At 35.0% G+C, this 70,609-nt stretch overlaps 7 protein-coding genes across 7 annotated transcripts in view; 5 read left to right on the top strand and 2 right to left on the bottom strand.

The window, feature by feature from the left end:
- Nucleotides 1–2,860: 2,860 nt before the first annotated feature.
- LOC110106064 lies at nucleotides 2,861–3,859 on the top strand. Its single transcript, XM_020835802.2, has 3 exons — nucleotides 2,861–3,055; nucleotides 3,130–3,335; nucleotides 3,433–3,859. The coding sequence occupies exons 1-3, from the start codon at nucleotides 2,966–2,968 to the stop codon at nucleotides 3,656–3,658; spliced, it is 522 nt and encodes a 173-aa protein (XP_020691461.1). The 5' UTR covers nucleotides 2,861–2,965; the 3' UTR covers nucleotides 3,659–3,859.
- Nucleotides 3,860–21,563: 17,704 nt separating this feature from the next.
- On the bottom strand, nucleotides 21,564–22,607 carry LOC110106068 (UPF0426 protein At1g28150, chloroplastic). Its single transcript, XM_020835806.2, has 3 exons — nucleotides 22,354–22,607; nucleotides 22,088–22,246; nucleotides 21,564–22,009 (listed from the first exon to the last, which is right to left on the bottom strand). The coding sequence occupies exons 1-3, from the start codon at nucleotides 22,381–22,383 to the stop codon at nucleotides 21,821–21,823; spliced, it is 378 nt and encodes a 125-aa protein (XP_020691465.1). The 5' UTR covers nucleotides 22,384–22,607; the 3' UTR covers nucleotides 21,564–21,820.
- Nucleotides 22,608–25,807: 3,200 nt separating this feature from the next.
- On the top strand, nucleotides 25,808–26,369 carry LOC110106074. The gene has a single exon (XM_020835816.2). It carries the CDS (start codon nucleotides 25,838–25,840, stop codon nucleotides 26,228–26,230), a length of 393 nt encoding a protein of 130 aa, XP_020691475.1. The 5' UTR covers nucleotides 25,808–25,837; the 3' UTR covers nucleotides 26,231–26,369.
- A 3,825-nt stretch (nucleotides 26,370–30,194) lies between these two features.
- LOC110106076 lies at nucleotides 30,195–30,782 on the top strand. The gene has a single exon (XM_020835817.2). It carries the CDS (start codon nucleotides 30,228–30,230, stop codon nucleotides 30,603–30,605), a length of 378 nt encoding a protein of 125 aa, XP_020691476.1. The 5' UTR covers nucleotides 30,195–30,227; the 3' UTR covers nucleotides 30,606–30,782.
- A 5,093-nt stretch (nucleotides 30,783–35,875) lies between these two features.
- Nucleotides 35,876–36,430, top strand: LOC110106073. Its single transcript, XM_020835815.2, has one exon. It carries the CDS (start codon nucleotides 35,913–35,915, stop codon nucleotides 36,321–36,323), a length of 411 nt encoding a protein of 136 aa, XP_020691474.1. The 5' UTR covers nucleotides 35,876–35,912; the 3' UTR covers nucleotides 36,324–36,430.
- Nucleotides 36,431–63,502: 27,072 nt separating this feature from the next.
- Nucleotides 63,503–65,013, top strand: LOC110106081. Its single transcript, XM_020835822.2, has 2 exons — nucleotides 63,503–63,771; nucleotides 64,721–65,013. The coding sequence occupies exons 1-2, from the start codon at nucleotides 63,666–63,668 to the stop codon at nucleotides 64,861–64,863; spliced, it is 249 nt and encodes an 82-aa protein (XP_020691481.1). The 5' UTR covers nucleotides 63,503–63,665; the 3' UTR covers nucleotides 64,864–65,013.
- A 3,102-nt stretch (nucleotides 65,014–68,115) lies between these two features.
- LOC110106038 (aconitate hydratase, cytoplasmic) overlaps nucleotides 68,116–70,609 on the bottom strand; it is a 23,783-nt gene continuing 21,289 nt past the window's right edge. Inside the window, exons 17-20 of the mRNA XM_020835761.2 lie at nucleotides 70,111–70,590; nucleotides 69,873–69,971; nucleotides 68,738–68,980; nucleotides 68,116–68,549 (exon numbers count right to left, since the gene is read on the bottom strand). Coding sequence (XP_020691420.1) covers nucleotides 68,475–68,549; nucleotides 68,738–68,980; nucleotides 69,873–69,971; nucleotides 70,111–70,590 — 897 coding nt within the window. The 3' untranslated portion in view covers nucleotides 68,116–68,474. The remainder of the gene's footprint in view (nucleotides 68,550–68,737; nucleotides 68,981–69,872; nucleotides 69,972–70,110; nucleotides 70,591–70,609) is intronic.

Here is a 70,609-nt window from a genome sequence, read left to right as displayed (position 1 = left end):
ACCACACTTTTCACCGTGGAGGATGAGACCTTTAGCTAGACTAGGAAGAGAGCTTTGTGGCTTGAAAATTTCGAAAGCTCCACCAGAGCACCGCCGTCGGTGAACCCTCATTGCTCGACTGACGCCGCTGAACCTCCTCCCTACCGTCATAGTAAGACCTATGCTCAACCGTCGGCACTTCATCGAACAACATCCACTCGACCATGACTATACTATCATTTACAAAGCTTTTGCCTGGTAATTATTGGTGTTAAACTTCATCAGCTGATAGTCTCCACACCGCCGTGGTCAGATCTTTCGTCGACCAACCGTCGCCCTTCGACCTCATTCACCCGACTACGATTGACCTCAATTGCCAAACTATAGTCCTTCAACTGACATTTTTCCTATTGATTATTGATGTTAGACTTCATCGGTTAATAGTCTCCACACCGCAATTATCAGACCTTTCGTCAGCCAACTATCCCCCCGACCTCAATCGCCCGACTACGATCCCTTCAACCTAGTTTGCCTGACTACGGTCCCTCTAACCACTATCACTTGATTACGATCCCACCGATCTCTATCATCTGACTATGATCATTTGGACCTACATCACTCGACTATGGTTCCTTCAACTATCGTCACTCAATTACAGTCCCTCTGACCACTATCGTCCAACTATGCCCTCTATGAACATCGTCGTCAGACCATAATCCATCCGACCACCATCACTCGACTACATTTCATCTGAACACTGCGGTCGGACTATATTCCATTCAACCAAGGTCGCCCGACTACGGTTCCTCAAGCCTCAGGCCACCTTCGCATGACTACAATCTTGTTGACCTCCATTTCTGACTACGATTTGTCTGACCTCAGTTGCAATATTGTGTCAATGCCTTCCCCGAAGGAAGGGCATCATTTGAAAAAAAACGACAAATATTAGGAGCATCATGTTAACTGGTTTAGACCCCATTGTTTTTCCCTTTTCCGAATTTTCCACATAAGAAATTTGGTGTTGCTTATAACTCACATTTCTCTCTCAACTATGTGTTGGATCATCGTACATAAAGACTTTAAACTCTCTATCTCTCTATTGTCTCAAATATTTCAACACAAAACAACACTACTATAAATTCAAACCATTTTAGCATTACTCTTCAAAAATAATAAACAAAAATACCAACATGAAATAAGGTGAAAGAGCTTCTGTCTCTGTCCATTCTTCTCATAATGAAGAAGGGATCTCCTTTAAAGGCTCATTTTTCATTTTAAACTTACAATGTCCCACCTACTTAAATTTTACATAGACTCCAAAATCATTGCTTCAAGCAACACTAATAATAACAATAAGAAGAAATCAAGCCAATGATTATCATATTTAGCAAATAATTTTTCTTAGCATTAATTTAGGCCTTAATGAAAATCATTAAGGATAATTATAAAATCAATTCAACAATGAGGATATTCTCCCTATAATTGAAATTGTTCAATGTCTCATACTATAAAATGAACGAAATAGGGTTATCCCACTAATGTTTTCAAATTTACTAAAAACATTGTTTAAGTTGGTCCTCACAACCACCACACTATGATGATAAGAAATAGAGGCCAACACTCAAACACTCAAACATGTAGTGCACTAGTTTGAAATAATTTTTGAGAATTCTAATGGGCTAGATTGAATATTTGAACTCAAATCTTGGTTTTGTTTGGATCAGTTATAGGTTAGATCAGGTCAGTCACACACTGGGTCCGAAAGACAGTAGATCCCGACAACATGGGACGTGAGGAAGGGAACAGCCTGTTTTGTTTTCGTAAAGAAAAACATGCATATATAAGTGATACAACATGATATATATGAGCACCAGAGTAAACAAAAGAAGTAAAATAAAAAAGTCAATTCATTAATAGAATTTCAAATAACCTTCAAATAACAAAAATTTTGATACAAGACAACATGAATATAAATAGAACAAAAAGTATAAAAAACTATCCAACCCTAATAAATAAAAGCATAAAAAACTACTATAAAATAATAATGAGTTTTTAGTCACATCGAAAACACCAAAATAATTGTCAAATAATATGATCAACTCTACCACCTAACAAAATACCTTATAGAGACCAAATTTAAGAGAAGTTCAACAACAAAATTTGAATTAATAATACTTCTAACAAATGCAAAATACTATAAAATTTTGATTAAATCAAACATCAACTTAAATAAGATTTCCATATGAAAACAATATAAAATTCATTATAATATCATTTCAATCGTAATACTAATCAAATCTAGCATAACTCTATAAAAGAGAGAACATTTATCCTTGGCAATAAAGAAGAACGAAGGAAGGAGAAGGGAAAAAAGAGAGTTTGAACTCACTATTAGAGAAGGGAGTTGCCGTAGCCTCTGGTGCGAGAAAGGAGCGAAGAGGGAAGAGAAGGGGGGATTTTCGGCGGTTGTGAGAGAAGCAAGGGAAGGTTTATAATGATGCCCTAGATTCCCTTATTCGCCCTAAATGACAAGAGGAAGGCAGCAAGGGCCGGAGAATTTAAAAAGGATGAAAAAATCACGTCATTCACACAGTTGAAGAGAGGAGAAACACGGCTGTTGCACGCGGTTGGTCATGATCCGACCGAAGGAGAAGTGGTGTGACCAACTAGCTCCCGCGTGCGGAAAGAAAACACGGACCAGTTCGGCCCGGTTAAGTTATAGTTTAAATTCAACCCTAAAATGTTATTTGGTCAGGTTCATTTAGGCTATCCAATGACTCGTGAACTGACTATGGCCATTTAAAAAACAATTAGGTGAATAAAAAAACTTTAGCTGGTAACGGTTGGAGTAAATAAATAAGTAGCCGAAAATCGCCGCTTAATAAATAGAGCTCACCGCTTCCTTCCCTTCGAGTCTCATCGGTTTCAACTCTAGTCTTCAGACCAGAGAAATTGCACCCGAAATCGGAAGCTCTTCGCGGGATCCATGGCGTCCAAGCTCGTCATCGCCATCGTTTTCATCTTCGACATCATCGCCTTCGGCCTCGCCGTCGCCGCCGAGCAACGACGGAGCAAGGTCATTCCTCCCCGTCTCATCTTCCCCTTCCCTATTCTATCTACCAGATCTGACCTCTTGTTCTCCGTCCACAGGCCCAGGTGGTTCCCGATTCTGAGAAGAATTACACCTACTGCGTATACGATTCAGACATTGCCACTGGGTTCGGTGTCGGTGCTCTTCTCTTCCTTCTCGCGAGCCAGATCCTCGTCATGGCAGCCAGCAAGTGCTTCTGCTGCGGCCCCGCACTTCGCCCTAGCGGATCAAGATCCTGTGCCCTGATCCTCTTCCTCATCTCCTGGTTCTAATATATCTACTTTCCATTTTTCTCTCTCTTTGAGATCGTGATATGTGGAGATTGTTCCGGATCTGCAGATCTGATTCATTGGTGGTTGCAGGGTGGCGTTTTTGATCGCGGAGTCTTGTCTTCTGGCGGGATCCGTGCAGAACGCGTATCACACGAGATACCGTGGCATCTTTAGCGAGGATCCGCCGTCGTGCCAGACGCTTAGGAAGGGGGTTTTCGGCGCCGGCGCTGCATTCGTCTTATTCACCGGTATTCTGACGGAGTTCTACTACATCTCTTATGCCAAGTCCAAAGACGCCGGTCTGCCGCCTTACTGAGCGGCTGCCGGTGGCCGGCTTTGTTGTCGGCTGTTTTTTATGGTTGTGAATTTGGATCGATTTGTGGGTTCTCTGTAGAAATTAATTGATTTGGTTCAATACTGTTTTGAGTTGGTGAATTGTTTGTTTGGACGTATATGTTGTCGCTTTGTGAAATCAAGAGATTATGAGAGACTTCCTGCATAAATTCTCTTAGGCATTGATGAATCTGTCTGCTCCATTATTTTTTTTAAGGGTGTTGCGTGCTGATCTGCGATGATTTCCCCAAGAAATTTATCTTCGGCACTGGGGAATCCGTCGGATTTATTATTCTGAGTTGACTGTGAAATATTCTTTAATATTAGAGAGACTATCATAGGAAATGATATCTACTATCAATCTTTAAAAAAAAAAAATAGTAATAATTCTTTGCAAGAATTCACACAAAAACAGAAAAACAGTAGGTAATTTATATTATTTGATGAAATAAAAAAGAAAATATCAAGATACAATTGATCCTCTATTCATCTTTGCACGCCGCAAGAGCCCAAAAATCTAAGAGATCTCAAATTTCAACCAAATTTAAAATACTCTAATCTTAGAAAAACAAACTATTTGATGCTTACAATTCAAACGAAAATCTCTAAACAGTCCATACATTCAAAATTCCCTCCTAAACTTCTCCAAAAATCTTTCTAATTTGCTCGCTTTGCTCCATTCGGTTTGATCGGCATGCATGAGGCGGAAGAGTCTGCCTCTGTTGTTCGTAAGCCAGTTCAACATGGACCGGCTGGATCAGTCTAATAGACTGTTTGGTTGACTTAAAAAGGAATGTAGTGTGGTGGTGATGGCTAGTAGATATGGAGGTAGCCAGTTGTGGCCGGTGTCAAATGAGCTTGTTTGTGATTTAAATAATTCTCACACAAAACTGAACGATTTTTGTTTACTTCCAAAAATGAATTAAAATAAATTACATTATATTTACTTCACTTTGTATTACAAACAAACAACAAAATTTCAAAACTACTGCATTTAAAATATTTTATTCACTTTGTATTCCAACCAAATTGTCCCTAAATAAAAATTTACAGGCATACATAATAACATTTAATTAGAGAATAAGGCTACTATTATTGATAATAAGTCTACTATTATAAGGGTGTCTTACTCCCTAAATGAATAAGACATTAATAATAAATATGAATTTTTAAAGATAATTTTTATGATGATAGTATAGAATTAAATGAAATTTGAGCAATTTTCTAGATTGTTCTCTTTGTAGAAGGTAAGATTCTATGGTTAGGAAGTGGCATGTTGGATGCTTATAATTGTAGTTAATTGTGAATGGTAGGCATCAAGTGAAGATTAGTGATCAATCAAGTCATTCTTACAAGAGGGGCAACATAGTCATGAAAATTAGAAGCTAAATGTTCTTAGTTAATAGATTTTGGACATTGGTAGGCATCATTTGGGGATCAACTGCAAATGTTAGACATCAAGTGATATTTGATGATATATTTGGTCATTCTCTATATATGGAGGCCGGCGACTAATAAGGTAAGAATTAGATATCAGTGCTCAATATATATTAGATGTTGAACATTAGCAAGTATCAGATAAAAATTTATTACGACTGTCAAAAGTCGATTGACTGTTAGACCGAGCGATCGGTCTTATTAAAGGGAGGGGAGACTGATGACCACAAAAGTGATCATTCCTCTTATAAGAGGCTGAGACCAACAAATGGAAAGGTGGTTGTTAGACATTGGTGGCCAATAGACATTAATTATTGGAAGCCATCAAACAATAGTTAATCAAGAATGTTGAATATTAAATTTCCCTTGTTGGTTTATTCAACCGTGCACCGTATATGATAGGAGATTTGTGCTATAAAAAGTAGGTTTAGGATTAGGTGGTTTACATAGAATAGATATTGACAGACGTCAAACGACGATTGACTGAGAATGTTGAATGCCAAATGATAGCTAGTGATTTGCTCAAATGTTCCTTTCATAGGAGATGATATTAGCGACGACGAAAACGAGCATCCAATATTAGCGGTTGACATACGCCGAACATTATCAAGTGTCAGATGACAGTCGATTGACAACATCAAATGTCGGGCAACCTACTTGGTTGTTCCCTTTATAAGATTTTATCTATTAATTTGCTAGATATTAGTTAACCTCGAGCTTAATTTATTGTTATGCACCCGACGATAAATTACGAGGAATGTTAGAGGTCAAGCAACATGATGAGATTGTAACTCATCCCCTTTATAGGAAAAGAGATCCAATAATTATAACCAACAACTGCATCAATGTCTCAATGTCTGATAGGTGAAAGCTAGGTGTTTATACTTTATACCAGTGCTGGACAAGTCATCAAGATTTAAAAAAAAAACAGCAGAAATGGAAAAACAAAGCTTTTTTGATGCTGTGACAAACAGAACTTCAGATATTCTGATTCTGTATGCTAAAGATGATAGTGTGGGAACCTAATTCGCCAGTCCTATCTTCATATTCTGATTCTGTGCCCATCCACATCAATGTTCTGTAATGGGTATCTCTTTAGGCATCCTGAAAATTTTTTATTTCCCTTCCCTGACACTTACTTAGGTTAAACCCTCTCTCAGTTTATAAATTTTGTAATATAGGGAACACAATTTATGCACTCCATAAAGCCTCACTGTTAGCCATTATCATAAAAACCTCCCCTAAGGTTTCGAACACGAGAAGATTGGCCGCCGCCTTCATTGCCTTCGTCAATAAGAGTGTGAAGATTAGGATCATAAGCCGATTGAATGAGATCAAATACAACAACAACATCAAGTCTTTTTCTCACTACGTGGGGTCGGCTACTTGAATCCTTTTTCGCCATTGTGTCCTGTTAAAAGTCAAATTCTCATTCAAATCTAATAAAGAAATATTATTTCTAATATTTTCTAGCCAAGTCTTTTTAGATCTACCTCTACCTTTCTTAACATAAGTAAAGTGAATGAGATCAAATACTATTGGTGAAATCTACAATAACTAGTTAGGATAATCTTGAATAGTTGACAAAATATGTATGGAGAGAACATGTCCAGGAATACAGCAGCAAGATGAGATTGCTGAGCACATGAAAGAGTTAAGTCCATAAAGTTGCATACTGTATTGCCTGAGATTTTGTAGAGGATATTGTGAGTATTGTGATTTATCGGATTATTAGAGGACTATTAGTTCCTCTAGAATATAAGCTGCTTGAAGAGGCGTGAGCTAGAAAGGATGTGAATCTTTCTCATTTCAGGGTTTTAAGATATCATATGTATGTGCATGTGGAATCAAATGAGTGTTACTTCATTAAAAATTGAGTTGAGAGATCTCAATTGATGATTAGAACTATGCATAGATAATCATTTTCCCAAAATTACTTATTACTAATAAATGTCTGTGAACTTGAATGCTCAATGTGAGATAAAGATGGTTAAGTCAAAGCTACCAAAAGGTAAAAGAGTGCAGTAGAAAACAAAAAATACAAAGAAAGGGTCTAGAAAATGGATTTAAGAAAAAGGATAATGGATTCACCACTAACAAACTAAGGAACTATAAAGTGACCAATCAGGAAAAGAACCCCCTCGAGCTTCATTATGCGTGAGAACTTGGAAGTTTTTCTTAAGCTTATATCTAGCTATATTTCTCCAGATTTTCAACTACTTATGGTTTACGCAGTTATTTATCCCTCCTGATGGGAAAGCACATTCAATTAATGATTTCCCTAGGCTAAAAATTTTAAGGAAGCCTTGGTTGTTTGCAAGATGTGCAAAAGTTATCGAGGTAGGTGTGATTAACTTGATTAAGATATCATGGTTCCATTATCCAAGGTCTACCCTTTAAAAATCTTGGTTATGTTAAAAGATGTGTTCATTTTCACTCAGGCTGAAAATGAACCAAAATGTTTGAAAAGCTACTTGTGGCTCAACTTGGTTAAAGCTTGTTCATAATCATTTAATAAACTAATCAAATAAGTTTAAACATTTACATAAAAACTCAATTGATAAACAAACAAATTTAAATAGCTTTAGGGTTGATTCATTTATGATCATAATAATATCATTGAAAGTTTATGAACAAGTTTGTTAAAAAGTTTAATTAAGGCGCAAATAATATGCCCATTTCATACTCAATTACAAATGTATTCAATATGTGATTTTGTAGGACTCTTGTTTTTTTTTTTAAATATTATATTGTTTTTGATACAGAAGCCTTGGTTGTTTGCAAGCTATGCAAAAGTTATTTAGGTAGGTATGATTAACTTGATTAAGATATCATGGTTCCATAATTCTAGGTCTACCCTTTAAAACTCTTGGTTACGTTAAAAGATGTGTTCTTTTTCACTTAGGCTGAAAATGAAACAAAACGCTTGAAAAGCTACTTGTGGCTCAACTTGGTTAAAGCTTGCTCATAATCATTTAATAAAATAACCAAATAAGCTTAAACATTTACATAAAAACTCAATTAATAAATAATCAAATTTAAATAGCTTTGTGTTGATTCATTTATGATCATAAATAATATCACTAAAAGTTTATGAACAAGCTTGTTAAAAAGTTTGATTAAGGCTCAACTAATGTGCTAATTTCATACTCAATTACAAATGTATTCAATATGTGATTATATAGGAGTCTTGCTTTTTTTTTTTAATATTAGATTGTTTTTGCTAATGAATATAAGCTACTTATTTTTGCTTGTTAAAATGTTTATTTTTTAGTTGCTCGTCCAATTAGAGTTCAATAGGCTACTCATTAATGGATTTGTTAAGATGTTATCAGTTAACTAACAAGGTGCTTGATAGTATTGTTCATTAATAAGTTTGATAAGGCTCATTGTTAGGGAAGTAAACCATGCAGTAAAAACAAACAAGAAATAAAAAATTGCATCGAAGATAAATAGCACCAAGATTTAAAGTAGAAAAAATTTGAAATATGAAAAAAAAAACTATGGAGCCACACCATACCAAGAAATTCACAATGAAAATTTGAAAAAATACAAATCTTTCTTCTCTCACTCTCTCCTTGTCACTCTTCACCCTTGCACCGTTCACACAATAGAACTAATAAAGAGATACAATAAAATCACCAAGGGATACAATTCTCATGAAAAACAAGAAAATAATCAGCCCGCCTCATAGCACTGCGGCGCCAAGTTTGGAGGATCACGATACTCCATTCTCTATCCCTAATCTATTTGACAACACCACAACACCAGGGCCTAAAGCGTTGTAGTGCTCCCTGACAGAGTCACAACACTCAAGTACACAGCGCAACAACATTGCACCCCAAACCAAGCAAAAGGAGAGGACCCCCTACAACCCCAACAAACTTGACAAATGGAATTGAGGTTTGAGGCAGCAATACAACTCGATTGATCCACACAATCAAATTCCACACAATACTAACAATCTCTCACTTTGATATTGATTGTGATTAATTTATATATCTCTCTGTAGCACCAATCATAATACATGCAGTGTGACTCACCCCTGCTTTCATCCTTAATAAAGACCAACTGAAGCTACACATAGCTTCAGTTTATCAACAGTCACCGTCTTCGTCAATAAGTTCGCAAGATTCTAGGTCATGTGTATCTTCTCCAAAGATAATTGACCGTTTTTCAGAAGCAATTTGATGAAATAATACCAAAGCTGGATGTGCTTCGTCCAGCATGGTGATAGGGACATCAGAACTTGGAGGGTTTATCAATGTAGAGGCCGCAGATCTACGACCATAATTGAGTCTTTATATTTTTAGATTTCATGCATTGTAGGAGACTTATGTGATGTTATGTATTTTATTACAGTTTTACCCTCACTTGAGGGAGCTTTTGTGTTGTTTGGCCAAGAGCCTCTAGTTTTTTGTTTCTTTCATGTTTTTTGTGCCTATATATATGACCCATTGTTTTCTTGTAAGGATGATGAATATTTGATATAAAATTTCTAGTTATATGCTTTCTCTTCCCTTGGTGAGTTGAGCTTGTGAGTGAAGTCCTTTGGAGAAAGACAAAGCAACACCCAACAATCGTTGCCGTGGAACCGTTCTTTGTTTTTTTTTTCTTTCTTATCTCTTTTCACATCCCATCTTCCTTCCAAACAGTTCACCGAGCACTCCAACCTTTCCAAACAACCAACTGAACATTCCAACCCTTCCCAAGCAACCACCAAGCCTTCCCATCCTTTTAAACAACCGGCTAACCCCTTCCCTTCCCCTCCAAACAGCCAAACAAGCCTCCCTCTTCCAAACAGCCAGCCAAACTTCTTGCTGATTTCCCTTTGCAGAACAGCCTTCCCCTTGCTTCTTGGTATTCCCTCCACCTTTTCCACTTCCTAATCCTCATTAACTCCATTTAATTAAAGCCCTTCCTATTCCCCTATTCCCTAGTTGCTATCTTTTCCCTAGGGGTGTCAATTTCGGGTCACGGGTCGGGTTCGGGTCGAACCATCGGGTCAACCCGACCCGTTTTTTAAAACGGGTCAGTTTTCCTGACCCGAACCCGACCCGCTTCGGGTCCGAGTCAACCCGACACGACCAGAATGACCCATTTCCAACAAAAAATTTGCTAGTTTTCAGGTCAAAAACGGGTCTATCTCCTCTTTTTCGGGTCAAAAACAGTTCTATTTCCTCTTTTTCGGGTAAAAAATGGGTCAAAATCAGGTCAATCTCGGGTTGCCGGGTCAAAATCGGGTCAATTTCGGGTCAAAGGGTTAACCCGAACCCGACCCGATTTTTGAAACGGGTCGAAATGTTGAACCCGAACCCGACCCGTTTCGGATTCGGGTTGACCCTAACCCGAAATTTTCGGGTCGGGTTCGAGTCGAGTTTTCGGGTCGTGTCAAATATTTACACCCCTACTTTTCCCCTTCCCAATCCTACTCACTAACTCCACTTAATTAAATTTTCTTCCTTTCCCAAGCCTAACTTTTCCTTTTCCCAAGCCAACTATTTTCCTTCCCAAGCCAACTATTTTCCTTCCCAAGCAAACCACATCAGCCTTCTCTCTTTCCCAAGCCAACAATTTCCCTTCCCAAGCAAGCCACATCAGCCCTCTCTCTTTCCCAAGCAACAAACTCCACCTTTTCACCTCCCAAGTTGATTTCTCCACTTCCAAAGCCTCATATAGCTGAAAATTTCTTTTCCCCCTCACTATTCTACCTTTTCAAAGAAACCTAGCTTCTACTATTGCAACAAGTACATTGATTCAACAAAGAGTAAGAGTTTCAAGGGGACTTCATTCCTCCCAATCATGAGCTAAGTATCAAACCCACCCCTTGTTCTTCATATAACTAAATATTGGTTTTCTCATTTCATCTATAGTAGCATCATCTCATATGTGTTAATTAATCCGCCAAGCCCTACTTAAATTTGAGTGATTGAAAACTCTAATGACTAGTCCCTTAATTAAATATTGGATTTGTACCAACTCATGTTAGCTAGTCTATATTGATTCACCTATCTTTATTGTTTAGCTGTTTAGCCTTTAATTGTCAGTTTCTTGTTATCACATGACCTAATAGTTCAAATTTTCTTATTGTTCTTAATGTTTTATGAAGTTTATTTTGCTATCTTTGATGTTATCGTAGCATAAATCTCAAATTGCATGACTCATTTCCCTTAGTCCTGCATCACATGGAATGCAACATTTTTGGTTAAATGAATATCACTCATACTGTTATTATGCAACTTCTCATTTTTTTGCTCTGTCAAGTTCTACCAAGAAACTTTGCAACCATATCATCTTCTTGCAAGATTTAGTGATAGTAATATATTCAGTTTCTATGGTTGAGGCTTGAGAGTGAAACAATATTTTGTAGCTTGGAAACCCAACTCACCACAGTCTTTCCCAAAGTGAAGATATAACCAATTATGCTTCTCCTATCATCAAGATCTCCAACAAGATCAAAATCTACATCCCCTATAGATCAATTCCTGTATCTCCAAAATAAAGAGCTTCGTCAACGGATCCTCTAAAGTACCTGAGAATCCACTCAACTGTCTCCCAATGAAGTTTGCTTGAATTACTCATAAATATGCTAACTACTTCCACTGTATATGTTATATTTGTTCTTGTACAGATCATAGCATACATCCAACTTCTAACTACTGAAGCATATGAAGTTCTCTCGATCTGTTCTTGCTCTGCTTCATAATTGACCGCTTTTTTCTTAGATAGCTGAAAATGACTACCCAAGGGACTGCAAACTTGCTTTGCCTCACTCATGTTAAATCTTTGCAGCACCTTTTCAACATACTCAGCTTGAGACAACTTCAATATACATGCACTTCTATCTCTGTCAATTCACATACCAAGAATTTTCTTTGCCAGAAATAAATCTTTCATTTCAAACTCTTTTGATAATTGCTCCTTCAAATATCTTATCTTATCCATATCTAACAGTGCAATCAACATGTCATCCATATACAAAAGCAGAATGATATAGCAATTACCAAATATTTAAAGAAATAGTGATCTATCTAGCACTTCGTATACCCATTAGGGCTGTCGAATCATGTCCACGGATCGGGTCCGAGTCCAACCCAACTTTGACCCGCCAATTTAGACCCGACCCGACCCGAACTGGTTTTGGATTCAGGTCACTTTTGCCAACCTGAACCCAACCTGGTTCAGGTTCAGGTCAACCCAACCCAACCTGGAATATAATACATTAATTAAATTAATACTATAGCAACGTCATTTAGCAAGTGGCAAGAGGTAAATTTTATTAAAAACTTTACAATTTTTATATTTTTACATAATACATTACAATAAACTCAAATTACATAACTTACAAGCTCAAATTAAAACTTACAAGCTTAAATTACAAACTAAACACTCTAAAATTACAAAATTACAACTTACAACTTACAAACTCAAATTACAATTTATAAGCTCAAACTCTTACTCTTTAAGTTGAATTAACTACAAAAGGAAGATTATTAAACACTTAAAAAGTTTTAACCATATATAATTATAAATCATGATTAATGAGATAGTACAACTAGAAAGCTCTAATGAATAGCTTAAGTAAACCCTCCAACTCATTCAACAATTAATGAAAAGTGAGTAAATATTGAATATTTGATTATTTCTAATTATCTATTACCATACAAGGTGGCAGTTTGCACTTTGCATTAAGCTTAATACAATATCTGCTCTTGATCTAAGCTAATATAAATTCCACCCGGTTGCAATAGTATATTAGTATTTATCCCCAATGACTCTCACTTTCAATTTAGATCGTTTCTCCTCATTGCATGAGCTTTCATAGCTTTAACCTTTACCTTAATTCATCAAACAGATGAACTATGAAGCATTAAAACTTAAAAGTTCAGATTCAACAACAACCCACAGCTCATAGAGACAGGCCAACAACATTACAACAGTCATAATAGGCTTTGGGGAAAATAAAAAATAGCAGCCAAAAGATGACTCATGTTCCCAACAGCAGCAAAAAACAGACACAAAAAATAGACACATAATAGGTATAGAGAACTCAACATTTGCAAATAAAATTCAGCACTTGCTAAAAAAAAATTAACAACAGCAAAAGTCAATATTTAAAATCAGATGATGACTTATGTAGTCATGTTCTGATGTTCCCAACAGCAAACTTGTTTGATAATACTCATTGACTCATTGTTGAGTAGGTGTAATAACCGATAAAAGCATCTAAGCAGACTGTAGATATAAATATATAATGAACTGCTGTAATTGCTGTAGTAGTTTTGCTGCTTCTGCATAAGAAAATAACAGAAACTGCATAAACCATCCTTCTACGCTTCTTAACTAATACTGAACCATCATTCCATGCATCATCAGATGGCTTAATCACATTATCAACAAAGCCAACTTGCTCATTCTCATCAATAAAAATTTCAGGAATGGTGTTTGAATCCTCCATCTAGTGAACCAATTAGACCACATTATATTTCATATTTTCATGTTTAGTATTTATCCCCACTAGGGCCACCACTAACCACAAACACAGAGGCATAGAAAGGAAGAAACTAACAAATCAACAAACCCAAAAAAAATCATGATGAGTGATACCAGTTAAACCCGCTTGAATTTATACAACCCTTTAACAATAGAAATGAAAAACCTTAAAATATACAAAACCCTAAAAAATCAAATGGAAATAATGGGAAAAAAATGATGGCTCAAAGCCCTCAAATCTCAATGCAAATAGCCTAAAACTGAAAAAAAAAAAAAAAAACCTTAATTGCTTCGAATTGGAAGGAAGAAATCTCTAAACCGTAAGTGTGAATAAGATAACCCTAAAATCTAAATGGCAAAACTCAGAATAGTATAAATGATAATACCGTAGCGCAGAGTGCACATAGCACACTACAGGATTAAGATGGAGGATCTGACAAGAAGCAGGACTCAAGAGTCATGACTCAGAAGGTGGAAGAGAGGAAGGCAACAAGGCAGAAGCCAGAGCCAGAGAGGCGAGAGATGAGACCTAAGAGCGTCAAAGACTCGAATCAAAAACTCAAAATGAAGTAATGAGTAGGCTAAATTGTTAAACCTAAAATGAGGGCATGAGTCATCATCTCATCGAGTCGATCGTTCAAGCCGTCACAATGAATCACGTACGCGTGCCGAAGCGGGTCAATATCAGGTCTAAAATGGGTTTTCGGGTTGACCTGAAAATTGAAACGGGTCAAAAATTCAGACTTGAACCAAACCCATTCTTATATTGGATTGACCATAACTAGAAAGATCAGGGTCAGGTTTTCGTGCCGTGTCAATTTTTGACACCCCTAATACCCATTATCTGAAAAGAAACTGTCAAATCTCTTGTACTATTATCTTGGTGCCTATTTTAGCCCATATAGACTTCTTTTGAGCCTACACACCATATCTTCTATACTTGTGACCACATATCCTGGAGGTTGCATCATGTACAACTCTTCTTCAAGATCACCATAATGAAATGAGGTCATTACATCCATTTGTTCTAGATGTAAATTTTCAACTCCTACTTTGCTCAACACAGCTCTGCTTGTATTCATCTTTACCACTAGAGAGTAGTATAATCCACTCTTTTTCTTTCCCTTTGCTGAAATCCTTTAATTAAAAGTTTAGTCTAGTAGTGTTTTCTACCATCAGGTTCTTTTTTCAGCGTGTAAACCCATTTATTCTGCAGTGCTTTCTTGTCATATGATTGCACTATCAACTTCCAAGTCTGATTCAATTGAAGTGAATGTATCTCATCATCCATAGCTTGCGCCTACTTCTTTGAATCATTAACGTGAATGGACGGCAACTGGAATGGAGTTCGATCAGAATGTCAGACGAATCCTTTCACTATTGATATCTGGGGCATCACAGAGAATACCTTTGTATTAGTTTTGAGATTTTGTTGTTGGATCTGCTAACTTTAGTAGCACTTGTTTAAGGAACTCTTTGTGCTTTATCAACTTAAATATGCCTTTTGTCTTTGTCTTCTTGAACATCATCACCATCTATCTCAAATTCTCAACATATTTGAAAGAATCTCTGTGAGACTTATTTCTATCTTTGTACATTTCATTTTTATTGAATGTAACATCACTACTCCTGATGAATTTATGATTTTGATAATCCCTGAATTTATAGTGAAATTCATTTGAGTCATATCCAATGAATATACATAATACATCTGATAGATTTTGGATCAAACTTACTCTTAGATACTATTCTTGCATCAATATGAACAGAGGATGAATAACCAAAAACATTGAGGTGAGATAAACTCATCTCCTAACCATTCAAGGTTTCCTTAGGTAACCCTTCATTCAAAGGAATTGATAGTCCATGATTGATCAAATAACCAGTATTATTCATTGCCTCTGCTCAGAACTAGTTAGTAGACCAACATGCAACCTCAAGCTCTTAGCATGCTCAGTGATAATTCTATTCATATGCTCCGTAACACCATTCTACTGTGGTGTTCTTGGAACAATGAAAGTAGCATAAGCAGCACCATTCCACTCGTGATAAAAACTGCACCCTTCCATGAAGTTTTGTCACACAATTCAAAGCACAATATCATTATCTGATCTGAGACAATTGAGCTTTAAACCTATCTCATTTTCAACCGTTATCTTCCACTTCTTGAAAATATAAAACACATTTGACTTGTGTTTCAAGAAGTAAACTCATACCTTTTAGCTATGATCATCAATAAAAGGACAAAATAAAAATAATATCCTATAGAAGAAACTAGTGCAGGACCCTATACATTAGTAACCACTAACTCTAGTTTCTTTGATTTCACCTTTGAACCTATTTTTAAAAAACTCACCTTTGTTGCTTGCCATATAAATGGTCTTTACAAAAATCTACATTTATAGATTTTAAACTACGAAGCTTTCATCTAGTAAGAAGTTAATGCATGCATTTCTTACTCATATGGCCAAGCATACGATGTCAAAAATTTTCATCAAAATTTGAATCAGCACCAATAGAATATGATCTTTTGTTGATAACATATATAAAGTGCCTTCAATACTGCCATGAGCGATAATCGTAGCCCCTTTTGTGACATTCCACGAATATCCAATGAATGATGTCATGGCCTGAAATTACAAGCTGATTCACAAAAACTAAATTCCTCTTTGGACAAGAAACATGCCTAATAGCCTTGAGTCTCCAAGTTAACCCATATGGCATTTTGATATCAGCATCTTCCTATCCTATAATATTGGAGAGCTTGTTGTCTCATAGATACAATTTTCCCAGATCATCTTAAGTGTAGTTCATGAATGCCTAGAACTTGTATGAAATGAAGTACCTAAATCTATAACCTAAAATTTAGAATTATTCAGAGACAAAATATATCATATAATCTGATTAAAACTCTTTTGTAGATAAATTTGTTGAGTGACTTTCATCTTGACCTCCACCACTAGCCTTTTTTGGAACAGTACAATCCCTCAAGAGATCCTTCTTTCTATAGTTTTAGCACACAACTTTCACTCTATCTGAAGTAGACTTTTCTCTCCTTAATTTACATCTCCCTCTACTTGGGGTTTTATGCAAACCCCTTCCTCTGGCTTCAGCATTCAAAGTAGAATTTGAACATTCACTGTTCGACTTCCTGTAAACCTTTTCATTAAACACTAACCCTATAATGTTATCAAAGTTAAACTTTGAACTTTCTGAAGAGTTACTCATAGTAGTAATCAGCCCATCACAGCTATATGGTAATGAAGATAATAGCAGCAACGCTCTCACGGTCTCACCTCATCATCAAACTACATCAACTAAACACAATTGATGCATCATAGTATTTAGATTATTCTGAAGTTTTGTCTAACATCTTTATATTGAATGATTTATTCACCAAAAATACTTTGTTTGAGGCCAATGGCTTTTCATACATCTTAGTCAGTGAGACTGACTGTAGTCTTCTCATTTACAACGTTGAAGGCGACATATGAGAAAAATAAAAGTTGAATCATAACTAGGGCAGTCCGATCAAGAACCTCTCACTCCATAATCATTGAATTCGACTTCTCAGCATTTCATTACAACAGTAAATACAACTTTTTTCGATACATCAAATCTTTAATTTGCATTTTCCATAATGCAAAGTTCAAACCATTAAACTTTTCAATCTTGTATCTTATTTTGTTAGATATCACTCCCACTCGAACTGAAGAATGTAGCTCTGATACTAGTTGTTGGGAAAGTAGACCATGTAGTGAACATAAATAAAAAATAAAAAAATTACAGCGGAAACAAAGAGCACTAGGATTTAACGTGGAAAAACTTAAAAATGGGAAAAAAGTCACGAATCCACACCACACCAAGAAACTCACTATGAAAATTTTGGATAAATAATACAAATCTTTCTTCTATCTAGTTCTCCCCTTATCTCTCTTCACCATTGCACCATTCTCATAATAGAACTAACAACGAGATACAATGAAACCACCAAAGGTTGCAACCTTTCATGAAAAACGAATAAGAAAATTGTCATCCAGCCTCGCAACATCGTGGCGCCAAGTTTGGAGTGTCGCAACGCTCCACTCTCTGTCTCCAATCAGCTTGACAATATCACAATGCTCCTTGGCAGTGCCACAGCGCCAGGGTTTGGAGCATCGCAGTGCTCGGGTACACAGTTCTACAACATTGAACGATTATATGAAAAAAAGGGTGCAAAATAGCATAACCTAAGCAGGGGGAGGACCCCGTGCAACCCCCAAGTGAGCTTGCCCGATATAATTGAGGTTTGAGGCAGCAGTACAACTCAATTGATTGACGCAATCAGAGATTCCACACAAAACTAACACTCATTTGGTCAGGTATTGAGCCGAGCTCAAACAACTATAATTTTAAATGAGTTAAGCTTGAACATTAATACAAATACTCGAATCGGGTGGTCATTTGTAGCCCTAATTTTCACATATAAATTTATTATATTTTTATTAACGCATAACCCTATTACAATCTGATAGACCAAACCATAATTTAATATGCTTATACATATTTATTAGTACAATCTAGGACTATTACATGAACATTAAAATTATGATAAATTTATAACATAACCTTAATACGAAAGCATAAGCTAGAATTTTCACATTTGGACCTTATCTTGTCACATTAAATTGGCTTTGTAATTAGTGTAAAGGTGGTTAGATAGCACATTAGCAATAAAGGCCAACAACGAAAAACCAAGAAGCGTGACCACAAACTTCTAAGAACAACTTATGACGACCCCATGGCCTATGGTTAGAGATGACGAAACAAGGCTAGAGATGATGAATGATGAGGGTAAATCAACGCCACTGTGAATGGAAGATAAAGCGATGAATATGATGAAAGTTGATAAGGCAAGCAAGAGGGCATGCATTTTAGAGTTTTTTTATTCCTTGTTCCTTCGATGTTTTATGTATGGGTGTAGATCCTCTTCAATTGCTATCCATAAAAATAGATGACCCAACTATCAACAGCTTTAATTGACAATTAAATCTAAATTTTATCTATTCTTTTTTAATTTAATCCTAACAATAAAAATGGATTGGAAAACTAAGATAACCTAACTATCAGCATAATTATATAGGATATGTACCCTTTATGCCTTGGCTTCTAATAAGGATGAGAGAAGGAGAGCAACAGGGTTATAAAAGTGAGAGGGTTAATAAGAGAAGAGAGAAGAGAGCAGAGAGAGAATCGTGTTCCACCCACCTATGATGCACAGAAATTGGCATGGCGACACAGACACAATACGACACAGACACGGGACACTTCAATTATGAAAAATATGAGACAAGGACATGAGTTGGACACGATATTATAAATTTTTTTATTTTAAAAATAGTGCATAGAAATTAAGTAAGCAAAATATTTAAAATAATTGAGAAATAAAAACATTTAACTAGGATTTGCGTTTAAAATAATTAATCTTACGATGTCGAGAATCAAAAGAGGAGACGACAATGTAATCAGGCATTGATGTTGTGCGATGGACATTGAGCATTGATGCCAAGACGACATCGGTTATCTATGTTAAGACGATGTTAGACAAAGATGAATATCGAAATGGCGCGAGGACATGATTGTGGGTGTAGAAATTGCTTGTGTCAAATTTTGATTTTGAGATGGTTTGAAACATAGATTTTATGAGAGTGTCGGACGCTGATGTTACGATGGCATCATGTGTTGTTGTGAAACCCTAGCCGCGATCCGTTAGAGAGAAATTAAAATTTGAATGTTTAAGGAATGAGGTATTGAGTGCGAAAAAAAAAGGTATTGAGTGCGAGCAACATATTTGGAGCTGTTGAGAGAAAATAATATATTTAGTTTTTATTTATTACAACAACAACAACATCAAGCCTTTATCCCACTACGTGGGGTCGGCTACATGAATCCTTTTTCTCCATTGTGTCCTATTAAAAGTCAAATTCTCGTTTAAATCTAATAAAGAAAGGTCATTCATAATATTTTCTAACCAAGTCTTTTTAGGTCTATCCCATAGATGTCAATGGCACAAAGTTGCGCGCACCATGGCGCACGGCGCGGCGCGGCGCAAACATTCAAAATGGCACGAGCTATTTGCGCCATAGCGCGCCATGGCAAATGGCGCGCGGCACAAAATAGCGCGCGTCATTTGTTTTAAAAATTTTTTAATGTAATTATAAATATTTTTAATATATTTTTTAAGATAATATATTTTATAATTTTTAAATATATTAAAACTTAAAAGTATTAAGATAAATGTTAGATTGCATATTATTATCTTCTTAATGCTATTTAATTTCATTTAAATATATTTTAGTTGTATAAAGATTGACTATTTATTGGATTTGAAATTATGTTGGATTGTTATTTATTTGTATTGTCGTTGTTTGCTTGTTATTATGATAGTTTGTCTTTCAATTTAATGATATTTCATATTCATGCTTAATATTTTATAATTCTTTTATAATTTGCGCCATGTTCAAAATGGCGTGCACCGCGCCGTGCGCTATGCACCATGGCTCAAATAGGACCTTTGCGCCATGGTGCGCCATTCGCTGTTAACAAGTATGGTCTACCCCTACTTTTCTTAACACAAGTAAAATCTAATACATCTACTCTCCTAACCACCTTTTTATGTGACCAAACCATCTAAGGCGACTCTCTCTAATCTTATCTTCTACTGGAGCTACTCCAACCTTTTCACGTATATGCTCATTTCGTATCCTATCTCTAAGGGTAAAGCCACTCATCCACCTGAGCATCCTCATCTCTGCCACACTTAACTTAGTATTATGCTTCTCTTTTAATGGCCAACATTCGGCTTCTCTAATCTTAGTTTTTATTTATTAATAAATAAAAATTTTAAATATAGGAAATTGTATTTAAAAAATAATAAAATATTTAAGACAAGTGTGTCCAAATTTTTTTTTTAAATGTTTTTTAATCGAACATGTATTAGGTGTGTCTGATACGTGTTGGATGTGTGTTGTATCTGAAACGTACCGGACAATGTATGCCTCTTTGGAGAGAAGTGTCGGTGTATCATAGCCACCCACATGACAATTATTCCATCAAAAAAGTCCTTGATGTTTGACTTATGAAAAAAAAAAACAAGCAAATAGGAAAAACAAAGAAGAATATAATAAGGAGGAGAGTAGCTAAAACTGTGGTCAAGTGGTTAGGAGTTTTTTCCTCCCTACTCCCTGTTTGAGGAAAGTGCGCTAAATTACACTAAACTTGCAAGCATTGCGCTTCATTACTCACCATTTCCAAGAATATAAAATGAGGAAAAAAATCCAATAATTAAATCACACCTTTCCAATCTAGCACTTTCAATGATGATAATTTTCTCTTTATTTCCTTCAACTATTAAAATAACTAGAAAGTACATATTTGATTAAACTAATGTCTAACTAGATGCAACCATAGATGATAGAAAACCAAATATTAGGCACATGTTAACTATTATTGAAATAGCAAAACACCATCAATATCAGCCAATCAAGCAACCCTAAACCGAAAATAAAGAATGTGGTTTCAATGACAGGATATTTCTCGCTATATCTCTCATATTGTTGTCATTGATGAGGATTCTTATTCAATTTCATTGTTGAATTTTATTGAAATCATTTATGAGTCAACTAAATGAAAAAAAAAAATACAAATTTCAAAAGATGGCACTAAAATCATTAACCACATCATCATCATCATACTTATCCTAGCTCTTCAAGGTTTTCATATTCTAGCTCTTCAAGGTTTCCATTATGAGTCTTCATTTTTCATGTGTTCATGCCAAGTGATGCACAAGTTGTTAAACATGTTCTTTGCAAAGATTTTTAAACAACTTATATCCACATTGCCTTAGGTTACACTCAAATAATGTATATCACTAGATAATTTAAAGGATCAAGTAAAACACCTTATACGCTAGTCCAAGATTTTTTCTACAAGAGCCATGTATAATTAACATTTCCAAGAAAATGCCAATGTGAAAAAGGCTTAAAACCTATCCATTCAATTTGTAATGCCATAACTGTACAAAAGCTATTTGAATAAAGTTGGCTATAAAACCAACATATACTGATGAAGAAGAGCATCCTAAAAGAAACTTAACTTAGTACAGAACGCAAGTGCCACATACACTATCAGTATACCTAAATGCAAAGCCCGCTTACCGAATTCCAAAGATAAAAACTCATTCAATCTCTATCTGCTGAGGAAAATCTTCATTCTCATCCAACCTCGACTCCATCCCATCGACTACCTCTTCGGGTTTGAGTCCAGAGGCCTCAACAGTCCTCGAGATCCACTCCTTAAGGGGATCCTCGTTCAGATCCAGCCTCAGGAGACCAGCAAACATCCCGCCTAAGAAGGCCACCGGTTCCTGAGAAAAAAAAAATGTGATACAGTCAAAAAGGCATTTCCTTGCAGACCAAAATGTTTTACGCATAACAACAAACACCTTGAGAGCATCCTTAACGATAGGTTGGTCTTCTAAGGGATTGAAGAAGGCTTGAACCCTAAAACCGACTCGAACTTTTCTAGGTGATAAAGCCCACGGTTTCCGACCACGCTTCAAACAGGAAGGAGAGGTAGAGAAAGGAATGGAAGCGAACCTGCTCTGCAAATGGGCAAAAATAGATTTTTAACAAATCGATGTGCGGACGTTGGCGGGGGAATGAGAAAGGAGTTGCAGAGGCAATAAAGTTGTGTAATTTCGAGGCTCACTGCGGCTGCGGATGCACAGAGGCCAGCCATGCCTTCAGACTTCCTCCTGCGAGCTAATAAGATTCTTGAACGATTTTGATTTCTGGATTGAACTCTCGCAGTAGGAAAAAAAAAGGATCTTAAATAGGTTATCAGCCGAATATAACGGGGCAACCTTAGCCTTTGATGAAAATAATCAAATCGAATCTTTTCTGGTAGTAATCGAATCTGGACTGATATGTAACAATCGATACATCGATAGTGGTGCTGACTAGAACTGTATTCGAAGATGGGATTCTTTAATATTTCTTATAAAATTCTCCCAGATGAAAAAAGTTAGTCTTCGAGGATTAGTAATTTGGTGATTGTTGCGTAGTGAAATATTTAAGACAGTGGAGAAATATGACATTTAACGTCTTAATTTTATATCAATATCTGATACACAATTAGATAAAAGAGATAGTGTAGCATTCATAATAGACATCAATGGTTTTTACGTGGAAACCCTTAAAAATAAGAAAAATCACAGGACTTGACTCAATTTGAATGAATCAACTATTATTTGCAGTTGATTATAAATGAGGCCCTTCTTGGTGGGAAGGCTCTAGGTTGAGGTAACAAATGTAAATCATATTACATGGTGAGAATTTGAATAATTAGTATTGAAATATTTGTTTAGTCAGCAGGCACCAACAAAGTTCGGAAAGACTGTAGTTTGTGATGATGGTTGGAAGGACCGTAGTAGGTGATGGAGGTCGGAAGGACCATAGCTGGCAAGAGATATGGGTGAAAAAGATCGTTGTCTGGCGATGGAGGTCGGAAGGACCATAGAAGGAAACGGAGGTCAAAAGGACTATAGTCAGCATGAGACATGAGTCAGAAAAACTGGTATCTGGTGATGGAGGTTATAAGGATCGTAGTAGGGGACGGAGGTCGGACTGTATTTGACAGGAGACAAGGGTCAGAAGGATCGTTGTCTTGTGATGGAGTTCGGAAGGACCGTAGTATGTGACGAAGGTCGGAAGGACCATAGTCAGCAATAGACAGGGGCAAGAAAGATCGTTGTCTAACGATGGAGGTCGGAAGGATCGTAGTAGGCGACAGAGGTCGAAAGAATCGTAGCAGGCGACAGAGGTCGAAAGGACCGTAGTAGGCGACTGAGGTCGGAAAGACCATAGTTGGCAGTAAACAAGGGTTAGAAAGACCGTTGTCTGGCGATGGAGGTTGGAATGACCGTAGTATGCGACGAAGGTCGGAAGGATCATAGTCGGTAGGAGACAGGGATCAGAAAGACCTTTGTCTGGCGATGGAGGTTGGAAGGACAGTAGTAGGAGGTAGAAGTCGAAAGGACTGCAGTCGACATGAGACAGGGGTAAGAAAGGTCGTTGTCTAGCGATGGAGGTCAGAAGGACCATAGTAGGAGACAAAGGTCGAAAGAACCATAATTGGCAGGAGACAGGGGTCAGAATGACCGTTGTCTAGTGATGGAGGTCGGAAGGACCACAGTCGACAGGAGATAGGGGTCAAAAGATCATTGTCTGACATTGAGGTTGAAAGGATCGTAGTCGGCAAGAGATAGGGGTCAAAAAATTTGTTGTATGATGATGGATGTTGGAAGGACTGTAGCAGGTGATGGAGGTAGGAAGGACTATAGTCGACAGGAGACACGAGTCAGAAAGACCATTGTTTGATGATGGTGGTCGAAAGGACCGCAGCAGGCGACAGAGGTTGTAAAGACCATAATCGATAGGAAACAGGGGTCAAAAAGACTGTTTTCTGACGATGGAGATCCGAAGGACCATAATCTGTAGGAGATAGGAGTCAGAAAGATCATAGTCGTAAGGCGGTGGTTTGGTGGAAGTTCAGGCGTTATTTATTGGTATTGTGGAACTCTGACTTCTATCGGTGGTCTAACGAAAGTTTAGGCCTCATTCTGAGGTCTGGAGTTCCCATGAACCACCACCTAACACTTGAAGGTCCACCGGACCACTACCTGATGCACAGAGTTCCACCAAATAATCATTTGATGCCCATAGTTCCACCGGCCGGACCACCGCCTTACGACAATGATCTTTCTAGTCCCTATCTCCTGACGACCATGGTCCTTTAGACCTCCATCGCCAAACAATGGTCTTTTTAACCCTGTCTCCTACTGACTACGGTCCTTCCGACCTCCACCGCTAGACAACAGTCTTTCTGACTCTTGTCTCCTGCCGACTAGTCCCTTCGATCTCGTCGCCTACTACGGTCCTTTCGACCTCCATCGCTAGGCAACGATCTTTCTGACCCATGTCTCCTGTCGACTATGGTCCTTCCAACCTCCGTTACCTGCCGACTATGATCTTACAGACTAAATGAACATATAAATATTAATTTTTGCAATTTCTACAATGTAATGTATTCTATGTGATGTATATCTATTATATCAAGCCAAGACATTCCCTCAAATGAAGGGCCTCATTTGTAATATATTACAAATAATAGTGGATTCATTCAAACTGGGCTAGACCCCGTGATTTTTCCCCATTTTCAAGAGTTTCCACATAAAATTCCTGGTGTCTATTATAAACGTTACACCCTCTCTTTTATGTGCTTGTGTGTTGGATCTTCGTACAAAGCTAAGACATTAAATATCATATTTCTCTACCGCCACGAATATTCCAGGACACAACAATGATGATCACCTTCAATGTGGACATCCACTTAAGGGTTGCACTCTATCAAGAATCTCAAATCTCATGTCTGAGTTTGTGGTGCATAATTATCAATAATATGGACAAGCACTTTGATATTGTTTTATTAGAGCATCAATGAATGTCTTGATTTAATAATTTGATTCAAATTTAATTTAAAAAATTTAAATTAAAATCAAGAAATAAAGCTCGAACTTTTCAATCGAACTCTAAACTATAATTTATCTAGTGAGTCGAACCTCAATTTAGCAAACAAGCTTAGAGTTGAGCTCGAGCTTGACTCAAGCTCAATAAGAACTAAACAAACTTAATTTGATTAGGTAAATATACGACTCGACTCGACTCATTTGCTCCTCTAAATTGAGCTCACCCACAATTCTCTTGACTAGAAGACCTAACAATCATTTTATGTAGCTAGCTTAGGTACAGTAGATTTTGCTCACTGATTTTATATATAATTTAATTTTATTATACTTATTTTATAAAGTGAATATCTCCATTGATGAACTCTTCAACTCCCACAATAATTGAACCTTCTTCTTCTTCTTCGTCTTCTTCAGATAATATTAAATTACAGAACTACAGCTTGATCTTGTCTTCAATTATAGCTAGCTGGCAATAAATACATTGGGAATATACATTCGCTATCCGCCTCCAGCTGGACGTTATTTACGTTGACTATGTCAAGCAAAGACTAAGTCAATGATTTGACTTTGACTGTTTTGGCGATTTAAACCCGAGCAACTATAAATACAGAAACCTTCATTGCTCTTCACTTCATAACCAGCAAGGAAGAAGTGAGAGCTGCTTCAATGGAGGCCATCAAGAGCTTGAAGTTCTACTGGCGCCGAAGAGCCTACCAGAGATTAGAGGACGTGCCGGCAAGCAAGAAGCTTGCGGTTGTAAGGCTCGGAGCCGGCCAAAAAAGCTGGCGGCGGTCATGGAAGGCGGTGGCGGTGAGGCCGGCGCTGAGACTGAAGAGACTGATTGTTCTGGCTTCACCAGGGAAACTACTGGCCAGGCTGAGGGACGCTTATATGAACGGTATGCTGATGCTCGCCGGAGGTGCGGGTGCTGCTGCGAGGAAGAACGGGGCGGTGTGGGATCGCCGGATTCCGAGGGCGAGGCATGGAAGTTTGAGAGGCGGAGACTTCGAGAAGAGATTGATGATTCATCTTTATAACTCTGTTATCGCTACTCGGTAGCTCTTAATTTAATTTTTGACTGCTGTTATACTTAGAGGAATCACAAAATTGTTTGTGAAACTATGAATGAAATTTTGTTTAGTCTATTCAGTTTGTTTGAAACAGTTCTTAATCAATTGTTGATCTTTTTCGTTCATAAGCACTGCCTGTACGCATTTGGAATCGCAAACGAACAAACATAGAGTTTTGATCGCTAGAATGACCGCAAATGCATCCAACATCACATCGATTAATCCCGATATTTCAAACGATCAAACATGGAGTTTGATCACTGAAAGGAAAATTATATTTTTTTCCGGCTGCCGAATCGGTGGAATATAATCGCCGGATTTACCGGCTGATAAGACGGCGGAAAATCTACCGGAGATTTTCCCCACGGAAAATTCGCCGGCGAAAATCGTCAGACTTAAATGGTTGATCTTTTGCTGGAAGGTCGAAGGCTTTATTTCTGCTCCTGTTTCAATTTTCCCCATTTCCCGTTTCTGCTCTTCACTCTCGCTTTACTCAGCTTGATTTCCGACCAGTTTGAGGTTGATTCTTCAGTAGATCTGAAGGATTTTTTTCCCTTCTTAATCTCCTGAAAATTTTTATTTAAATTTCATTGATTATTATTAATAATATTATTTTATTTTAGCTTGTGAAAATTAAGATTTTAGTTTTTTGGAGAAAATTTTTAAATTTTAAGAATAAATGTATGGTTCTAACAAAAATTGATAACCTTACGTTAGATGTTGCTTTTATTTTATATAGATATATATTTTTATTTATGCAATTTTTTTTTTACAGATTTCAATTTTTCAGTTTATTTAGTTAGGTCTTAGATTTTTTTTTTTTATAACTTATCTAATTAAAAAAAATACATTAAACAAATGTACTTTTTAAATATAAAAAAAATATGATATAAATATAGAAATGACCGAAAAGGCCAAAGTTAATTGAAAAACTGGTCTGAACCAAATGAGGCTTCGTTTGTTTTTTTTGTGCTTTTGTAAAACACAGTTTTAAAAAACATTAGTTCAGAAAATGGAATTTTCTAACGGAGAAGCACATTTAAAAAGCATTCTCAAAACTGCAGAAAAATGAGAAAAAGGAGTTAATGGGAACGTGATTTGACGAACCAAACAACACAAAAAAAAAATCCTCCGTTTTAGGAAACGGAGAAGGCAAAAAAACGCTCAAACAAATAAAGCCTAAATGTTCATATTCTAAACTTAAAAAATCAAGCATGTCTAACACTAGTTGAAGGTATGTTTAATTTCAAATGGAGCATATTTCAACCTAATCATATGGGGAGTGCGAGTCACCTATTGATTCTCACATACAAGCTTCAACAAGTTATATATGAACATCAACAATTATGACTAATTCGAATAATAGTTAGTACCAATACAATATAAACTACAGTATCTGTATCAATAACAATAAGAAGTAATAAATGATAGTAATCAATATAAGTATATTTTTCAGATATTCAGAAGAGGGAATCTTGATCTTGCTCATGCACTTATGATTCTCAATCAGTCACCCCTTATTATTCTCAATCAATGAACTTCTTATAACTCCTCATGAAACACGTGAGAATCACCCTGACTCTTTATAACACTCAATCAATCTCCATCTTTTTATGACTCTAATCCACTAACTCCCATAGGAGGATCATGTGGATCTTGAGGATATCACATGGGATTATCATATCATATATCAGTATATTCTATCTGTACATTATATCAGAGTCAGACTAGTTGCAATATTATGTTCTTGCATGACTTAATCATATCAATCATTCCAGTATATATTACCTTGCAGTCTTATCATGTCAAATTATAGTATAATATTTTTCAACAAATATCTAGTTTGTCTTTTTTCTTGCTCATTTTACCCAAAAATTTTTTACACATATTTAATATGTGAAAATATAATAAAATAATGTCATATTGATCACAATAATCAAATCTATAACATATCAAAAGTTATACACTGAAAGCACATAAAATCAAGAGATAATGCATGTTGGCAGATTTAATAGAGATAAATATATAGAAATCAAAATCATCAAAAACAAAAGTATGAGGATAATTACTAACAATAATCAGAACACTTTTTACAATAAAAGCGATGGATGAAAATGGCCAAAAATTGGCTTTCTCTCTCATCTTTCTCTCCGTTCTCCCTTTCTTTATCGAGCAAGTCGTGGTCAAAATGGGGAGAAGGCAGAGCTGAAATACTTTAATGCACGCTTTGGTCGTTCGAGCCCCAAAGGATCATTTGCAGTCACCGCGAGCTCCAACCAAATGCCAGATTCAATGACATTTAGCGCTAGGTAAAACAGAGTGACCCCAATATAGATGTCGCACTGTTCACAAATATCATTTTTTCTCCATTTTTGTTCAGTTGGAGTTTGGGTGGAGCAAGAATATACCTAGTATATTCTTTTTTAATGTTATGAAATGGAGTTTAATTGGAGATGAGTTACTACATTTTAAAATATTATTGTATTTTAGAGTGTTAAAGTTGGAGATGATCTAAAACATATTTTTAATATAAAATTTTCGTGAACTAAAATTTTTTATACATTTTAGAAAGCGTTAAGAAAGCTACCCCAAACGAAACCTTTGATTCATTCTTTTGACTGAATCACACTATATCTCGAAAAATAATAAATAGATAATCCTATTTTGTTTAACAAAATTTTTAAAGAGTCGTGCTTAGTTGGGTTTTTCTGACTTTGACAGCTTAATGTATTGATCAACTTAATAAATTGGCATAATAAGCTTTCTTTTGTCGTTATTAACATATAAATAAAGTACTCTGCAAAGCGCGTTATTCCTAATCATGAAATAATCCATATGAGCTACAATTATAATTAATTTGAGCTATAATCATATATTATTTTAAATTATGACTGAATGCTAAAAGTAATTGTTTTTTTTTTTCATTTAAAAACAAATAAATCTTTGTGAATTAATATAAATTGGAATTTAAGCATCTTTTAGGACAGTTTCTCACCGCTTTATAAAACGGCTTTTCATTACAAAATTTTTTTATACTCAAAAGCTATTTAAGAAAGTTGCAAAAAAACTATCTCAAACAAAACCTTAATTTTATAAGTGATCTATAATTAATAATGCTCATATGTACTGATATAGGATTGGATCATTGCAGTATTATTGGGTATGTCTTATTGAGACATTCTGTACGACTATCAAATTGCTGGAATTATAGTTTAGTTGATCTTGAATTTAATTCTAGAAGTTTCTAATTTAAATTTCATCTCTAGATTCACGTGAATTTTGCAAATTTTTCATAGGGATATAAATTCCCATTTGTAAATGTAGGATCTCAATTTATAAACTCTCAAAAAAATATAGTTTTTATTTTTCTGCTAACAAATTAGAAAATATTAATTTAGCAGCCACTAAAAATTAAAGGTGTCAAGAAGTGATCTGACTCGTCAATGCGAACTGAATCTAACACGAAAAATTCGGGTTTGATTGACTAATTTAATTAACATGTCAGATTCGTGTTGGGTTTTCCAACCCATTATTTAAGCTAGTTGAGTAAAAACTCATTTAATGTATTTTTTTTCTTAATTTTTTTACATGTGGATATAATCTTATTATTTTTTTATCAAAAAATATAAAATTTATAGTTAATAAGTCATTAAAAAAAATAAGCAAAATATATTAACGGATCAAATTTGGGTCGTTCAGGTTACTGGCAAGTAGGATCGTATCAATTTCGGGTTGAATCCGAATTAGATCCATCCCCGCATCTGCTCGGCCCTTACCACCCATTTATTAAACGGTCAACAAAGAAGGAAAACTGGGCCCACCATCTCCCCACACGGACGTGCCCTTTGTTGACCCAGTACACAAGAGAACAAATCCACGCATTGACTTTGACTATTTTAACAAAATAAAACCCAGACACTATAAATACAAAAGCAATCCTCAGCACTTCAATATCAGCTAAGAAGGAAGAACAGAGAGCTGCACCGATGGAGGCCATCAAGAGCTTGAAATCCTACTGGCGCCGCCGATCCTACCAAAGATTAGAGGACGTGCCCGCTGCAAAGAAAATTGCTGTTGTGAGGCTTGGCAACGGCGGCCAAAGGTGGCGGCGGTCAAGGAAGAGAGTGGTGGTGCGGCAGGCGATGTGCTTGAAGAAGTTAAGTGTTCCGAAATCGCCGGTGAAAGTGATGGCTAGTTTGAGAGATGCTTACATGAACGCCATGTTGGTGCTCGCCGGAGGCGGCGGTGGCGGGGCGGTGTGGGATCGCAGGATACCGAGGGCGAGGCAGGCAAGTATGAAAAGTGGAGACTTTGAGAAGAGAGTGATGATTCATCTTTATAACTCTGTTATTGCTACTCGATAAATTTTTTTATTATTGATTGTTGTATTATATTGTAATTTCTATTTTTATTGATATTATTGCCTAATTGTAAATTATTTGGAAGAATCTTGCAAAATTTTGCAAGGTTGTAAATTTATTTATTTGTCCAATCTCCAGTTCGTTTGAAGCAGATTTTAATAAAAGAAATTAGTATCTAGAGCCACAAATCTTTTAGCTGAATTAGTAAGGGTTGAGATTATTGATGAAGAGAAAAAAGTGGGCTTTTGAAGATTATAGAGGCAAAATATGCTGATGCATATTATATTTATTTATAAGATCATTTTGATGTGATGATGATCAAAGAACTGTGCTTGAGACAATGAAGGTTGGAGGATTGTTGTTATGTAACGACAATTGAATGATTGTGGTTGGACGACATAGATCAAAAGATTGTAGTCTAGTGATGGGAGCCGAAGAACCATACTTGGTGGTTTCGGGGTGGAGGTTTAATGATTGTGGTAAAAGGTAGCTGTACATCCAACTATAGTAGGCAGTCAGTGATGATTTGACAATAGTGGTTGGATAACTTTGTTCCAATGATGTTGATGCAACAACAACAATTGGGAAATGATCTAATGGAACTTTGCGATTGTCGCAACCTTTGAGATCTATTAATCTCAAGCTAGTAGTTTACTTCATTTAGAGAGTAGAGGTCTATTTATAATTTTAGGAATTGACATGCTCCTTAAATATAGTTTAGCTCTAGAACCCACCATCAGATGACATATATTGATTCTTTCAATATTTAAACGCCTTTGTGATTTCAAGCGATACCAAGCTCGTTGGATTCATCTTGTCAACACATTCGATTTGAAAAACAAAATGCAAAATTCGAAGATTTTTTTGGTCATCCAATTAGCATTTTGAAGATTTCAATTATGTTTTACTTACTTGATTTGGGCTCGTTTGGATTTAGATCCCTCTCTTCAAAACATTCATCTTGAATGTAAGTTTTATAAAAAAAACAAAATTTTGATGATTATGAATTTAATTGTAAAATTTTTTTAATTAAAAAATATATCAAAATTCGTGTATGATCTAATCTAATTTTGATGGTCCATCAAAATTATCAGACATCCTAGAGATATAAAACTTGAAAATAATTTAAAATATTTGTAAGAGAAGTATGATATTGTCCAAAATAATTTGATAACTAAAGCTAAGAAAAAAAAAGATTGATTGGTTTAATTAATCTTGATTTTGTTTCGTTGATAAATTAGCTTGTCTTTTGAAAAATTGATTTCTTGAGGGAAAATCATCAACTTGCGATTTTTACGATTTTTACAATTTCTGATTGCAAGTGCAAAAGTTAATTTAATTGGTGGAATAATAAATTATCGTTTTGTAAATATGAATTTATTATTTATGACCTTTAGATTCACTTTTTTTATTTGAAATGTTAGAATTGTATGAAAGAAGGGATGTTCACTCTCATCTCCTTTAGTTTTTTTATAATTATAATTGTTGACTCTTAGATATGAAGTGCAATTTATTATTATTGTATTTCATTGACCAGTTTGTATTATTGACATGGTAGCTATCAAATTTAATGCATGTATATTTTTTTATAGCTATTAGTGGAAGTTAGCAATTTGACTTAGTTGTTTAGTCCTATACGTCATAATATGTAACTTGTACGAATCAAATAGGTTTGTTGTTGATTAGCTCGGTCGAGAAATGCACTAATCTAAAATGAGTATCACTTTGAAGTGCAGTTGTTGGACCAAGTCCATATATAGGCAGATATTTGACTCAATGAAGCTCACATTATATAAGCTTACTGTCAAGGAGCTCGACCAATGAGACACATATTTTAAGCAAGTTTGACCAATAAACTTGCGTCAGCAAGCCTTCACTCATAGAAGTTCTTAGTTTATGATGACTCTGTTCTTTCAACGATTCACTTCAGTTAATGTCATTTTTCTTCCACGAATATCCCTGTTAAAGCTACAAGAGGTACACACTTATAGAACTGGTAATCACGACTCTATCAATTACGTTTGTCCTCAACCCATAGCCACTAGTATGGAATTCTTGCCTAGACAACTCATCACTCACCCTCAAAGATTTGCCACTTCTCTAGGGTGATCGCTTTCGTATACTCACCCACGATACTCATCTTGGTAGTCTAAGATATTCACATTTGAGGATACACCAGAGCACTAGCCTTCCAGGACTCCCTCCTGCCCATAGTACTTACCAGATACATCTAGAGCTACATCAAAGATATACAAGGACGTGATGGTGCACAAGTTATCTGAATTTAATTTATTTTTAATCACTAATTATATATTATTATTATTATTAACTTCTAAATTTGGAGGTCGGTAATGATTTTTTAAATGACATATTAAATCTTTTTTCAGCTTACCAAATAAATAAATAAAAAATTCAGATAAATGCAAGTTGCATCTGAATTCAATCAATGTATGCTTATCTTATGAAGACTCACCCTAAAAGATTTGCACTTGTCTAGGGTGATCGCTTTCGTATACTCACCCACGATACTCATCTTGGTAGTCTAAGATATTCACATTTGAGGATACACCAGAGCACTAGCCTTCCAGGACTCCCTCCTGCCCATAGTACTTACCAGATACATCTAGAGCCACATCAAAGATATACAAGGACATGATGCCACACCAATTATCTGAATTTAGTTTAGTTTTTCTCACTAATTATATATTATTATTATTATTAACTTCTAAATTTGGAGGTCGGTAATGATTTTTTAAATGACATATTAAATCTTTTTTCAGCTTACCAAATAAATAAATAAAAAATTCAGATAAATGCAAGTTGCATCTGAATTCAATCAATGTATGCTTATCTTATGAAGATTATTAAACGGCCTCCTAATTTGACTTGCAGAATTAAGTGAAATGAATGAATCTTCAGTCCTAATTTGACTTTCAGTTTATGTAAAATCCACAAATTTTTATGTAAATAACTAATTAATTATAGGCAAAAATTTAAATTGTAGAAATAAAATATAATAATCGTTTTCCAAATATAATCATAAATATAAGTAATTATTATTATTACAATTCTTAATTGCTCGTGTTAGAAAATTTGCAAAGGTAGAGCTAGAGTATAGAGTCTTAAGATTGTATAAAAATCAACCATGAACAAAATAATGTATAGGAGACTATAAGTTTTTTATATGAAAAGTTCGAGAAGGAGAAAATTCATGGGGGTCAGCCCAATTGTAATAATCCATTATAGAATTGGAGATACAAGAATACTCAATTTCGCACCATTATAGGGATTACAGAATTTAGATGTTTACATGTGGATGACTATAACCTCAGCAATGGAGTTAGATTTTGACAAAATTTTGGAGATGGTGGAGACAACTGCTGGAGGTGGTTGTCGACAATAATAGTCTGAAAATATAAGAATAACTCTTTACTTCTCTCAAATCCCGAACCTCCTATTTCTGCAAATAATGCCCTTGATCATAAATCATTTATCAAATATTTGAAATCAAATGATCTTGAACTCATCAGATTCGTCTTATTGATCTGCTCAATTTTACTCAAATATTATATAATTGAATATGTAATTCCTACTATGTAATGCAATATGTATGATGTACATTTGCTACATCAATCCAATGCCTTCTCCCAAGGAAGAGCCTCATTTGTAACGATTACAAATACTAGTGGATTCATTCAAACTGGGCCAGGCCCCGTGGTTTTTCCCCCTTTTCAGGGGTTTTCCACGTAAAAAACTCTGGTGTCTCTTATGAATATCCCCCCTCTCTTATCTGCTTGTGTGCTAGATCTTCGTACAATGCTAAGATGTTAAACTATATACTTCTCTACCGCCGCGAATGCTCCAGGACGCAACAATTACAATTCTTAATTGTTCGTGCTAGAAAATTTGCAAAGGTAGAGCTAGAGTATAGAGTCTTAAGATTGTATACAAATCAAGCATGAACGAAATAATGTATAGGAGACTATAAGTTTTTTATATGAAAAGTTCGAGAAGGAGAAAATTCAGGGGGTCAGCCCAATTGTAATAATTCATTATAGAATTGGAGATAAAAGAATACTCAATTTCGCACCATTATAGGAATTACAGAATTTAGATGTTTACATGTGGATGACTATAACCTCAGCAATGGAGTTAGATTTTGACAAAAGTTTGGAGACTATGGCGACAACTGCTGGAGGTGGTTGTCGACAATAATAATCTGAAAATATAAAATAACTCTTTGCTTCTCTCAAATCCTGAACCTCCTATTTCTGCAACGAATGTCCTTGATCATAAATCATTTATCAAACATTTGAAATCAAATGATCTTGAATTCATTAGATTCGTCTTATTGATCTGCTCAATTTTACTAAAATATTATATAATTGAAAGCTATTTGACCCATCAATTCAAGTTCAAAATTTTTAAAATATATTTCATATCATATTCATATATTTATTTGATTATGCCAGATCATGAAACTATCATCACAGCTCCTTCATTTGTCCAAATTACCCTGCTATTATGAGGCCAAGAGAAACTTTATGGAATAGTGGAAATGATGATCCTTCTTAGTCAAATCTTTCATAATATTCTTTGGATGTTATTCATTGTCGTTTTCTTTTGAAGAAAACGCAGTGCTCATTAAAAGAATGAAAGAAAGAATGTTATTGCTTTACAGTTCTATTGTTTACTCAATCATGAGAGATTATTATATACGAAGTTTGATACATATAATTATTCGATTTTGTGACTATGAACAATAAAAGCACAGTAAAAATTTAGTAGATGTAATAGTACAAGTCCTTAACTATCGAGATATTGTCCTCTTTGACTTAAGAATCTCACGGTTTTATCATGTTGGTGTAACTTCCTAGTAGATCACTCATTCTACAATTGCTCCAAGATGAGCACACTTAACTGCAGAGTTTCAAAGATTCTGGAGCATCACAGTAGTGAATAGTAAAAATACAGTAGCGAATAATAACTACTATTTTACTGTTCACAGTCACAAAATTGAATAATTCTCTATGTCCCAACTCCCCCCTAATAATTTCTCTTGATTCGCAGTATATATTGACTTATAAAAAATATCAAATTATGCTTCACAAACACGCTAACGTCAAACTCTTGGGCTGATCGACACACTTTCCTGCTAACCACCTCTAATTTATTATAGAAAAGGAATATGAACAAGTCAATACAAATCATAACTTAGCAAACCGTAGAAATGTCAACATTTGGATAATAACCATTTGATTAATACTATAAAAATATAAACCTCCTTATGAAACTTTCATCGCTGATCCAATGGAGGCAATCAAGAGCTTGCAGTCCTGCTGGCGGCGGCGAACCTACCAGAGGTTGGAGAGGTTGCCGGCGCCGAGGAAGGAGATAGACGTGGTGACGCTCGGTGACGAAGGTGGAAAAAAGTGGCGGCGTTGTAGTAAGGCGGTGGTGCTGGCGCGGCCGGTGATAAGGCTGAGTAAGCTAACTGTTATCAAAACGCCGGGAAGAGTGATGGCGAGGGTAAGGGACGCTTACATGAACGTCATGCTGATGCTCGCCGGAGACGGCGGCGTCGCCGCGAAGAAGGACGGCGTCGGTGGGGCGGTGTGGGATCGCCGGATTCCGAGGGCGAGGCAGGGGAGTTTGAAAGGTGGAAACTTTGAGAAGAAGGTGTTGATTCATCTTTATAACTCTGTCATCGATGCGCGGTAGCGCTGTAATTTCGCTGCCGCCTGCAGGTTGAGTTCTTTTTTATAATTTTGTGTCTTGTGAATCCATTTACAGGAATTATGGATATATTTGCAAGCTATGCATAGAAATAAACTTTTTTTTTTTTTTAATTTCTGCAACAATGAGAACAAAATTTCAATAAAAAAAAGAGTTTTTTTAAAAACTTTATTACAACACATACCAACATCCATCATCACCAACAAAACTCATCGGCGTAATTGCCACAAACACCAACATCTATTATCACCAAAAACATTGACATCCACCATCACCGGCAATTCTAATTTCTACCATCATCAATTCATCATCAACAACAATGTTTATCATCATCGCTAATGTTAATATTCACTGTCAACACAACATTAATGTCTGTCATGGCCAGTAAGACTGATGTCCATCAACGTCGATCAGCAGTAGTGATTGCCGACTATGGCGACAGAACACAACATTACCAATAAGATTGATGTCCATCAACGTCACCAGTAACGACTGGCCAACGATGGTGGTTGACGCTCATGACAGAAGATGGCGGCGATTACATGGAGGAGAAAAGATTACAAGCAGTGAGTTTTTCGTTTGGATTTGAACTTTGACTCATTTGAGTGAATTCTAAATTCATCAAAGAGAGCATTCTAAATTATTCAATTAACTTCAAATCAAACATCCAACAATTACAATTCCTATATTATTTTTATGTTATACTCAACAATCAAACAACCCCTTGATAAATAAAAAATTATTCACCAAAAGTTTTCTTGCCATTTGTGTAATTTATATGATATTAGATCTACGCATGAAAGTTCAAAGAGGCACATTCTTTATGACACAGTCCAAATGATGATCTCGATGTACTATCGCCATTTGTTTTCTTTTGTGATTTATGCTCAGTTTAATTATATGATTAAAAACTTAGAAATCTCGAAATAAATTGAAATTTCTTGTTAGATTTTTGTCATATTTGAAAATTGAAATAGATTAAATAATAAAATTGGCATTACTCATGCCATAAATTATACCCAATAATATTGAGCTTATTGAATGAAAAAAAAAAAGAGAAACAAAATTCTATAATAAGAGCTTTGAAATTTTTATAAAATTTGCTTCATTATAAAATTGTGTAAACTAAGCTCACCCATCAACCCTTATTTAGTGATTTGAGTTAGGACTTGAGAGTTACAGAATTTGTCAAAAACATGACTATGTTAAAAATAAGAAAAAATATAACAATTGTGTAATATAATTAGAAGGTCCAACTTGGCTTACATTAATAGCCGAGCAATTGAGTTGCTCATCAATATTTTGCCTTGAAAAGTTGCTATTCGTTTAATAATCTCAAGAGTTGTTGTCACTTCATACGTAGTAGTCACTAGGGCTAACTAATAAGCTACACTCGTCGATTGTAATGAAATTTTAGATCATAGTCGCTTGCTTGGTACCAATTCTTTTACAGAAATGTGAGTTTGAGATCGAGTAGGCCGAGTTTACCTAGCTTGAACCAGCTTAAGTTAGCTTCAATTGGATTGACTTAGCTTGTACCGAATTTGCTGAAAATGTGGGTGTACAACTATGACACTTTTGTTGATAGTGTTGTCCACATATAGTGTTATGATTATTATTATTTTCAAATATAAAAAACAATTATTTGCTCTACAAATCATATATTAACAAATAATATTAAATTATAAGTAAGCTTTCTCTAATGGAATTCATAAAACTAACTCCAATGAAACTCTGATCTAGTCGCTTACAAGTTAGCTACCAAATAATTTTTTGTACTATATATTGAATTATAGCTTGTGGGCATGAATAGATAAATACTTCTTTAAATAAAAGCCAATGAGGCATTTACATAGTCTAAAAATATGCCAACTCCCCCCAATTACCAGAATATGTGAGCTTATTATGGGAATCCTGACTCAAAAATAGATTATATAAAAAATGCTGAAGCCTAAATAAAATATATTAAAAAATTATTTTGCATGAATTTTCATAATTCCTCTATTGTTGCAAAGAAACCAAAGGAAGAGTAAAAAAATCAACTAAATGGTGAGTTAAAGAATACAAATGAATATATTAAGAAAATATTTCACATAAAATTTGAAAATTTCTTGCACACACATGCAAGTAAAGGGAGTATAAAAAAATGAGCAAAAGGGTGCACTAAAAATCATGTGAGAGATTTGAAAACGACAAAATAAAAAATAGCAAACATATCTTAATAAGTATGTTAGTCTTAATAGCAGCACAACAAAATTGAAATTATGCTTTGAAAAAAATATTTTTCATTAATTATTTTGCGAAAGTGTGCAAACTTATTTTCGAATTTGAACATCATTCAGACGCATCCAAGTGAGTCAAGAGAATGACGAAATTTTAAGTGAATGATTGTTATGGAGTATGATAGAGAAATATTTTATGTGATTCAGCCACCCAGCCTGCCTAGATTCGTGCTTATGTACTATGCATATTTAGGGTTTTTACTATTCCTAACTTGGCATCACAAATCTCCTCCTTCCCTCCTTGAGTATATGGATAAGCATTTACATCTTTGTTATTGCCAAGAGTATTCTTGTTTAATTGGGCAGACACATCTGCCAAATTTTATTTAGAACAATCCTAAGAATTAAAAAAGAAAAACCTGATTTTAAAAATTCTCTTTGAACTTTGGTGGTGATCCTAATACTTAATAATGAAATATAATGCAATCTCTACTAATACAATGATTAAAAATTAAAATTTACAGCATTTAAAAATCTTTTCAACAGATTGCAAGAGAATGATCATGACCAATGTAAGATCCGTATGAGTATTAGATGAACACTTGATCTACGAATAATCTCTCCCTCAGAATCCTCTCTCAAAATGTTATATAATATATGTCATCAACTCATTATTCGATCGCCTTTTAAAGTGGAGGAAAGGTATTTAAAGGCCCTAACAATCAATAATATTTGCGATAGATACAAATGACTAGTAGAAAGATTTGCCAACTAAAAACCTAAAAATGGCTAATTAGACAAACATATGTAATATATTTTAAAACTGACTAAATTTTATTTCATTTGTATATAAGAAAAGCCTATGTCATATTCTCACATTGAAAAAAAAAAAATCTCATGCATTGATATTTCATTTGATTTTTAGAAGTACTATATTTATAAGAAGAAAGACTTCAAAATACTTAGGCAATCAATTAATAACTTCTTCAATTGCTTTTTATTTTCCCCTTCTACATTAATATTTTGTTTAGATTGAATAGCAAGAAAGGAAACAACAAGTGATACTTCATCAAAAATCTACTTGAGTAAACACGAATTTTGATGAATATTTGAATTAAAGATGTCTATAATCAAATTCTGATTTCAATAAGCTTATAGTCAAATTGAACATTTTGACAAGATGAACTCATTGTCATTTACAACAAAAGTTATAAAATTCATGTCCAAAAAAGCACAGATCAAGCACTTGAAGTATATCTAAAAACTTTAAGACTTTAATTGAATGGTCATATGATCTTAAAATCTTACGTGCTTATAATCAAATTGAGTGTCTCGATAAGACGAATCTAATGAGCTTAATATCACTTATTTATGGTATTATTAAGGTATTCAATGCTAAAATATTATTATATAATTAAGAGACTCAATATGGGTCGTCCAATAACGTGTTCTAAATTTTGGCAATATTTACTAAACTTGCCATTCTAAAAAATTATAAATAAAAACACACTCTCTATATGAATGGGACCCATGGCTTGATATTCAAGAATACTCATAGGCTTGAAGAATCTCTAAGTTCCTTCAGACCACCACCGTTCGACTAGTGCCATTAGACTATAGCAGACAAATGATGACCATTAGACCACCGTCGTCTAACCCATTACCATTGAACCATTACAATCTAATAACAACCACTTGACCACTATTGCCTAACCACCGACATTAGACCTTTGCCCTTTGAGCGTCAACTATGGTCCTCCAACCACCACCATCTAACCACAGTTGTTCGACCTCCATTATTCGAATGCAATTTTCTAATCGCCAACACCCGAATAGGATCCTCTAACCAAATTGACTGACTATGGTCCTCCAACTAGTGCAACAAGGATATGGTTCTCTAACCACCGCCTCGATTATGGTCTTCAATCATCATTGCTTAACTATAATCTCACTGATCATCATCACCAAACTATAATTCTCTGATCACTATCACACAACTTTAGTCCTTTGGTCACAATTTCTCGATTATGGTCCTCCAAGTACTGTCACCCGACATTGATTCAATGACCATTTTCATTGGATAACAATCCTCTTATCATCATTGTTTGACTATAATAATCCTTCGACCACCATCACCAAATTATGATCCTATGAACAATATCGACAAACTACAATCCTTTATTCGTGGTCGCCAAACAATCGTCACCCGACTACAATCCTTTGACCACTATCGCCTGATCATTATCACTCGACTAAGGTCCTCTGACAACCATCGCTCAATTATGGTATTTGACCACAATCGCCCAATCATATTTTCCCGAGTATGATCTCTTGATCACCATTGCTCAACTATAATCCTTTGATCATCATCACCTGACTACGAATCTCTAATCATTATATTCGACTAGGGTTCTCTACCATCAATACCAAACTACTATTCTACAAATAAACTGATGCCTTCTGATTTTGTCGCCTATTATTACAAACAACATCAACACACACAATTGCCTATAAGGCTGATGTACACCGTCAACACTAACTCTATTTTTGAAATCAACTTGTAGGTTTATCCTCGAGTTCATGGCCTTTAGTTTCCTCTCCTCAAAGGAAGATGAACGAATGAGCAACAAAATATCTCCTGAAGAATCCAAATGACTCAATATGATCATGCCTACTATGTTGTATCAACTTATTCTCCAATTTTCGAAAATATATAATGTATAACTGGTGACAATCACTCACAGAATCAATGTGCCCAATAATTTTTCAACATAAAAACTCTATTATCTCAATATCTCTTATGATTCTCTTTCATCCGTATGTGTTGAATCTTTCTATAACACTAAATTACTAAACTCTCTCTACAACTTGAGTTTCTTGACTCGCAACAACAAGAACTCCTACTAATCTATTGATTAATTATAAAGATACAACCCTTAATTTGGGCTTATTATTATTATTAAGTCATTTTCATTCTCTCGAAGCTTCAACATCCAAACACAGACAAGAAGATAAACTATTTCTATAATTCAGAACTATCAATATCTTTTAGCTGATGAGAAGCAAACATCAAAAATCCCTATCATTTTTTTAGGTGATGACCAATATGAAAGATATGCATAAACAACAACACAATCTTTGAGCTATAAATCCTACCAAGTCATAAAATTTTTGGAGAATAAAATAGAGACCTTCTGCACTTTAAGAAAATCACAAATAATTATAATAGAATGTTTAAGATTCTTTTAGTTTAGTAAGAAAAGTTTGCAATTCAGGAAACAAACCATCATTGTCTAAATTGTTCATATTTTTTGGATCTTAGGCTTTGTTTGGGACAACTTTCTTATTGTTTTTTAAAGTTATTTTATAGTACAAAAACTTCTTAAACAAAAAAAAAAAAATTATGTAAAAGCTATTTTAGAAAGCAAAAAAAAAAAAAACTGCCCCAAACGAAGCCTTAGTTTCTCAAAAACATGTTCAATCATATTTGGCATATTACAATTTATGCCCCAAAGATTGTGGTGGTCAGTGATAGTGAAGATGGACAACAACGGTCAACAATATTAGTTGGTGGCGACTGGTAGGTAGTGGTGGCCGACAGTGAGCAACAACGGTTAGCAATAGGCAATAATTGACGATGATGACGAAGGGCGATGTCAGACTATGATAGCATGTGATCTATTGTGATTGGCGAGGATAATAATGGAGGTTGGAGGCAAGTGCGGCCGGCGACATGCCACAATGGTGGCAGAGGGAGGTGGCCAGGGTGGGAAAGAGCAACAGTAGCCGACAACGACATAGCAGTTGGTTTGTGATGAAAAAGGAATTCAACCTAAACTAGGGAAATGTATAATATGTCAAAAATGAACCAGGGAATGAAAGGAATTCACCAAAATTGTATATTGCACTTTTTTTTTCATCAAATCAAGCACTTAAATTTCATTTTGTACTGCATTTCTCTCTCAATATACCAAATATCCCTTAAAGAAGAAACGAACCAACGGTTAAGCCTAATTTCATTCATTATTTCATAACCTAATTTCCTTTAAAAGAGTATTTATAGCCGTACATTACCTATTTAGTAACCTAATAAGCTAACAATGGCCTTTTAGTCCACATCAAATAGGTCCTAAGTCCTATATATTTGCATTCAAATTCATGCAATGGGTCCTCATCAATCATTGGAATAAGCTCAATTCAATTAAGGAATTTTTATTAGGTCCGGACACCTGACGTAGCTCTACATCCGGACGCCAATAAAATGTCACCACGTGCTCTTACTCTTTACCGCGCGGCCCGAACATCCGACCCGGACTGGAACCCAATATTGCTATGTATTAGCTAATTTGTACAGACCAGGATATTGCTCGGTATTGCTCGGTAACGAGAAATACCATTTTGTCAAGGCCAATACCTAGCAATACCGAGCAATACCTAGCAATACCATGCAATACCCTGGTTTTGCTAGGTATTGCTCGATATTGGTCTTGACATAGCGGTATTTCTCGTTATTGTCAAGCAATACCGAGCAATACCAAACAATACCGAGCAATACCGAGCAATACACGAACATAACAATACCTGGTTTTCGTTCCGGGTCAGGTCGTCGGGCCGCGTGGTAAATAGTAAGAGCACGTGGCGACATTTTATTGGCGTCCGGATGCAGAGATACGTCAGGTGTTCGGACCTAATAAAAATTCTCAATTAAGGGCCCTTCCGTTGCTAAAATACGAAATTATTTTTCAGAAGGATTAAAGTTTTGTTTGAAATAACTTTCTTATTATTTTATGAAGAAAATTTTTAATTTAAAAAAAAAATGATAGTATGTGAAGGGCGATAGGACCTTGTTGGTGGATGATAACTGACAATTAAGCCGACATATTAAAATTAATAAAGAGTGTTAGTGTAGATGTTATTTTGATTTTATTTTTTATTTTAAATGTTATGTGAGCACACAAGACAAATCTAAATATTAAATATTCAATATTTAAATTATAAAATTTTGAATGCTATCTATACAAATCCCCAAAAACATGTATATCATTACATTAATATATTTTTTTTTATCTTAAAATATAATTTCTTCAAGTGTAAATATAGAGAAAGGCTCTACATAAGTTATCTTAATCAATTGGTTGAGAGCTTTGGCTACCAACTAAGATATCTTATATTTGAAGTTCCCGAATGTGATGTGTGTGTGAGATTGTCTTAATTGGCTACCAAACAAGAAGGGTTAGCAGTGTTAGCTTCCACCGCCACAACTGTCTGCAAGCATCCCGCATAACGACTATATAAGAACACCCCCTCATAATTTATAAATGAACCATAATTCTATTTATCGCTAAGAAAATGACTACCCTTCACAACCTTTTTTAGGGTCTACTTGTGACGACTAAAGCATTTTGTAAAGTTAATTGTATTGTTCTGGTGAAAGCAAATTAGTTACTCTAGTTACAAAAAATAGTTTTTTCACCATAAAAATTTGGGACAAACAATGAAAAAGTGGTGGCCAAATCAAATTATGATTAATGTCTGAAAAATATAGCAATTAAAAAACGGTCCCAAACGGATACTTTGTAATATTGCGCGTTGCTTGAAAGTTTACCCACACGGCCAAAAAGAGATCCATCAAAGCATTCCTCAATAGCCAAAAAGAGGGCAAATTATTTCGTCAGGTGTCCAGATTCGTCCGGACACCAATCCAGACGCGCCACGTCACCAAAATACACCGGGGCCCGATGTATTTGAGTGACGTGGCGCATCTGGATTGGTCGTCCGGACATTAGGTGACCGGACGCAATAATTCGCCCAAAAAGAGGTCCATCAAAGCCTTCCTCAATGGCCACCTTCTAATGTCATCTTATTCTATCACCCTAAGATTATGTTGCCTTCATTTTTTTTCCAAATATGTAATTTTTTTTTAAGAAAAAAAAAAGTATTTCAATGTAAGAAAATTGATGTCTATACTCATTTTATTTCTTTGATTGTGTGATTGTCATTTATGACAAGACTTATAACACAATAAATATTATGAATAATTTTTTTACATAAATACTCTGATAAACATTTTCGTTGTCAGATCTGAAGTCCTAGATGAAAAAAGTGAAGAATAGCGTTAGTTAGTCGACAACGAACTTAAAATTTATAGAATAATCATGACATGAATCATTTAATATATAAATGCTCAAATAACTATCTTCAATTAAATAATATGCAACTGACAGATTATTTGTATTCACAAGCTAACGAATTGTTAACCCTATCTCTTTTATTTTTTAATTTTTTTTACTAACTTTGAATTGAATGAGTATATGTTAGGTGAAGATGTGGTAAGCATTCTATTAATTTAAGAAAAAAAAAAAAAAAAGGAGAGACAAATAGATTGCATAAGAAAAATAGTAAACAAACCAAAAAGTTTAAAAAATTTCATGCCCTTCTTCTGTCATTTAATGAAATCCTTACAGAAAATATAGCAAAACATCTGCTTCAAAAGAATCAAAACCAGATGCAAAAGAAATTTTAAATTTAAGTGTCTAATTTTGAGTAAAATAATTTAAAATTTTAAAATGTACTTAAAAATAATCATAAATATTAGACAAACGATTAAATATATGCAGAATTATTTTATTGAGGAAAAATCAAGCTTCATAATTTTATATTATATTATCATTTATTCGATTATTTATGATGTGGTGTCGCTTCGTCATAATGAAAAATGTCGTGCCCAACACAAACACTATCATGATATATGCCCAACACGTGTTAGACACATCATTTACTTGTGTAATTAAAAGAATAAAAATATAAACATTGATAGAGTTAAATTATAAACTTACACATATTATATATTATATATACAAGCTTTTGATCCCAAGACGAGAAGATCTTTTAATTGGGAGCTTAAGATCATCTCCGACCGAACTGCATACCAGCATATGCAGTTGGCCATTCAGTCCATTCGAACTACAAATCTCATGCCAAAGTTCGGCGGGTAAACAGTCTGACGTCAATATTGGTGTCGCACTGTTCATCTACGCAAATAAAAAAAATGGGTTACAGGATTTGCAGAAGAAGCACGCGAAAGAGGAGAAAAGCGCACAAAAAAGGAGAAAAAGGTTACCTTCATCGGAAGCGCGCGAAAGAATAGAAAAAAAAAATATCGTTCGATTGGAGATGAATTACTGCATTTTGGAGCAGAAAATGAGTTTTTCATTTGGAGATGCCCTAAGCTGCCAACCAACATATCAAAATCAATTGCATAAATAAGATAAAACTCAATGTTATATGAGTTGCTTAGATAATTTTTTATTGACAATTCAAGATTATCATCTATCATTCACCTATAATTTCAACTATCAACATCAATGGGTCAAATTCAATGCCAATAATTGCAAATAGAGGAGATACATAGAACCTCACTCCTCTCAATTTGAAATTTGTAGAGGCTGGCAATTACATGATAACTTCATATCTTTTGTTTGCTTGATCACTCATCCAATATTCATGTTCATACCCACAATACATAAATTTGCATGGAAATTTGTCATTTAGGCTTTGTGCAGGACGGCTTTTCTCCTACTTTATAAAACAATTTTTTAGTAAAATTTTTTAAGTCTTTGTACTAGAAAATAGTTTTAGAAAGCAGCAAGAAAATTATTCCGAACGGAGCCTTAATTCCTCAAGTTTTCTTTAATTTCATCTACAATCAAGTACAATTTATTTATTTATTTATGATTGTAAGACTATTTAATTAGGTTCAACATAATGCATAGCTATGACTGCACGCAAAAATGAACTAATATTGTATGACTTGTAATTACATCAATTACCAACTTCTCTTACTAAAGCAAGCTTTCTAATTAATAATTTGGACTTCGACAAGTTGGTAGATTCAAGAAAAGAGATGCTGAGGGCTCGCTTGAGATTCTTGTATCTATAATTCTATATGTAAATTTAACTTTTATAATTTTTTTTAAAGAAAAAATAAAGCTTTTTAAAAGTTGTTTTAATATTATTAAGACTTCATTTGGGACCGTTTTTTTATTGCTTCTTAAAACAACTTTTTAATATAAAAATTAAAATTTATGTACTAAAAAGCTGCTTTAAGAAGCGATAAGAAAGCCGACCCGAACGAAGCCTAAATAAGTTATAATAATATCTTATTAGCTTTATGCCCCTACATGCTGAAGCACCTTTGATTCTACTACAAATTAAGGCTTCGTTTGGGACAACTTTCTTATTGCTTTCTAAAACTATTTTATAGTACATAAATTTAAAATTCAAGAACTTTTTGAATTAGAAAGTAGTTAAAAATCCATCTCTGGAACGGCTTTTTTTCTGCTTCTTAATGCATAATTTTTGTATTAGGAAGCTGATTTAAGAAGCAATAAGAAAGTCGTCCCAAATGAAATTTAAGATTTCACTTGGGACAACTTTCTTACTGCTTTGCTTTTCAGACTACGGTCATAATTTCTGTTCGGCCATTTTTTTATTGCTTTTAGAAAATTTGTGTACTAAAAGCTACTAGACAGGATATTTACAACAATTTTATACTCATATTTACAAAAACTATAGCCGTCACAAACGGACCCTAAATAAATAAATAACATAATCTCTCTCTATGTATATGTATGTATATAGAAGGAAGAAGAGTACTTCTGAAATAGTTAAGCTGCAGAAGGAGAATTGAAGAAGCTTACATAAATGGAGTTGTGCAAGAATATTATTGAGAGAAAGCGTACTTGCTGTAATGGAGATGAATTGGGAGGAGTGATGAGAGTGAGGGCTGTGGTGAGCAGAAGACAGCTGGTTCAGTTCTTAGAGGCCATTGCAACAATTGGTGACCAGACAAAGCTGCAGCTGAAGAAGAAGATCTGCTGCTTGCATGAGCAGAAGGAGCAGCAAACAACAAGGTGGAGGCCTGCCTTACATAGCATTCCTGAGGAAGAATAAGATAGATCTTCTTCTTCTTCTTCTTTAAATAAGATAAAACTTAATGTTATGAGTTGCTTAGATAATTTTTGTATTGACAATTCAAGATTATCATCTATCATTCACCTATAATTTCAGCTATCAACATCAATGGGTCAAATTCAATGTCAATAATTGCAAATAGAGGAGATACACTGAACCTTACTCCTCTCAATTTGAAATTTGCAGAAGCTGACAATTACATTATAAATTCACATCTTTTGTTTGCTTGATCACCCATCCAATATTCATTTTCACACCCACAATACATAAAATTTGTATGGAAATTGTCATTTAGGCCTTGTGTAGGACAGCTTTTCAGCTGCTTTCCAAAACAACTTATTAAAAAGTTGCTTTAAAAAGCAACAAAAAAGTTATCCCAGACAAAACCTCAGTTTCTCAAGATTTTCTTTAATATATTTCATCCACAATCAGATACAATTTATTTATGATTGTTAGACTATTTAAGTTCAACATAAGGCATAGCTAACACTGCACGCAAAAATGAACTAATATTGTATGACTTGTAATTACATCAATTACCAACTAATCTTACTAGAGCAAGCTTGCTAATTAATAATTTGGACTTCATCGGCCATGTGACTAAGTTGGTAGATTCAAGAAAAGAGATACTAAGGGCTCGCTTGAGATTGTTGTATCTATAATTAGTTCTTTATGTAAATTTAACTTTTTATAATTTTTTTAATGAAAAAATAAAGCTATAAAAGTTGTTTTGATATTATTAAAAAAGTTATGATAATCTCTTATTAGCTTTCTGCCCCTACAGACTGAAGCACCTTTGATTCTACAGCAAATTAGGCTTCGTCTGGGTCAGCTTTCTTATTGCTTTCTAAAACGGCTTTTTAGTACATAAAGTTTTACTTGTAGAACTTCTTGAATTAGAAAGCTGTTTTAGAAAGTGGTGAAAAAGTTATCCCATACAAAACTTAAGGCTTTATTTTGGACGACTTTTTTTTTCTACTTCTTAAAGCATAATTTTAAAAAGCAATAAGAAAGATGTTCCAAACGAAGCCTAAGATTTCATTTGGGATTACTCACTACAGGAAAATCACTAATTACCGGCGGAATTTTCCGGCGGCCACATTTCCGGCGGTTTTTCGGCACATTTCCGGCGGTAGTTTCTCACGGAATTTTCCGGCGGCTTTTCCGCTTGCAGCCGCGGGCGCACGCACGTCGCGAGCGCACACGTGCGGGAAATGGGAGCGGGTGTGCGCGGTCACTGGCCGGGAGCGGAGCGCGTCGCCGGCAGCGGGAGCCGGGAGCGGGGCGCATCGCTGGCAGCGCGTGAGCCAGGAGAAGCTCGGGGGCGATCACGGGGAGTTTTTTTTTTTTTTTAATCTGACCGGCGGTTTATGGCCGCCGGAGAGCCGCCGGAATAATTTGCCGCCGGTAAAAACCGCCGGAATTTATTTTCCTACGCCGTTTTTACCGGCGGTAAATGAACCGCCGGAAAACCTCAAAACCGCCGGAAAAGGCCGCCGGAAATCGGTGATTTTCCTGTAGTGACTTTCTTACTGTTTTGCTTTTCAAACTACAGTCATAATATCTCTTTGTAAATACAACTCAAATTTACAAAATGACATCCCTCACAAGCGGGAAAAATTATTATGCGCGTGTTCGGATTTGTCTGGAGACCAATAAAAATGCCGCTCAGTACTCAGTGTCGCTCGATACTAGAGCGCGAAACCAGACGGTTTTCCCATTTGGTGTCTGCACAGTATAATCTCTCCACAAATGGACCCTAAACAAACAAATAACATAATCTCTCTCTCTCTCTAGCTATGTGTATGTATGTATATAGAAGGAAGAAGAGTCCTGAAATAGTTAAGCTGCAGAAGGAGAACTGAAGAAGCTTGCATAAATGGAGTTGTGCAAGAATATTATTGAGAGAAAGCGTACTTGCTGTAATGGAGATGAATTGGGAGGAGTGATGAGAGTGAGGGCTGTGGTGAGCAGAAGACAGCTGGTTCAGTTCTTAGAGGCCATTGCAACCATTGGTGACCGGACAAAGCTGCAGCTGAAGAAGAAGATCTGCTGCTTGCATGAGCAGAAGGAGCAGCAAACAACAAGGTGGAGGCCTGCCTTACATAGCATTCCAGAGGAAGATTAAGATAGATCTTCTTCTTCTTCTTCTTCTTTGTTTTTGTGAATCTGATATCTATGATTGCTGTAGTTTTAAATTTTCTTTGAAAAAAACAATAACTTTTAGAGAAAAATTATTAAAAAAACCCATAAAGTTATTTAATTTATTTTACATTATATCTATCTCAACTTTGAGAGCAATCCTGATAAAAAACAATAGTCAAATCTAAAAAATTTTATAAAAAATTTTGCATCAGAATCCATAAACTTGCGGTTCAATAGTTGGAGGAAGTTTTCAACTTAGGCTTCGTTTGGAATAGTATTTTTACTGATTTTTAAAATAACTTTCTAGTATAAAATTTTATAGAATCATAAATTTTTATACTAAAAAGTTATTTTAGAAAACAACAAAAAAGTTGTCCCATATAATGCCTTAGATGGTAATAATTTTCAACACTTGATTCACAGGATTTGTTCCATTTTTTTTATAGTTCAAGAGCCAAATGTCTCTCTTTGCCGACAAATTTCATTTTAATCAGGTTCACCATATGCAATATTATAAGTTTTATTTGGTACAATTTTCATACTATTTTCTACAACAACATTTTAATACAAAAACCACTTAAAAGCAAAGAAAAAATAATAGTCGAAAGTTATCAATAAATCATCCCAAACGAAGCAAAAATCTACTGGGCTCGCACTCTCTTCGTTCCATAAGGTTGCTAAGAGACGCTCTGATCCCTCTTTAAAGAGTTTCTATAAAGCTAGCTACTGAGTATTGACTTTTAAAAAAAAAATTAAGGCTTCGTTTGGAATAGTTTTTTAATGCTTTAAAAAGTAGTTTTTTAGCATAAAAATTTTTATTTCAATAAATTTTTATGCTAAGAAGTTACTTTAAAAAAATAATGAGAAAATTATCCCAAACGAATTCGAAGTCAGATGTTCTAGACTTATTTAAATATCATAAAAAAATCATGCCCTTTAATACTCTATTTAATCTTGATTATCCAGGTTAAAATTTGGCAAAGCTTCGGCTGGTCTCAACAATCTCTCGCTTAACTTCATCTTGTTTGTCTATCATTATGACCTTGATTCGATGACACCTGGTTTCATTTGGGACAACTTTTGATCACTATTTTTTCGTTGCTTTCAAAAAAAATTTATACTAGAAAATTTTCGTATAAAATAGTAAGAAAACTGTCCCAAATAAAACTTTTTTTCACTAGCTCCATTCCAAATGTTGTACTAAAAAAATGGTTATCATAGAGAGATACTTTCCTTTTTATACTAATATCTTATAAATTATGAACGAAGTCATATTTTATAGACAACATTTTTATAACATTGAAGAGGATTTACTTGTTCTCAATCCATTAGGGGAGAGAAACAATCATCAATTTAAACATGATATATCTAACATAACTACTCTTAATGGTAAATGTTAAATCGGCAACTAATGCATATAATAATGAAGTGGAAGCAAGACTATGCTATGAAGATTGAAGACCAACTTGCGCAGCTTTTTAAGCTTCATTTTGAGTAATTTTTTATTATTGTCTACATCAATTTTTTTGATACAAAATTTTTTGAAAGCAGCAAACAAAATAATGACCAAAAGTTATATCAAATGAAGCATGCATAATTTTTTTTACTACTTTCTAAAGTAACTCCGAATGTCTGCCCAAACTCATCGTATCCCACACCAATTACCTCCAGCCAAACCCGCTCTATCATTCATGACAACTTTTAGACCAAAATCTCTCATTCGCCTTGTGCTCTGCCATCTCTACCTCCATCCTTCCTCATATGCTTAACCTTACAACATGCAATGCCATTTGGACAACCCTAGAAAAGATATTACAGTCATATATCTAATCGCTCTCGTATGATTCAGCTAAAAAATGAGCTGCACACCATCAAAATGAAGGATCTCACCATAACTCAGTACCTATCCCACATCAAAAACCTCGTTGACAACATTACAGCTGCAGGTTCCCACATAGACCCCGAAGATGGCAGTCTATACATCCTGAATGGTCTTTCAAACACTTACCAGGCCTTCAAAATAGCCATCAGAATGAAACTAAACTCCATTAGTCTTGACGATATGTATTCATTTCTCTACAGTGAAGAGATCAACCTCATCTCCGAACAACTGAAAATCAAACTTGCTGATACCTATTCTGTTGCTTTCAGTGCAACTCAGGGACGCTTCAATCGCCCCAATCACGATAGAAATTCCAGCAACTCTGCAACCCAATAACACAACAACTTAGCATCCCCTCATGATGGGAAATCCTTTCCATCCCAAAACTATACTGTCAAATTCGCAACAAACCATGTCATTCTGCACTGCACTTTTGACATAGGTGCAATCCCCAGTATGGAGCCACCCCTTCTACCTCACCGATAGGACTATACATCAACCCGCAGCCATCTCCGAACTGGTATATGGACTTTGGTGCCTCGGCTCGTCTTACATCCAACATCTCCAATCTTCAACAACCCAAACCATACCAAGGACTCGACTTAGTTTGTATTGACGAGGATTCTGTTCTCTCAATCTCAAATACAAGCAATGGCATACTTCCAACTCCCTTCTCCAACTGTAATCTTCTTCTACACAATATCTTACATGTTCCTTATATCTTCCATAACCTCATATCAATCCACAAACTCACAACTGACAATGGTTGCTCTGTCTTATTTGATTCCCATGGCTTTCTTATCAAGGATCTATCGAATCAACATGTTATTTTCCACGGCCGCGATTCTAATGGCCTCTACCCCATCCACCACTCTACTGAAGTCTCTGCTCCAACAACACTGGCCTCCCAGCTCAATGATCTCAAGCTTGAGCACTCATGACTTGATCATCCTCACCGTTTTGTCACCTCATTAACGGCCAAAAATCTAAACCTCTCATGTAGTTCCTCTTCTATCAATTGCTTTTTATGTAATGTGGCCAAATGTCACAAATTACCCTTCAAACTTATTACATCAAATGTAAATGAACCCCTAGAGTTAATACACATTGATGTTCAGGGACCATCCCCTTTCTCTCTATACATGATTTCAAATATTATGTAATCTTCATAAATAATACAATTAGAATTTAAAGTAATTATCAATTAATATATTTTATAAATAATATCAATTAATTTAATTAATTAATCATATATTGTTAATTAATTTTAATTAACATAATTAAACTAAAATAATTTATTAGCAACACAGTTCATCACTGCTTCCTATAGCCGCCTCCGGCTGTTCGTTGCGATTCGACTTCGCCTTCTTCGCGCGAGAGCTAGTTTTGAACGAGTCCCTAAATAACTTTTTCTCCTCCTTCGACGGCGTTCCTTCCTGTTGCATCCGAAGTCACACCTCCTCGCCGTTCTTCTGTTGGATCAGAAGGAACAAAGACGGCGGTAGCTTGCTCCTTGCGAAGGTAGCGATCTTTCTTCCTTTTGCGCGCTTCTTCGGCCAAATCCCGAAAATCCGGGATTTATGGAAAAAAGAGGGAAACGGAGGCTTTAACTTGTTGTGAGATTTAACAGTTCCCTAAACCTTGTTTGGCAGGATTTAGCTTAAATCCTGCTAAAATACTGCATAAATCTTGTATCCAAACAGCTCCGTCACGTTTTAATGAACTGGGCAATCTACCCTTTTTCCCACTATCTGGCTATTCTAATCCGGTCTACGGCCACGAGCGTGCGGGTGCTTCTCCTTCGCGCCGGTGCTGATCTCACTTCTTTCGCCTATAAAAATTAGTCTAGTTTTAGTTCAAGCCTGGGTTTTTACTGTTATAAGGTTCCTTCTTCTTCTCTCAAATGGTTGATGCTCTACGGTTGCTTTTCGTGTAACTTATTTTTGGTTCTTCTACTTGCTGCCAGTTCCTTTCAATAGTTTTCATTTGTCTTTCTGTATTTGAGTTTTTTAATTATTATGAAGAGATGGCCTGGCTATGTTATGGGATAAATGCGCCCTGCCCGTATTCTTCCTGGAGGAAACCCTAACAGACAATTTTGCAGGAATCAGCTGGAAAACTTTGTTGCTAATGGTATAAGGCCGTTGTGCTTAGACCTTAAAATCAGATTATGGTCTCTCTTTTTGGTTGATGGTTCAGTATTCGGGAGATTTCAAGCAAGTATGTCACTAAAATCTTTCATTGTTTAGGGGTTAGAAGCAACTGAACCACCTCTCTGTTTAGGGTGGACAAAATAGGATTATTAAATGTATAATTTTATGTATGAACTAAAAAAAAGGAATTTTTTCTTAGAATTTGGCTAACTGCATTTATTGAGATGGGCAAAATAGTTAAAATGCTTTTTCTTCTAAAAAAATTTAGGGTAGACAATTTCCATTGCTACTCTGAGCTCTTCCTAATTCCACCCCTGGTCAGAAGGTAATTCTAAGTTGGTCAGATATCTAAAGGTTTTCAATTTGAATTTGGCAAGTGATTGTGAATTTAGATTTGAAGTTTCAATTATCTTAGACAACAATTAACAAGAACACTTGGAAAATGAGAATTTATATTGTCACTCTTTGATAGTTGTGATAAGGTTGATGGGATTTTTATGATGATGAATCAATATTATTAAAAGATAAGTTTGTATATATGTGTGCTAATTTAAGTATTTTTTGAAGAATATATATCTATTTATATATGTGTGTGTGAATATAACTTCAAATTTTAAGGTTGAATGATTAAAATGGAAAATTGCCTCAGAATATTATTTTTGATAAGAGGATATTATGGAGGGCAAAGGTAACTTTTAAAAAATCATAATTAGGTTGATGATGATTTATGGATATGGATGTTGTTGAGTAGCAAAAAATTCACTGATATTTAGGTTGAGCATTAGAGAAAATGAGAATATTATGATGGATGTGGGACAAATCTAGAATTGATAAATTAAGAAATGATTATAGGTAAATGATTGGTGCAATATCTATTGAAGATAAGATAATTAAAAAAATTCAGGTAGTTGAGCATGTACAATGAAGGATAGAAAACAAGCTCATTAGATGAATACATAAAAATTAGCATCATAAGTTTAGAAATGAGAAATGATAGAGCTAAGATTACAATGACAGAGGTTTTTCAAATTTATCTGCAATAAAGAAGTTTAACATCTCAAGCAACTCATGGTATGAAAGGATTAAGAAAAGGAAAATTCATAAAGCTGTCTCCAAATACTTGGGACAAGGTTGATGAGGATGAGGATGAGGATGATGATGCCCGTATTAGTACAATAATCAAATGCCCAATTTTTTTCATTGCTAAACATTATTTATCAATCAAATTTGATGGTATATGGTTATTAGGAAACTAAATTTTTGATTTTCCTTAGAAAAAGTTCATAGCATGATATTTAAATCCACCCTTTCTCTTTCTACATGGACAAAATTGACTTTAGGTCAATGCAACCAAGTTTTTGTTTCAGTTTTCCTTATCTATGTTTCTCAATGAACCAAGCATAATCTTGTGCGATTTTTTTTTTTTTTTTGCATTCTACTTATTTTCTTAATTTCTAAAAGTGGTTATTAAGCGAGAAGGTTGATTAGTATAGTTCCTCACTATCCTTTTTTTTTCCTAAATTCTAAAAAAAGAGTTAGGGGCAAGGTCATTTAGTCTTGTTCCTCAAATGAAGATCAATCTGTAAGCAAACTCGAGAAGCTTCATCCCATTTGGCACACTTGTCATGCCCATCACCCTACTGCGGCCATCGCTAATGCTGTCGTAATCCCATGGTTTTATCACTAGCGTGCTTGAAACTTTATTGGAAGGAGGATTGTGATTTGGATTCTAGAGATCATGGATGCTTTTAGAAGATCCCATTGAAATTCTACGACCCCTTATGTCTATTGAGGGATATGTAGCTCCGTGGACATTATCTAGCACGTATTAGGGATGTTGAAATGTTGGAAATATCTGGAAAAAAAACATTCATGGAGCTAGGTAATACATTTCGTTAAGCAAAAAATATACCTGATAAAGGAGACATAAAAATAAGGCATATGAGCCTTAGAAAGAGTGAATAATATCTTTGCCCTTATATTAGAGAAAATCTTTTCATGCAAGGATTCTCATCACTATTGCTTTTGAGGTCAATGCGCAATGCTCACTTCCAGCATAATCTGATTGATAAAAGTTTTGTAAACCCACGCTTCTTTTTTACCTGAAGAATAGAGAGAATGAAACCAAAGAAAAGAGATGAAGAGGAATATCTAGGTTAACTGTGCATAAGAAGCCATAGAAGGAAGAAGCTATACATGTTTATACAGCTCTTCATCCATCCTCAGCTTCTCGTTTAAGAACAATTACCCACTTCCAACCCTTCCACTTTTTAAAAGATGTAATACATTGCTATCTCAACAATAGATTTGAGAAGATTTTATGCATTCCACTATTGTATAACCTCCATTTTTAAAAAATTTAAAACTTTCATAATTGTTTAGAAAAGTTTCCTAATTGTGCTTATACTATTTAGGAAGTATTTAAGTGTTTAGGAAGGTTTCCTAAAATATGCTTAATTATTTAGAAAAGTTTTCTAAATCATATTTAATTGTTTAGGAAGGTTTCTTAAATCATGTTTAATAATTTAGGAATGTTTCCTAAATTATATTTATGTTGATTAGGAATATTCTCTTTATTTAGAAAGGTTTTCTAAATTATGTTTATGATGATTAGGAACGTTCTAGTTGTGTTATTATGTTGTAGGGCTATTTAAGGGGGAGTTGTCTAGGGTTTTAAGTTCATGCTATTGATGAGTTTTGTGGGTGTTTGTTGTAGTTCTTTTCTTTGAGGGCTTCCTAGCGGCGTCTCGGTTGATTGGGAGAACTGATCTACCTATCGAATTGTAGATCACATGTATCTTGTCTTTTTGTATTGAAGTTTTAATTAAAAAAAAATCAGCCACCATTTTGATTTTACTGCATTTTTAATATTATTGTTTATTGTTTATGCTTCTTAGGCGTATCATCCTACCAGTCTTCGTAGTACTTGTGAGGCTGTTTGATGTAGTCATAGCTAGATGATTGACTAGGTTGGCATAATAAATAGATGAATTAATTGTAGAAAGAGTAAGGCTTCACTCAAACAAATTCGATAAATATGAGCTTGAGCTTCATTTTGTTTAGATGGATCAATCAAATACTCTCCCAAACAAAAGAATATATAATTCTCTTTCCACTTTAGTTTTATCCACTTGAGCAAAATGGAGCTTAATCCTATTTTTTAGGTGAATTTTGCTCGAGATTGTAGCAGTACTCTTGTTCAAATTCTTGTGAGCTTATCAACTAGAATATTGTTGGGAACCTTCATTTGTGAAGCCCTACTTAGATAGTAAACCTTCTTTGTTGTGCTAATGTCATTTCATTTACTTTTGAGTAAAAAAGATAGTGCCAGTGGACTGTGTCCGTAATCCCTTGAAGTAATTTCTGAAGATATTGAAATTTGAGGATGCTCATCTTTTAGTAAAAGCCTGTTAACTCTAATGCTGTTTTCATGCACATCTAGGTCCAGCTTAGTAGTGAATTGCCGACACATGGGACATAGATGGATGAAGAGTGGTGAGCTTAGAGTTGCAACAATGTAGGAACTCTGGATATGCACCAATGGAAAGGACTACCATAACATGAAAGAACTGAAATAAATTCTTAAGAACTATGGCTCAAGCATTGGATCTCAAAGCATTTATTGTCAGGGCACGTGTTCTTAAGCTCTATAGGCATGCTTTAAGAATTGCTCGTCGTGCCCCTCCTCATTCAAGAGGTTTGTCATTGCATTCTTCTGTTGCTGAAGTACTGCTTATATATATATATATATATGGATGAAATTTTCTCTTCCTAAGAGAATAATTATCATTCTCCTTCCAAGATGATTTTGATGTTAAGTTCATCATATGCAAAAGTAAAAACATCCATTCTCTTAAACACCATTAAACCTAATGATGTCCATGATTGTAAGACATTTAAAGATCGTTTGATTGTCAATCAAATGGCTTTTATTGCATGATAAGTCCAACAATAAAAGGTTGGAGGGAAGTTTACCGTGATGGAAGAAATGCTTAAAAAATTACTTGAGATGAAGACAAATCCGACGACATCGGAAGCAAGAGAGATCACCGGAGGCCATGGCGTAGGAGGGAATCCGAACCCATTTAGTGGGAGGAGAAATCCGGAAGTGGAGATCCTTGAGGAAGAGGACGACATGCCACCTCTAGAGCCACTTTCTAGAGAGGAGACGAGTCTGGTAAATGACCGAAGGGGTGCTGGATTCGTAGCGAGAAGGGAAGATTTCCATCAACGAGGGGCCGATTTTGACGGGAGAAGAGGGGAATATGATGAAGGGTTCGGGTATAAATGCCGGAGGGAAGATCGTGACAGTTGGGGAGCACCTCTTTTACGAGGAATGGGAGGTTATGGAGGATTCAAAGGACACGGGGGAGACCCAAGGGTGAGGAAGCTGAAGATGCCCGTCTTTGAGGGTGAAGACGGCCATGGCTGGATCTACAAGGTAGAGCATTACTTTGCGGTAAAAGGATTGACGGAAGAAGAGAAGCTGATAGCTGAGGCATTGTGTTTGGAAGGAAAAGCCTTGACATGGTATCAGTGGCGTGACAAAAGGGAGCCCATTCGGAGCTGGAGAGAGTTCAAAGATTGCTTATTGGAGCATTTTCGAGCCGATGGGGGAGGAGACTTCTATCAACAATTCTTTTCCTTGACTCAGGAGTGGATTGTGGCAGATTACGGGACAGGTTTGAGTACTTGGCTAGCATATTAGATCACATTTCGGAGTCAGCCCTGGAAGAGAACTTCATGAAGGGGCTTAAACATGAGATATGAACAGCGGTCAGGGTGTTGGAGCCGAGGAACCTAGGGAAGGCTATGGAGCTGATGCAATTGGTGAAAGATCAGAAGAAATCAGAAAGAGGGGATCGAGGAAACTATTCAGGGGGATCTTATGGGACGACGACCACTCTTCTAGCACCCAAGCAGCCTGCATCAGGCAATATTAATGAGACCACTAGGGAGAAGCTAGTAGGAGGGAGTGGGGAAAATTTCAAGAGGCTGACAGAGAAGGAGATGCAAGATAAGAGGACAAAGGAGTTGTGCTTCAGATGTGATGAGAAGTACATGCCAGGCCATAGGTGGAAGGATCGAACTCTTTAGGTTCTCCTTGTCTGTGAAGACAAGGGAGACGAGGAGGGAGGTGGGAGCATATCTGAAGAGGAGGAGAAGTTGCACCTGGATATGGCAGAAGTCTCTCTGAACTCTTTAGTGGGATTCACTTCGAGTCACACTATGAAAGTGAAAGAAGAGATAGCTGACTGTGAGGTGGTGGTGCTAATTGATAGTGGGGCTACCCACAATTTTATTTCCACTCAGGTCGTTGACCAATTGGGAGTGAAGTTGATGGACACCGGTTGCTATGGAGTGATGATGGGTACAGGGAAGGTGGAGAAAGGCCAGGGGATCTGTAGATGAGTGGTGTTGATCATCCAGGAGATTCAGGTAAGGGAGGATTTTCTCCCACTAGAGTTAGGAAGTACTGATGTCATCTTGGGAATGAAATGGTTGCAAACTTTGGGGGAAACCAAGGACAATTGGGGAGCACTCACGATGGAATTAATGGTGGATGGGAGAAAGGTGGTTATAAGGGGAGATGCAAGGCTATCCAAAGCCATGACATCACTTAAAACTATGGTTAGGGACATACAAAAGGTGGGGGAAGATTATGTGATGGGACTACACAGGTTGGATGTGATCAGATTGGAGGAGGGAGGGGATGTTTTTCTTTCCGTGCAGCCCATGGTTCAGCAATACAACAACAACAACAACAACAACATCAAGCCTTTATCCCACTACGTGGGGTCGGCTACATGAATCCTTTTTCTCCATTGTGTCCTATTAAAAGTCAAATTCTCGTTTAAATCTAATAAAGAAAGGTCATTCCTAATATTTTCTAACCAAGTCTTTTTAGGTCTACCCCTACCTTTCTTAACATAAGTCAAACTTAATACCTCTACTCTCCTAACCGGGACGTCATCACAAGGCCGCCGTTTTATGTGACCAAAACCATCTAAGGCGACTTTCTCTAATCTTATCTTCTACTGGAGCTACCCCAACCTTTTCACGTATATGCTCATTCCGTATCCTATCTCTAAGGGTAAAGCCACTCAACCACCTGAGCATTTTCATCTCTGTCAAACTTAACTTAGTATTATGCTTCTCTTTTAAAAGCCAACATTCGGCACCATAAAGCATTGCAGGCCTCACTACCATCTTATAGAATTTTCCCTTAAGTCTGAGGGGTACATTTCCATCACATAACAAGCCCGATGCATTCCTCCACTTCAACCATCCAACTTGAATTATGCTGATAATATCCCCATCTATTTCACCATCACTCTGAACAATAGATCCAAGATATCTAAAACGTGTACTCTTATTAATGACTTGATCGCCCAAAGTCACAATCCCCTCACTAGGTCTATTACTACTAAAATTACACTCAATATATTCCGTTTTAGATCTACTCAAGCGAAAACCTTTAGACTCTAAGGTTGACCTCCATAATTCAAGTTTACCTTCAACTCCCTCTCTAGTCTTATCAACAAGAAGAATATCATCAGCAAAAAGCATACACAAAGGTACATCCTCTTGCAAATGTCTAGTGAGAACATCCAAGACTAAAGCAAAAAGATATGGGCTTAAGGCTGATCCTTGATGTAACCCAACCGAAATAGGGAAATACTTGGTCAATCCACCTTGTGTTTGAACACAAGTAATAGCTCCTGCATACATATCTTTAATGATTTGAATATAAGCATTATTAACTCCTTTCTTTTCAAGAAGCCCCATTAGAGCATTTTAGGAAGCTTTTTTGAGGGGTTTGAGAGGGAAATTTGAATGTAGGGACTGTTTAGGGATTTCCTTTTGATTTGTATGCATTAAATAGTTGGTTTTCCTAGGGTTTGAGTATCTTGAATTTGGTTGAAATTTGAGATCTCTTAGATTTAGGTTTTCTTTGGGCTCTATCGGCGTCTAGAGATTTGGGAGAGATCGATCCTCCTCTCGAAATGAGGATCAATTATATCTTGCTATTTTATTCATCGTCTAGTGGAATACAAGTTGTGCTTTGAGTTTTCCTTCAGTTTTCCTCTAAATTTCTGCTGTTTGACTGCTGTACACAGCAGTTTGCTGTGTTTTTCCTGCGTGGACAGCCATTTGGCTGCTGTTTGTTCACTGATTTGGGTTAGGTTTGCTTGCAAACTCAAGTATTACCTTAGGGTTACTTGCGAACTCAAGTATTTCCTATCACTGTGCATAAGAACCCATAGAAGGAAGAAGCTATACATGTTTATACAGCTCTTCATACATCCTCAGCTTCTCATTTAAGAACAAAAACCCACTTCCGGCAATGTAATGCACAAATTTTTGAAAGACGTAATACATTGTTATCTCAACAATAGATTTGAGAAGATTTTATGCATTCCACTACTGTATAACCTCCATTTTTAAAAATTTTAAAACTCTTATAATACAATATACACAAAAAAAAGTTCAGCTTTTTGGCAAAGAAAAATAACGAGGCATGTAGAGAATACATCATGACTCATCTACAACCTACATATTCGGGATTTTTTTGTTCAATTACTTCTGTTTCTTAAGCACTTATTTGATTTATAACAGTACTAATTTTAGTTTATATTGTTGAGAAATATACTCACTTATCAATTATATCCTATTTATTGTCCTTAGTGATGTTAACTCCTCCATTTTATATCTCTTGTAACACCACATTCCTTTTATATCAAGAAATTTTGGTACTTTGTACTTTCTTTTTAGACTGCTAATAGATTCTCTCTTTAGGTTGTTCAGTGTTTTTTTTTTTTTTTTGGGTCCTCTCATTCTTAGAAAAGTTATCTCTCTTATAACCGGACAACTATACATGTATACTTTAACAATTGTTATTTTTCATGACTATTCTCGCTACTTTTCCCAACCTTTTTTCTCTTAACCATCATCTTTGCCTATCCCTATTCCTCTCAAAGCATAAATACCTATATTTTCACATCTATTAGTATACCTACAACAACCTCACCCTCCTGTAACAACACCTCCCTCATTATCTGAACTAGCTGATTATCCACATTATAGAGAATTATCTCACCTCCATGTACCCGTTGACATTCAAAAAGAAAAGCAACAATGGATTGATCATCTTATTCAATCTTATGTCCTTTGATCATCTTTCCTTTGGCTTTTGCGGCAATGTAATCACTCCATCTTCATCAGGCATAATATTTCATTTGGTTTTATTATCTTGGTAATCCATTTAGATGGAAGTCTACTTTTAGGAAGTGACGAGGAAGGAGTTATTAAAATTAAAATACTATCTACAAAAGTATTTTTTGCTCAAGGATTTAGATCATCCTAATAAATTCTAAGAATAGAATTTGCCTACGATAGAGGAGCTTTTTTGTCTCAGTGAGTATATGCCACTGATCTTCTTGAAGAAACTAGTATGTTATTTTGCAAACCTGTTGACGCTCCAATTAACACTCATAACGTTATTAGTAAATTATCCTGGGACATCTCTCATTGAGGTCGGTTTGCAAATTCATCTAGGTTACTCTCTCATTAGACTTTATTTCTCCTTTTTTTGTGTGGATTGAGTTAGTACATGCAAATTCCTAAAAATATTAGAAAGTTGTTTGTGTATCCTGAGACATAAAAAAATAATTAGGGAAATTACTACTATACATCATAAATGAACATCTTAATGTTGAAGCATTTTTTATGTTAGCTATGTTTGATCAATTGATGATAGAAAAATCATATATAATTATTGCATATTTTTTTGTGAGGTAATTTGCTCATACAGAAAAAATAATAACCTAACAATTGTAGCCAGATCAAGTTCTGAGGTAATTTGCTCATATTATTCTTAAATCATGTTTAATTATTTAGGAATGTTTCTTAAATTATATTTATGTTGATTAGGAAGGTTCTCTTTATTTAGAAATGTTTCCTAAATTATGCTTATGCTGATTAGGAAGGTTCTAATTGTGTTATTGTGTTCTAGGGTTATTTAAGAGGGAGTTGTCTAGAGTTATAGGTTCATGCTATTGATGAGTTTTGTGGGTATTTGTTGTAGTTCTTTTCTTTGATGGCTTCCTAGAGGCGTCTAGGTTGATTGGGAGAACTGATCTACCCATCGAATTGTAGATCACATGTATCTTGTTTTTTCGTATTGAAGTTTTAATAAAAAAATCAGCCACCGTTTGGTTTTACTGCATTTTTTATATTATTGTTTGTTATTTTTGCTTTCAAGGCATATCATCCTACCAGTCTTCTTAGTACTTGTGAGGCTGTTTGTGTAGTTAGAGCTAGATGATTGACTAGGTTGGCATAATAAAGATGAATTAATTGTTGAAAGAGTAAGGCTTCATTCAAACAAATTCGATAAATATGAGCTTGAGCTTCATTTTGTTTAGATGGATCAATCAAATACTCTCCCAAACAAAAGAATATATAATTCTCTTTCCACTTTAGTTTAATTCACTTGAGCAAAATGGAGCTTAATCCTATTTTTAAGGTGAATTTTGCTTGAGATTGTAGCAGTACTCTTGTTCAAATTCTTGTGAGCTAATCAACTAGGATATTGTTGGGAACCTTCAATTGTGAAGACCCACTTAGATAGTAAACCTTCTTTGTTGTGCTAATGTCATTTCATTTACTTTTGAGTAAAAAAGTTAGTGCCAGTGGACTGCGTCCGTAATCCCTTGAAGTAATTTCTGAAGATATTGAAATTTGAGGATGCTCAGCTTTTAGTAGCCTGTTAACTCTAATGCTGTTTTTATGCACATCTAGGTCAGCTTAATAGTGAGTTGCCGACACATGGGACATAGATGGATGAAGAGTGGTGAGCTGAGAGTTGCAACAATGTAGGAACTCTGGATATGCATCAATGGAAAAGACTACCATAACATGAAATAATTGAAATAAATTCTTAAGAACTATGGCTCAAGCATTGGATCTCAAGGCATTTATTGTCAGGGCACGTGTTCTTAAGCTCTATAGGCATGCTTTAAGAATTGCTCGTCGTGCCCCTCCTCATTCAAGAGGTTTGTCATTGCATTCTTCTGTTGCTGAAGTACTGCTTATATATATATATATATATGGATGAAATTTTCTCTTCCTAAGAGAATAATTATCATTCTCCTTCCAAGATGATTTTGATGTTAAGTTCATCATATGCAAAAGTAAAAACATCCATTCTCTTAAACACCATTAAACCTAATGATGTCCATGATTGTAAGACATTTAAAGATCGTTTGATTGTCAATCAAATGGCTTTTATTGCATGATAAGATAAACATGATTTCAAAATGTAGAAACTTTCAAATGGTCTGAAATCAAATGCATAAGTTAATGGTGATATCTTACCTATATCGGCAGTTTTGATTGGCGGATGACATTAGACTTTTGAAAGGTCTTCCATATGACAGTTTCATAATTCATTTAATTTTTATATGCTTGATAAATAGTTCATAAAAATTGATGTAGCTCGATCAACATGTAATTTGTATGCTATATTTAATAGGCAATAATGTGATAAAGTGGTGATGCAAAAATAAAATTCAGAGGATATAGTAATTCTCCTCTTTGGAGAATCTCCATTCTCTATTCAATTCAAATTTGATATTATGGCCTGTGCAACATCAAAATTGAAGTCTCTCTTTAGCATCAATTAAATTAGTGACATGCAAAGTAAAAAAAAATTTAAGATCATTTGATCATCAATTTGTATGAATATTAAATTTCACAATGTTTTCCTTTGATTGTGTGATAAGATAATTATAATTTTGAAGTGTAGAAACCTATAAATGGCATGAAATTAAATACATGATTTCTTGACGATATAAATCCACTTATAATTCATATGTTGTTGATGAAAATCAACGGTATGATATTGAGTTTGAAGATTATATAAAATATTAGATTAAAAAGCTATCTTAGAAGGGTAGTAATACTTATATGAATTGTGAACTGAACTGTGAAGGCTATCTGCAGATGATCTTAGGCTGACAATGAGGCTTGAAATGGAGAAGAATAGGTATTGTGATGACAGACAGAAAATTCGCTTCCTCATCAGTGAAGGCTTACAAAGACTGAAGGTTCTGGATGAAATGCTTGATATGCAGGGCCATGGTTAGTCGGGTAACTTTTGAGTGCCCACTTTACTTTATATTATCATCAGTGATTCATTGTTACCTTATTTTATGCTGATTTGTAGTTCTGCTTTCAGATAATATGCACATTTACATCGTTGCTAAATGTAAGGGCTAATTCTGGCCATTTCTTAAGTCTTTTGCTGTCAGATCTTTCTTTTTCTTAGCTATGTAGATCCTGTGACAATTTGGATGCTACTCTATTCTTTTCTCTCCTATAAATTACATTGATGAGAGTTAAGTTTTAGTGATTGTTTGGGGCGTTTAGGATCTTTTTCTTAAAGTAAATATTGCCCCCACTAGAAAGATCATTTATAATATTTTCTAACTAAGTCTTTTTAGGTCTACCTCTAACTTTCTTAACATAAGTCAAATCTTATACCTCAACTTTTCTAACCAGATCATCGGAAGGCCGACCCTACTAGGAAGATAGTACCGGAAAATTTGCCTCCAGGATGCAACAAAGCACTAGAACTTTCTCAAAACGCCTATTGAAAAACTGTTTAAAACATTCAGCTCTGAACACCCGACCACCATTCCGACAACTTTGATCTCCTTAACAATGAGAGAGATTATTACATATGGAGGTCAGTCACAAAGAACTATTCAGTTTTGTCTTTGTAAACAGTAAAAGTGTAGTTACTGTTCATCACTGTGTTTTTACTATTCACAGAGACAAAACCGAATAGTTCTCTTTATCCGATCTCCGCACATATAATTTTTCCTTAATAACATCCCTATCTTTTAGTAGAGCCAGAATGATCCAAAACTTCTTATCCTTGGTCTGAAAACAGGGGAAAACTAATCTAGTCAGGGAGGAGATAATGTTTCTTTGGAACTTTTCCACCAAATCTTTCCATAATCAAATCATTTTTATTGCATTTTTCATTAATAAGATATCTTGAAATCAAGCGTTAATATTTGCTTCTTTTGCCATTAATTTTTTTCTTTTAGGTAGAAATTTGTATTAAAAAAATCTTGGATAAGATTAATTTGTTAGCTCTCTAAGTAGCAGATAAATATTTTATGTAACTTATTAAATGCATTTTTAAAATATGAAAATTGAAGTTATATTTTCTGGATATTTACTCTTCATTAATTACTGCAAATTACAGTTCATTCATTTGAGGAATTGGTTAGTTCATGTTCTTACACGACCACTTGTTAAAAGATCCAACTATTAAATAAATAATTTTGATTAAGGGTCACATAAGGATAGGTTAGGAGTCATTATTGCTGACAAATAACTCTTTAAGTAATTTGAAAAGTAATGAACTTTTTTTAAAAAAAAATAATTATTCAAGTAATCAAGGCCCAATATTTCCCAAATCTTAGATGCTAAATAGTTGACTTATATATTATTAAAATAAATAAATGTAAATAAAAAATATAGTTCAAATGGAACTTTAAACCCATTTTTTTTATTTGTTCATCCATGTATCTAAATTATTCTTCCCATTTAAATAATGATGCCATCAAATATTGTCATCTTTAAAATCTAGTGGCTCAAACATTTTTTTAATCTTTTGATGTTATAATATTTAAATAATATTTGAATAATTATTAGGAAGAATGTAATGTGCCTAAATTTTTTTAATGAGTAGGAAGTTATACTTGGAGGTAATTATTATTTTTTTGTAGGAAGTTATATTTGGAGGTAATTATTATTATTATTATTTAATATTTGGAGGTAATTATGATTTTGAAGTGCAATGTTCTTACAAACTGATTGAAATTAATGATATGAATTAAATATTTAGGATACATTTAATCTTTATATATATATATATAATGTCTTATGCATAATAAACATAAATCAATGTCATGATATTCAATTTCATAAATCAAAGTTTCAAGAAAAGTGCTATAAAAAGATCTAGAAAAGAAAGGGGTTAGTAAATTATATTCAAGTCATTAAGAACATGTATCCACGAGTTGTTACTCGTATTCAAATACAAGATGATTTGATCAAGTATTTATCTATTTCAGTTGGATTACATCAAGGATCAATCTTAAACCCATGTCTTTTTTGCTTTATTCATGGATGTTCTCACTAGACATTTGGAAGAGATTGTACCTTAGTGTATGCTTTTTGTTGATGATTTTTTTCTCGTTGATAGGACTAGAGGGAGTTGAAGGTAAACTTGAATTATGGAGGTCAAGTTTAGACTAAAGATTTTCATTAAAGTAGATTTAAACTAAATACATGTAGTGTTTAGCCGTTATAGATCTAGTGAAAAGATTTTGACTAGATGATTAAGTCATTAATAAGAATATACATTTTTAATTTCATGAATCTATTGTTTAGAGTAAAGGTGAAATAGATGGGAATATTATTAGTAGAGTTCAAGTTGAATGGTTGAATTGGATGAATGTATCGGGCTTATTGTTTGATAGAAAAACCCCCTTAAGCTTAAAGAAAAATTCTATAAGATGTTAAGCCCCGTAATGCTTTATGGTGCAGAATGTTGAGCATTAAAAGAGAAGCATTATATTAAATTAAGTGTTGTTGAGAACGCTCAGGTGGATGAGCAACTTTACTCTTAAGAGATAGAATTCAAAATAAAAATATACGTGAAAATTGGAATTGCTCTAATGAAAGATAAGATTAGAGAGAGTCGTCTAAATGATTTGGTCATATAAAACGGCAACCTTCTGATGGCCCAGTTAGAAAAATTTATGTATTAGATTTCAACTTATGTTAAAAAAGGTAGAGATAGTCTTAAAAAGGCTTGGTTAAAAAATATTAAAAATAATCTCTTTATTAAATTTAAATAAAAATTTGACTCTTAACATGATACAATGAAGAAAAAAGATTCATATAATCGATCCCACATAATACGATAAAATTTTGATATCGTTGTTGTTGTTTGATGTTAAAAATTAGAATAATAACGACTTTTCTATAAATTTATGGAATAAGGCAAGATAGTTTAATTTCAATTCATATAAAACTTAGCCTTATTTAGGTCTGCCTCCAATTAAAATTGGAATCAATTTAATCAAAATGCACTTGGCTCAGAACATTCATCGCAGCTAACATCTCCACAAAAGAATTTTTCAAAACAAGCTGTCTGCATAAATTTGTGCATGAAATACATGAAATGGCTAATTATTCAAGTGCAAATGATTAATGGAACTTCTCAGCATCAATTTGTGCAAAAAATGAAATAAACACTCATAACAATAACTATTCTACGAGCATAAGTCACAAAAAAACTCTCAACAGTTTTAAGGTATTTCAAATGATATGGATTCCTCCCATTATTTTCAAAACTGGAAGGGTCCCCATATGGGTTTAAGGCGTGTACAGGTTACAGCTTACAAGTCTGACAAAACTTAAAAAACTGAGTTACAATGCTAATTAGATGTAAAGATTGCTGGAAAGTAATGCCTTGTAAGAGGAAAATTGTACTTTCCAAGAATACCTGAATCATCAGGTTTATTATGGCTTCACTAAGTTGAACATGAAAATCTCCTGTACTTCTGTTTATTTCCTGGGCGCATAAATCAAAAAACCCAAGAGAAATAATAGGACATGGGCACAATAATTATATAAAAAAAAAAAACAAAATTCTTTTTTTTTTCCATTGAATCTACTGATTAGCACTAATCAGGTTTCTGATGACGAATGGTAGGATTCCACCATGGTTATAATATGCTAACTCAACCTGTTACAGTATGAAGCTTATGATTAGTCCAGTAACAAATTTTAGGTTTCATTTGAGACGGCTTTCTTCCTGTTTTTTTAAAGCAGTTTTTTAATATTAAAAAATTGTTTTAAAAAGCAGTAAAAAAGCCGTGCCAAACAAAGCCTTAGTAGAAATATTTGAACTATAAGAAACTTCTCTTAGATTACCTCAGTGTCGAATCGGACAGTGCAGGTAAAGCTTTTGCCATTATCTGTTGTAATGGGGACATCCTGGCCGGGTTTGATGTCAGCCGCACTGATTGGGAGATGAATGGTGAAGCGTTCATGTCCAGTTAACCCAAGGGTCTCTGAATCTTCACCGGATTTGAAACATAGGGGAATGATACCCATTCCTACAAGGTTGCTGCGATGAATTCTCTCAAAACTCTTAGCAATCACAGCTTTGACCCCCTGCAATATAACAAGTATTTAGTCAGCCATGATGCCTTCCAACAAATTGGCCAGCGGAAGGTTTACCATAGTACAAAATCTTGAAATATCTTTGTTGTTACTAAATAAGAATAAATTCAAAATATACTGCAACAATTGTTATCTATAACACATTTTTTACTTGAATTGTACCGCCTCTAATGCATTGTATAATAGGCGGACCCAAGTGCTTGATGGGATGAAAATGCTGTAGAAAGCCAAAAGCATATCACCGAGAGAAAAGCTAAGAGAGGTGGGAAAGCAGAAGATACATACGGACAGACATCTGTTACTGGTGGAGAATAAGGAGAGAGGGAGAGAGGGAGAGAGAGGGAGAAACAATTAGCCATTAAACAAGGACAGTATTTAAGGTATTCTCACTTTTAGGCTCTCTTTTTTTTTTTCATTAACCAATTAGCTTCAGCAAAAAAAGACTAATAATTCTGTGCGGACCGGACGAAGAGAACCGTCTGGATTTGCTAAGCGTCCTTTTGTTGCGCTTTTTCAAAAGGACAATAAAAGGGCAGCAAATATTTAATATTTACTAAATAATTGATTATTTGTTGCGCTTTTGCAAAAGTATAATAAAAGTTCAATAAAAATGCATTAATAATTGGAATATTTATTGCCCTTTTACTGCCTTTTCACAAAAGCGCAGCAAAAGGGAAGTAAATCCAAACGGTTCTCTCAGTCCGATGTCCGCACAGAATAATTTCTCCAGCAAAAGAGATTGATCATGAATCAATCGCACAATTTTAAGGCATCACCTAATTGCATAAAGTTGTAAAAAAAAAATTCAACTAATGAAATTTCTACTAGTTATTCTTTTAATGCACCATAGCATAATCCATTAATAATCAAATAAAATTCATACCAGTAGCATTGGGCCCTTTGCGGCCCAATCACGAGAGCTTCCGCTCCCATACTCGGCACCAGCTAAGATGACTGTGTCATGACCATCTGCTCTATATTGCTGTTAGATTAAAAATAAAAAACCGGTTAACGTTTCGAAAGTTGAACTAAAACATCAACATCGAAGTTCTAAAAGCAAGTATTAGTTTGAAAATAAAAGTAAAGTTCTGTCACTTATTTTGATGGGTCTGAAGAATTACCATTGCAGCATCGAAAACAGAAAGTTTCTCCCCTGAGGGAATGTGGATTGTTTTTGGTCCAACTTCACCTTTCAGTAGCTTATTGACAAGGCGAATGTTGGCAAATGTTCCTCGTGCCATTACCTCATCATTACCACGACGACTCCCATAGGAATTGAAATCTTTCCTTTCTACACCGCGCTCCACCAAGTATTTGGCAGCAGGGCTATCTTTATGAATGCTTCCAGCAGGAGAAATATGGTCTGTTGTGATGCTATCACCAAAGCTTAGCAGACAGTAAGCATCCTTCACAGGATGTGGACCAGGAGGAGACATTGTGATGTTCTTGAAGTATGGAGGGTCGTGAATGTAAGTTGATGAAGCATCCCATGTGTAGAGACTGGTGGGTGGCACCTGTAGTTGATTCCACATGGGATTTTCTGTGGTGATCGTTTCATAAGTAGATTTAAACATGTCTGGAAGGACACTGGATTGCACAACCTAGATCAAAAGGTTTTAA

This window comes from Dendrobium catenatum, unplaced genomic scaffold (genome assembly GCF_001605985.2).
Source record: "Dendrobium catenatum unplaced genomic scaffold, ASM160598v2 fragScaff_scaffold_1497, whole genome shotgun sequence".
NCBI lineage: Eukaryota > Viridiplantae > Streptophyta > Magnoliopsida > Asparagales > Orchidaceae > Dendrobium > Dendrobium catenatum.
Note: the sequence above shows the minus strand (reverse complement) of the source record. Positions and strands in the feature narration are given on the sequence as shown.

Coding starts and splice junctions, on each gene's coding strand:
- LOC110106064 (XM_020835802.2), top strand. CDS start 2,966: ATGGCGTCCAAGCTCGTCATCGCCATCGTTTTCATCTTCGACATCATC. Junction 3,056..3,129: donor CCGAGCAACGACGGAGCAAG/GTCATTCCTCCC, acceptor CTCCGTCCACAG/GCCCAGGTGGTTCCCGATTC. Junction 3,336..3,432: donor ATCCTCTTCCTCATCTCCTG/GTTCTAATATAT, acceptor TGGTGGTTGCAG/GGTGGCGTTTTTGATCGCGG.
- LOC110106068 (XM_020835806.2), bottom strand. CDS start 22,383: ATGGCTGGCCTCTGTGCATCCGCAGCCGCA. Junction 22,247..22,353: donor TCTGTGCATCCGCAGCCGCA/GTGAGCCTCGAA, acceptor GCCCATTTGCAG/AGCAGGTTCGCTTCCATTCC. Junction 22,010..22,087: donor TCGTTAAGGATGCTCTCAAG/GTGTTTGTTGTT, acceptor TTTTTTTCTCAG/GAACCGGTGGCCTTCTTAGG.
- LOC110106074 (XM_020835816.2), top strand. CDS start 25,838: ATGGAGGCCATCAAGAGCTTGAAGTTCTACTGGCGCCGAAGAGCCTAC.
- LOC110106076 (XM_020835817.2), top strand. CDS start 30,228: ATGGAGGCCATCAAGAGCTTGAAATCCTACTGGCGCCGCCGATCCTAC.
- LOC110106073 (XM_020835815.2), top strand. CDS start 35,913: ATGGAGGCAATCAAGAGCTTGCAGTCCTGCTGGCGGCGGCGAACCTAC.
- LOC110106081 (XM_020835822.2), top strand. CDS start 63,666: ATGGCTCAAGCATTGGATCTCAAGGCATTTATTGTCAGGGCACGTGTT. Junction 63,772..64,720: donor TGCCCCTCCTCATTCAAGAG/GTTTGTCATTGC, acceptor GGCTATCTGCAG/ATGATCTTAGGCTGACAATG.